Below are 72089 nucleotides of genomic sequence, written 5' to 3'. Positions count from 1 at the left end.
AAGGTGAACGACTGGACCGATGCTTTGGGATGCCATGGCCCCATCACATACAATGCCTTGTCTAGTGATGCAGTCTCTAAATCAACAAGATGATCACGATCACGTATGTCGGAGCAGTGCATCATAATCACCGAACCAACTTTCTCCACCACTATTGACCCATTCTTTCTCCACCTAGAATCGACCCATTCTTGAACCCTTCTTTGAGAAAAGGTTCTATTGTCGATAAATTTACCAACCACCACCATTGGAAATACCCGGTCACCTATCCTTGGTGGTTTATCCTTCAACCACAGTTTTGGCCCGTGTCTTGAAACTCCTCTAGGAGATATTGGGATGTTATTGGTGTTTGAAGAAGAGGAGATCAAATTCATTTACACTTGATTTGTGAGTAGAACAATGCCTTTATTTTTGTTGGATATATTTAGATCTATGGTTCATCTATATTTTATACATGAGAGAAAATGTTCATTTGCAAGTTGACTGAAATTTAATCCTCCAATATTGCAGATCATTAATGGCTGAGGTGTGTTGTCTAAGTTTTGCTAAAGGTGTAGCAGTTAACCTACATACTTTTCCATATTATAATGACACATGTGGGACCATACCTGCAATATTCAAGAAAATTATAATCAAAAACCTTAGTACACTAGCTCTCTTAGCTAAAAACCCTTACAGACTATGCATTTTACAATAACTGGACTGGAGATTAGTAATTTAGTATGTAATACATAGAAAATAAAAGTTGGATGTACTGTACCGACAAAAAGTTGATACTTAGAAAAATATAAATAAATACAACGATGTAGTTACTTGTGTCAATGTTCCAAATGCCAAAGGAATTTTTATTATGGTGAATATTTAAATTTTGCCACCCCATATTTCCCAATTGCACAAAGACATACATAATTAACTCCAAACCATATCTACCTGCTTATATAGATGGTTTCCTCTACAGTATACAAGAAGTGACCATAACTATAGCAATTTAATGAACAAATCTGGTTTAATTAACTACATTTAATTTACAAAATTTTCCGTTTATAAATTGGACTACAAAAATATGAAGATGCTAACTAATTTATGAACTGCATTATAGAGTCTTATAAAGGATTAAAGGTATATGTCACTTTTTAATTTTATTGTAATGTGAAGTACCCCGTTGATATAAGATCTAATACATTAACCGAATGACACAAATTGAATACATGATTAAAATTGTAGGTCACACTTAATACATATGAACTAGAGTTAAGAGTTCTTCTCTAGAATTTCCGCTCCTGACAATCATCTTGAGATCATCTCCTTGCTTGAATTCTTAAGATCTCTAAATAAACAAATTTTGCATGCCAAACTATTAACATAAGTCCATCAGTGAAGCTTATTTTTGGGCTAGATGTTCTTACATTCCACACATAAATATCATGCCCTGTTGGTGTATTAAGAGATTGATTTTCCATTACGTATGGCAAATATAACTCACCATTAATAAAAGCCATGATTTAATGTCTGATATTTAATTAAAAGCATTATCGCTTGTATGATGGAGCTCAATCATGCCATAATAAGGCATGTCCTTAAGTTCATTATACTAATTTGTTTAATATTTTATTATAAATTGATACCACTTTCGTATTTTGATAAGTGTTACACTTTAACCATCATATACTTTACAATTTAATTCATCTAGCTAAGATAAGAGCTTAGTAGGCAGTGGGACTGTGGAAGTATTAAAAAAAATTGTCAAGAAATATGGTATAATAATTTTTTTTTGGTTTTTAGAGAGCCATAAGGTCAAGTGATGAGAATTGATCACAAAATTCACGTGGAACCGGGAGGTGAGCTCTAACCACTATAGTGAGGGGGAAAAAATAATAAAAAAAACAATAGTGGATTTGGGTGTGTGAGGACCATGCGATGAGAAAGATGTAATATTAAAAACTATAGATTTCTTCATCATTTTCCATTTTTTGGTAAGGAGACTGTTATATATAACATTATAAATAAATGTTATTTTATGCCAAAAACATGCTATTATTATTGATAATGTTTAATATTTCTTATGTCACGCACTCACGCTAGTTGAGTTATATTTTAGTATGCAATGAGGTCATTTCAATTATTTCACGTAAATTTTGGCATTAAATCGGTTCCTTTAAACAAAAATGACCCCTAACGTCTAAAGAGCAGGGTATAAATTTTTTAAAACATTAGGTTTAACGGATTTCTTATCAATGGTGGTGAAATTTTTTATTTATATTTTATTTTTATTTTTATTTTTTTTTTTGTATTATAAAATAATTTTTCTTAGGGAGGTAATTTCAATAAATGGTTTTTTGTAAATTATCCTTAAATACAATAAAAAAATGGTTCTTTCCATCAAACTTACGATCGTAGAATATATCTTGTAGTGTAGTAGATCAGTTGCATATATCAATGGAATATACCAATGATATATACAACTTAAAGTAACCGTGTTTCAATAAAATTAATGTAAGTTTGGCTACTACAAGATTTATTGTAAATAATATAAACGGAGAAAGCAACTTAAAGATATGTGTCCGTGTAAATAACATACAAACTCATGAAAATTGTTGGAAAAGTAATTTGAAAGTATTAAAAATCCTCAATTATACTTGTAGTTTATGATGCGATTCCAAGGCATCATTATAGTTATTATAATTATTTATACTGTGTTATTGTTTTCTTTATTATTAGGTGACTGGATTTATTAGGATATTTTTGTTAGTTTAATTCGATTAGTAGAAGATAAGCTTAACTTTAAAGATCTTATTTGCAAAATATTATCTTTACACGTTTGGGTTAGTTTCCAATTAGATTAGAATTTATATAACACGATTTTTAGGCTAATTATTTAGCTTATAAATACGTGAGTGTGTTTAACGAAAAGGATGATGGATTGATTTGAAATTTATAAAGTCTTACGTAAGCTTCTACTTGTGTATTTTGTGCCTAGTATAGGTTTTAAGCTTGTTTTGCTTAGCGTTTTTGACCTAGACTCAACATTCCAAACCTTTAAATTATGATTGAAGGTTATATCCATTAAAATCCATATCTAATTGGTGTGGCTGCTGTTTGACGAGGGACGAGTTTGACAATTTGTGTCAGAAAACTTAGTTTCAAAGGTCATAATGCACAACTTGGTTCTCTTTCGTTTCTAAAGATTTTGAGGTGATTCTTTATTTCAAGTTGGTTAATTTTTTTGTCAGTTTCACCTACAAAGTAATTTTCTCTTTTCTATTGCCAATTTTCAAAGTTATCACACTTTATAACTTGGGTTTGAATTCAAGCTATAAGCATAACATGTCAATTTTTAGCATTGTAGTGAAATCATGCCTTTGCAAACTATCAATGGTTACATTTTATAGATTCCATTTGCATCAATGGAGTGAATTACGCATCTAACTTCATCCCACTATCCAACACTGGCTATTAAGTAATAAGTTCCACAAATATCACACACTACCAAATAATCGATTCATAAAATACTAAATTCTTCAAGCTTACAGTATATTTTGTAATTATTTTATGAACCTAACTTATTATAGCATTATGCACTTGCTATCAATTATTATTCCATATAATTCAGTCTTACAATTTTTATCAACTAGTTTATGAGTCTAGAGGCTAATAGCATTATTCACATGTTATCAAGTACTGTACAACCATGAATAAAGCCTCAGTCTTTCAGAATTATTTATCAATCACACTTAAATTTAGTAAATAAAAAAACAAAATATTTAATAGCTAAAAAAAAAAACAAAACAAAAAAAAACACCCTCTTCCTCCAATGGAATTCAATACGTCATCAATGGATGTTAAGCTCGATTAAAAATCAAGAGAAGGCGAATTCCAAGCAGAAATTATATATCCCAAAACATATAATCATTTTTATCAGCCAAAATCAAAAATATAACAAGGGCAAAATTTAATAATCATTCACTTGAAACAACCAACTTCGACAAGTTGTCACATCTGAATACATTATCAGAGTCGGTCATATCATTTTTTATAAAAGCCAAACATTATCCCATAGTTAGACATATAATTGTATTTATTTTTAGGGAGACAGAAATAAAATACTAAAGTACTTGACTTTGATGAGTTCATGAGAACGAGTAACTTAAATTGCTAATATTCCTCCTCGGGGAACACGAAGCAACTTATCTTCAATGCTAGTTTCCAAAAGAAACTAACCTTCCTCTTGCCCTCAACAACATGATCAACCTCCTCCCTGTCAACGTTAGTCTCTAGCAACACCACGTTCTCATTCGACGCCTTCGGTGTTGTGCTTCCAACCCGGTCTTCGAGATAAGCCTCAAGCCATATGTACTCCATCAACGTAGTGCTCTCTTCTTCAACCTCTGAGCCACAACGAGAGTGAGGTGGAGTAAGCATGATCTCCCTTAATTCGGGGTAAGAAAACACAGTCGGAGATAATATAGGAAATGTAAAGCTAGGCTCTCTTTCGATTTTAGAAGAGATCCCATCACCCACCTCAAAGGAAGATGAATTCCCATGCTCGTTGCTTGGTATAGTTGCGTTACTAAGTTCTTCCATTGTTCACTTAATTTTGATAAAGTAATTTTAGACAAGTTAGCTAAAGTGGGGAGAAATTCTGGTGGAATTTTAATGCTTTGTAGCAAGCAAATAAGCCTCCAAACTCTAATATAATATTAAATGGCAATGCCCTTTGTTTGGGTTTTTAGGGTCAAATAATTTTATGGACCCACTAAATAATATTAAGTAGTAAAATTAAGTAGTGCTAGTACTGGTTTTATAACATAAAATCATAAACAAAGTGTTATTATCAAGTTGAGATTAATACACAATTAACACTTAAGAATTGTTCTTTGATATATTATGTCGATGATTGCACTTAGATTATTGACTAAAATTTTTTTTGATTGAAACCAGAAAATTGACTAAAATTAAGTCTATACTGTAAAAAAACATTACACTGTCTGGAACTTATTAATTTAATTTCTTGAACTTGAACCATATTTTTAACTTCATAATCATTTAGATTAAATAAGCTAATTAAGCGTAATTAACGTATTAGCAAATGCATACTACAAAATTATATTACTAAAGTTACCATTAATTACCTTGTAACACTAGCAGGGGGATTTCGAAACAATTTTTTTTTTATTATTATTTTTATCAATTTACTTTAGTTGCTCTAGATACTACATCGACTATAATTTAGTGAATTTTACCATTTCAACTTTTTCCACATAGGTAACGGACATAATACACTATATTGGATAACAACATCATTAACACGTGGGGTCATTTCTTTTTTTTTTTTTGGTACCTTCCTTTTGCTTGTCACTACTACATGTTTTTTGTAAATTAATCACTTACGACGAACAAAGGGGATGACATTACTCCATTTATTGTATTGATTTTCTATAATAGTTGAGTTAGATAACTTGTAAGCAGGTCACTTAAATAGAAGCAATATTTAATAAAACAACACAAAAACATTAGTTTTCAACTAGTTTAATAAAAACTTATATTACAATACTTAGAGCCTATAAGGGCTCATTAAGTGAAATGACTACAACCACCATTCTTATAATACATACCAGAAGTTCCCTAACACATTCGTTGAAATTAACTAAAAACAGAAAAATACGAAGACATTTAATCCTAAACCATAGCCGTCACATAATGAGTTCATATCCATTACAAAGGAAAACTTATGACCTTGAAGACACCACATATAACATCCTAAAATGTTAAATATCTGGCAGCACATACACTTCGTCCTCATTCCTTATTGGTGATTTTGCAAGAGTCTCATACTTAGATAAGAACTTGTTCATGCATGTCATTACTAGCCTTGACGGGTCATGACCATTGTACAGCCCCCATAGATCATATAAACCCCTCAATTGCGCCGCAAGTTCTCCCCGTACCTTCACCCTCGTAGGCCTAGTGACGTGCTCCCTCACATAAAAGACTTTCACATGTGTGTTCAAGTTGTATCCATGGTTCTACAAATCAACAAAATAGTTAGTTAGAAAAACCCCGAAGCATTTTTATTTCTAATTTCAAAAATAATCAACAATCAACAGGTGGGAATAATTAAGGGGATGTTTTTAATTAAAATTGTAAATCTTTTCAAAGACACACGCTACATGTTAAACACAAACTGACTTATAACTCAAAGTGTTGCTCTTTTTTTTAGACCTGGTAAAAAAATTAAAATCAGAGACATTGTGAATTTACGGATACCAGTTATGAACTGTATTACCGTGTGTGATTCCTTAACACAATATTTTAATTAATCAAATCTTCCTCATCGACCAATGCATAGTGTACACACACGTAAAATAATTAATAGTATGTTTTATAATTAAAATCATAAAACTCTTTGCTGACATTTAACAATAACATAAAAAAAAAAAAAACAAAATATGCAATGTGCTTGGTAACATAATCACCTCGCTTCGAGCAACAAGTCCCTCAAAAGGATTGAGGTTGAGGGCAATGGGTGTATGCTCCCGTTCGATCACAAATCCCATTCTATCAATCACGAAATCAGTAACGAAACGATCACATTTCAGCGCGTAGTCCTTATAGACCCTGTCGAAGGTCTCATTGCCGCGAAGGTAGTACGTCACACCAACATCGTCATCATCCATGCTGGACAAATGGATAGTGTATAGTGGCATCAAGGGACCATCATCAACTTCAACCACGATTCCATTTTTGTCAATAGGAGGCAACTCAGGGTCCTCGAATTGAGATGGAGGAATAACTTGTATCATGGCAAAACCACCATGTGGCCTAGGTAAATTTAGTGGTGGCTGAATTTCTATTTCAGGCATTTGTGGGAGTTTCTCAATGAGTGGGTAAGCGTCCTCTAAATCTAACAAATCAATGGAATATTGTCGTTTATGATGAACGGCGGGGGAGGACGTAGGAACAACAGAAGAGGTGTTAAAAGGAGATGAAGACGCCATACTATACTGTTTGGTTTGGATACTTAATGGTTGGGATTTTTTGATAAAAAGAGAAGTAGTGTGTTTTAGTAGTTACATTATTCTCAAATTTATAAGAAGGGAATTGGGAAGGGCATAAATAACTAAACTATTGTTTTAAAAATAAAAAAATAAAATTGGCATTCAATTTTCCAAAACAAAGACAAATAGGCCAACTTGTTTTAATCAGCTAACTCCAAGATTATTTACATATTATAACTCACTAAATTTCAGCTCTACCATCATTGCTGAATAATTAGCGCTAATATTCGATTAATGCAACTTGCAATTGAATTATGTCTAATCGGTGAGTTACAAAACAATAAAATGATATATGGGATAGTGTTGTCACTAAGTTTATATTAAAACTATCTATGCATCTTACAATGCAACTGTTATTGTCTCACTCTTGGATAATATTCATTAATAACACAACCTATTACCGTGATAATGTTTAATAAAGCAATGTACTCTATTTCATCCAGTTTTGCAAATTGCGTATTGATTTTCTCCACAGACTTAAGGGAAGAAAACTATGAACTGTTCTTCATAATTTATACCAAAAACCTGATTCTGTCTTGTGGGTAAAGCTTGTTAAGGATAACATGGAATTATTTATTTTGGACCTACATATATAATATGCGTAGAGTTCAAACATAAGATGTTAAGGATAAAATGGTTGAAGATGAATCAGATTATTTGGTTGGGTAAGATGTAAATCGTTGCTCTAGTGCTTGGATAGTGAGGTTGATAGTGTAATATTATCATTGACATTGTCTTGTGCTCAAAGATATAATTTTTAAAGTTATCGATCAGGGCATGCCAAAGTGAGACGCACAATTTACATCAGAAGATCAACTACATTGTACATTGCATGTGTTCAATACGGTTGTTGCAGCGTTCAAAAAGACCATGAGTTCTACCAAAACTTAGAGACAAATCGCAATAATAACATTGAAAAAAGGAGATAAAATACATGTTGCCATTAAAGACAAAGTAAATCATTCACCAAATAAAGCACAAGAACTTAATAGAATCAGTAACACTTAAGAGTATCTCACAACTGAAGATACCAGTTTCTATGATTGAAAAGGTAATATTAGGTAAAGGAGGATGGCAAGCTTGCAAAAATAATTTCACATTTAAAATATAAATCACATTGACATGAACAATAAACAACTTAAATATCAGAGTTGTCAAAATAAAGCATTGTAACTTGTCCAAAATAAGAAAGTAGACATGCAAAGTACAGACTAATCCCTTTGAAAGTATCATCACCCAACTAGCACCAACGAGAACATTGGTGGATTAACATCACCAAAGAACTCAACTAGCACTTGCTGCCCCTCTTTTATTTGTTCCCTTTTCATCACTCCCTTAACACCTCGTTTGATTGTACAAGTCTGAATTGATGTATCCCGATTGTACCTTATCCTCATCACTGCCTTGGAAATGCGGTTCGACGCAAATAATTGCACAGGTGATGACTCGGGATAACCATTCATATTCTCCCTTGCAAACTGAACTGGAACATACTGTATTGGAAAATCATTATGCATATTTTAGTGTATATAGTGCTATGCAATGTAAAGATACAAATGAAGATGTATAACTTACCAGTCTTCCTACTGTTATGTAAGGGTTTGTAAATCTAGCATAGAACCTTGGAGGGTCATTTCTTAGGGTTTTTGGTCCCCAGGGCTCAAATAAAGGATCAGAGCCGAGGGGTTTAGATCCCTCAATCTCCAATGGAGTTGACAGCTCATTTGTTGTAGGAGTGTTAGTTAGGATTTGCCATCCTGCACGAAAAACTCTAGTTCTAAAGCAATGATTACCAACATAATACATTTCAACTACGTCCCCATGCCTGATGTCATTAGCAACTATAAAGAATTTCCAACCATCCTCAATACAATAGCCAGACTTCCTTCCAATCTTGATTAATTTGATCACAATGGGGTACGCTTTTCCACGATAAGATCTAAACAAGTAAAACTTGTCACCCCTATAACTGATTGGGTTCATGATCCTATCCGGTACGAACTGGACAATACAATTAAAGGTTAATCAACCATAAGCAGGTGTCTGTAACAATTATCATACTATGTAGTAAAAGGTATAAGAGTATTACCAAGCGTTGACGAGTGGAATTCGATATCATGAATTAAAACCAAGGCGTTGAAAAAGAGCTCATTCTAGACATAAAAGTGTCAAGAAGATTTTTTGAAGCTTTGTATCTGCAACATAGTTAATGGTTATTCAATTAACATACGCAGAGCTAATACAATGTAAAATGCATGTGTTGAGTATATGTTTCTACTTGAGCTTTTTTATGTATGACTTTCAGAGTTTGACTATGAAGCATGTGATTGATTGTTGAGAGTGATTAATAGGTGTTTATCTAATTTATTACATGTTTCATTTGCTAAATAAAATAGTTGTTTCAATGTTAATTGAATACTGCAACACAACATTATTGCATTAGTGATATGATATATCAAACCAAATAATCAGGTAAGACAAACTATTCTCCATGTATGAATTGCGAGCTCGATAAAGTGAATAACACTAATAACGGTTGAATAATCACAACATGAATGTTGATTAAGTTGTTGAGTAACCATAGAACTAATGTCAGTAAGTGCGTTAAAAGCGAATACTGGAATGTCAAGATGACACGTTAGGACACCCTATTAGCATATTAATATATAATTTGACATTATGAATACTCATAGCGACAATTTATCTGTGTATAAAAAGCTGTTACTAATATTCCCCCTAACAGAGTTGAATTTATAGGAAAACTATGCAATGGCTAAAATAAAAATGTAGCTCATGTTAGTCGACATAAAAAAACTAATTGATAAAAATAAAAGTTTATTTTTTTGTTAAATAAAATGGTTTTACGCCAGAAAAAAAAAGGTGTTGGCCAGTAATGGGTTCTCTTCCTCCAATCAAACTAACAAAGAACATCTCCATCAAATATATATGTGAGCATGTTGTAAACACAATTGATTATATAATTAGGAATTAACAAAGGAAAAGGAAATTGGATCTTATCCACCAAAATGATAGGTCCGCCTTAACTGAATTGAATCTTATCCTTAATTATTTTTCTGAAAAGATATGAAACAAGATGAGATTTGTAAGGAGAAAGGAGTGAAACAAAGTTCTTAAAAAATTGAAGGAAAAAAACCGAAAAACGTGCAGGAGTTTTTTCTCATAATTTTTCTTTTGTCACAAATTCATCCCATAAAAGGTTTGGATTAGTCACAATTTGATGAATGGTTAAGTTTTGATCTAATATAATGGTCACACCTTTATTGTAGACATTTGAAAACTATCCTGAAATCATAACTGTGATTAGTAATTCCTCTACAGTATTTGAAATTCATTCATATTGTAAAATGATGTTTATTTATTGTTAAAACTAAGAATATTATGTAAATATATCAAGGGAGATACACACAAAACTCATTCCTAAGCTACGAGAGTACAGAGATTGTTTGAATATAGACACCGTATGGAATCACAACCTCTAGCTACTAATTAGGAGCATGATATTATGTAGCTAACCAACCATGCATGTCTCAACTAAAATGAACTATGACTTATCCCACGTAAAAAGCCACTAACCATGTACTTCTATAGACGTTGCCCTTACCAATACCATTTACCATATTCACATGGGAATAATAGATATGTACGCAGAATCAATCCAACTTGTATTCGCGATATAAAATTTATTGGTCGATTGTAAACCTTATTCTAACAAAAAAAAAATTAAGAACTGTAAAAAATATGAAAAATGTAACCATACCTTGGACCAAAGAAACTAAGCAAATACTGTGATTCAAAATCACACATAGAAAAATAGCGCCATTACCATGACCATAAACCACACTTAAGCTAACAAGTTATTTGTTGTGAATGGGAGAAATGTATTGTGCGAAAGAGTTGGTACAAAATATAGTAGGGCAAGAAGGATAGTAATGGATATGAGTAATAAATGCACAATAAAACAAAATAGGAGTCAATCGGTTTGACTCTGATTTGACATAAGGTCTATTTTACTTTTGCATGTGAGATAACTTGTGTAGTGCAATTTGTTGACTCTTGACTCAAGTTGGCTAGAAAAAATCGGGTGTAGTGATAAATGGAGCATTGATGCATTGAATTAATATCTTCGTACATTTGTCTCGCAAAAACAGATTCTGAAGACATTAGGATAACAACACTAGTGTGGCTTCTCCAGGAAGTTTATCCTACATTATTTTGATGCGAATTAGACAATGAATAGTATAAATATATTGATGAACTACACAAGAATTTAAAATGGAGATCATTTGTTTTAGTCGTTATGTTTCTAGTTATTAATAACATATACAAGGAATTAATTGATTATGAGTATATAATTCGACTTAATTACATTAATTGTAAATTAGGTTAGTTAGTAATTATTCCAAATTAGAGGGAAAATACGAATGCATTTATGACATTGAAGACTAAGTAATTTTTTGTAATAAAAGGGTACACTGCAATTTTCACTAATGAGTACTTGACCATTGTTTTTAAAATAACATAAAGTATAAGATATTTTGGTGAGTTATAGAAATCTTTATTATATTGGTTTTTTTTTGTCCTTTCAATTTGTGTAATGATTTTTTTTTTTATATTTTTTTTTAACGTGCACAGTAATTGTTTATTATTTATAAGATTGGTTGAAGGTCATAAATACTCATTCATGTTTCCTATTTTAACAAAAAACTTGTTGATATTGTGTTAGGAACAAAGATAGCCGTAATGAGTTCGCAGTCAAGCTCGTCCCCTGCATATGGAACCCATGTAAGCTGCGGACATGGCATACAAGCTAAGATATCTACTGTTCATCGTGGGCCTAATAGCGGAAGACGATTCTTTGGGTGTCCTTACTGGAAGGTAATGTGTAGTCCTTTTAGAATATCATGTAGTTTGTGACAAATTCGTATATGCATATGGTTGTTGGTGGAGAAACTAATTATAAGTTGGCATTTTGCAGGATAGAACACAAGATTGTGGGTTTTTTAGATGGGAGGATGATGTTACTCGTAACATGATTGATGCTCAAGAGAGAATTGCAGTACTCATAAGGGACAACATAGCCCTATCTAAAGAAAATGTCCAATTATCAAGGGAGATTGATTCCGTTGTTAGGGAACTTGAGAGGATGCATCTAGAGTTCAATAAGATGAATATTCAGTTCAAATGGCTATGTGTGCTTTTGTGTGTAATAATGTTGCTTTTTTTGCTAAACCTCTAAGTGAAGGTGTTAATGGAAGCTAAATTTGCATCTTTTTTATGTCCAGTGGTGTAATTTCCACTTTAATTGCATTGTAATCGAAATTTATTTCTGAAATTAGTTTTCAATCCAGATCTGCAATTGCATTGACGTAGTGTTCAATTGTTCAATTTTAATGTTAAATGCGAGAGGTGGTAAACAAAATATCCACAAAATATCAACCATATTTAGAACAGCAAGTACACCTTAACGTTTGTAACACAAGCAACAAATCACATTCGTTAGGGCAGGGATGGATTAGGACTTACATAAGATAAGCGGCATAAATTTAAATATTAAAACATGGTTACAATGGAAATCCAAACTTTAAAACCGGATAAGGAATACATTTTCTAAAAGCAAACACATATGGAAACCAGCTCAACAGTCACGTGTACTTGAGCAGTTCTACAGCAAACTTCATAATCATCAAAACAACGAACGCCTTGCCACTGGATGACCCTGATGTAATTGGAAAACAGTGCGTTTGGACTTGTCATTTACAAAATTTACATAAACTTGTAGTCTTAAAATCATGAAAATGGTATAAAGTGGTGTGGAATATTTACCTTGAAAAAAATGTCAGCTTTGACGGTAGGAGTGCTCACATTCCTCTTTTCAGCGCATACCACATCGCCCCTCCATAACACAGCCACGCCACCACATGCACCCTCCGTTGTTGAGTAATGAAAACTGTATGCACCAGGTATCTCCTTCACAAGTAAATCAACATTGAAAAGACTTTGCCTTACCTCCAGCAAAACAACAACGGCCGGGGCATGCCTGTCATACAAACGACTGAAATTTTGAACGAATGAGGGCCTACCAAGACCTCGAACATTCCAGCAGCATATAAACAGGTCTTTTGGAATGGAGCAGCAAGGTGGAGTCACTTGTGCAGCAGCTTTAGCCCCTCCAAAAGGTGTGATATCAACTTTGTGATATCCTGAAACGTAATCAGCATAAGAATCTAATGACACAAGTATTTCTAGAACGTGTGGGAAAGCTCCCACTTTAAGGACTTGAAAACCATCAGTGAAGGTGCCTATGCAAATGCGAAGAGGTAAGCGCTCAAGTGCAAATACCGAAGCACCAAAATTAAGAATAGGCCTAGGGTCAAGGACATGCAAGGCTGGTATTATATGGTTGGTGTTCACTTGTTCACCACGACACCACTTTGTGAAGGTGTTAAAGTCGTTTCGAAGGGGGAAAAGGTCGTAGTAATTGGGCAAATGTGCGGGTCGTGGGACATCATTTGAACCAATTGGTCGCATAAAGAGTTCCGTGATTTGGCTATTGTTTGGGATGGATGGGTGTAGTAGTAGAAAGGCTATTGTGTCTAGAGAAATATGTATGTATGCGTTCTCCTTATTCGGATCTTTCAACAGATATTCGAAAGTTGTAAAATCAATCTCAGGTAATAGGCCCGCTGGTGGAGTAACAAAGAGGAGTGCAATACTTCCTGTTCTAGATTTTGCACGTCTAGCCATGGAAGTAAAATGCTGGAATCTTTGGAGTGTAGTGAAAGGTGGGTAGAAATGGGAGTGAATATTAAGGAAAAAGGAAAGGGAGAAGAGTATGTTAATTATGGGAGCTAAGAGGTCATGTTCATGCATTTATAGGCAATATAAGAGCCTATGGTCAACTAACTAGTGCCGTATATTATTGACCGAAATTAATTTCATTGGCTGTCAAATAATTGCAACAGTTACCACTATGAGGAGTATGCATTGCAAGCAAAATATTAGGGAAGTTGATTTAGCTTAATTTTTGACATATTTCACTAAAGATCGAAGGTCGTTTATTTCAACACAATATAGAAAAAGTCAGATGTCCAATATTAACTGTTAGGTACATGTTATTGTGCAGCGACATTACAAATTATTAAAAAAAATTTTAAAAAATTAACAAATGTAAAAAGATATCTACATAAAGTCAAAGTCTTGCGACTAAGACTTTCATTTAGGCCAAGCATGTAAATTAAATAAGAGAATGGAGTTTGTTTTTAAAAACAAAAAAAAAAAAAAAAAAAAAAAGGAGGATGAACATATTTTATGTATGAGTTTCGATTGTTTAAAATCTTACAATTACTTAATCATATGATGTACATCTCATACAATATAATCATCAGGCATGGTATTTCATATTTTGAACCTATTATATATGTAATTTACAAATTTGTACAAAAATCAATTATTGAGTGGTTAACCATTGTATGATTTGAGGCATTAAGTCACTCTACATTTTTAAACCCATATATCTAAGACAATTGAACCCCTTATTAGTTGTCGTGTAATGACTAATAAGCTAGTTGGATTACTTGAGGTAGATAGAACCCGTAATCGAGATAGTTTTGTTGTTCCGAAGGTTATCTTAGCTAGCATATTTGTGAATTATAATTAGTTGAGAATTAATTTTTGGAGTGGTTAACCATTGTATGATTTGAGATATGAACTCACTCCACATTTTTAAATCCATATATCTAAGACAATTCAACCCCGTATTAGTTGTCGTGAAATGACGAATAAGCTAGTTGGATTACTTGAGGTGGCAAGAACCCGTAATCGAGATAGTGTTGTTGTTCCGGAGGTTATCTAAGGTAGGATATTTTTGAATTATAATTAGTTGAGAGTATGTAAAATGAGTTTCGAAACAACTAAGTCATTTGCTTAAATTGAAAGCAATAAGATGCGATGATAACTTTGAAAAGCAAAAATTATTATTGATTTCTGAATTATATCGCTTAACCGTTGTAGTGAAATTATTTGTGTTTGGGAATAAATTTAGAGTTAATTGTAACAAACCTCTGGGTGCAATCCAAAATTTGACATGCACATGCAATGTTGAAGTATATCCCACCAAGTAACACATGGAAAAGTCTCACAGTGGTTTAAGAAGAGAGAGTTAAACACCTCATAAGGATAAAATCCCACTCCTCCTATTGCCATATTGTTTTTGGATGGGATCTCCTTGTACGTGTGAATTCGAGTCTCTCAATTGGTTTGGTGGTGTGGCACAGGCCCGGGTTGATCATGTATTAAGGTCATATAACCATGTATTACCTAATAAACAACTAATGTGGTAAAATAACATATTTATTAAGATGACAGTATTAAACCATAAAACCACTTTGTAAATAAAGCAGTAATGAATGCATGATCAATTGTATTATTGTAATGACGTGGGGCATGTGACAAAAATGTTGGCTGGTTTATGTGATATTATTGGTCCTCAATTGATTCGTATGAATAAGGTCCATTTAGGAATTTGTATATGTTTAATAGCTAATAAGAAATTACGACAATGAACAAGGATACGACCTCTGAATGCCCTTCATTGGAGGTCACCTCTAACCTTTGCTTGAGACATACAATACTATTTAATTCAAGGTCATACACGAATGAATTATGTATAATAATACAAGTAATAAAGTAGTTACTAGTTACATAATTGTATGCATTAGAAATTTGATTACTTGAGATTAGATATTCGTACAAGAAAACCCGTATACATGACAATATTCAAGCCCATATGAGTGTATATTCTTGACTAAAATTATGCAATGCAGAGCACACAATTTAACTGTGATGTGAGGGGATGTCCAATATCTGTGGCAATCGAAGAAATATATAGGAGGGGATGAAAATATGGGATATATTATAGTGTTATTCTAAGGAAAAAAAACAACTACATAATGCTATATATCAATATATAAAATTGAAGATGACTTATTGCGTATGGATTTGTACAAAACCTCCTAATAGGTTAATGATTGGGAAGTGTTACAAATATTCTTTAGGGGAATTAATCGTTTTCTAATCCTGAAATATACGTATTTTTTTAATATTGTTTTTTAAATAATATTGTGATATAGCGGCATACCGAAACTAATTTTATTGAGCAATATGTGGTATTTAATTTGTTATTAGTAATATGTTGTAATCCCTCTTAGGAACTAATAACTAATGTTGTTAATTCATGAGCATCAAACTTTGAATTAAGACGTACAGTATGGAATTATTAATTGTAAACTACAATTGATGAGCTTGCTAAATTTTGTCCACATATCCAACAACAAGATGTGTCCAATGCATATTTATTTCACAATTTACAATTGCATTCAATACGACACACTAGCAAAACTTGATTCATACTCAAGTATAAGGGAGTACAAAATATAAATGTTTACTCAATTCCACCAAAACATACTATTTTAGCCAATTTGAAAAAATGTGATGCAATAATAAATTAGCCATATATACTCCCAAAGCCCTTATTACTTTATTTGAAAGAAGGATCCTTGTCAGACTTAATTAATAAGTGTCCATATTTACTTTTTTTTTTCCAAACACTTTCCTCCATATTTGAGCACACCCACCGCCGTGCCAGAGCTCTGCAACTCCGTCACGCTTCCTCACGCTTCAACGCCCACCCGGCCACCATAAAGAAAACCCCACTGCTACCCGAGAAGCTTCGTCTCTTCAGCAGCCACCAGTTGGAATTGTAAGTTTTTTTTTCCTTATTGTTTTTTGGTAAATTAAATTTAAATATGTTTTGGAAATTTTTCGATTGCTATCATGAATTAAATGTGAAAATTTGTATGTTTATTCATGTTTCAATTGGTTATATTGATTGTATGATGTTTGATTGTTGAATTTCTGTTTTTAGTAGGTTATTTTTCCATTTTTATTGAATTCAAAATTGTGCAATATTTTTTTTTTGTTATTGTTAATTTGTTTTATTAAATGTTTAATTTTTTTGGTAAAGAGAAACATCAGCATGAACTGATCTATCTGATTGAAGCCGAACCCCTGTTTTCCTGATATTTTGGTTGTTTTGATGTTAAATGACTGTTAACAAATATTTAAGGGCGTATGTGTCGAATACATTGGGAATTATTGTTTATTTTGAGTTGCACGTCTGAATACACATTTGTAACAAAAATTTGTTTAATGCTTAAAGCTTCCTCTTCTTGTTATTGAACCTGTAACCCAATTTATAGAGCTAATAAATCATTAATTGAAGGTAGGGCTTTGGATTAATAATTGGTTAATTTCACAATAAGTGTATTCATTGATAAGTTATTGTGTACATGGTGTAGTTGTCTTATTGTGTGGTTGAAAATACGGTTGAGAATAGGAAATTAAAGTATCACTGCTATTGAAATTGTTTGTTAATTGAGAATTTCTAAATTGAGAATTTGTGAATTGAGAATTTGTGAATTGTGATTAGACTTGACATGTACTATCATGGAATTGAGTTCCTTACTTTTGGCTTGTAAATGACCCTTATGTGGGACAGAAGTATAAGAAACTGATATAATTTTGATTGATTTTGTCATGTCCAGAAAATGGCTGAAATAAATCCCATTTTTTGGTTTCAATGCATGGTTGATGAGTCAACTCAATTACGGCTGGTGAGTCATCGATTTCTAACCTCACTTAAATGAACTAGTTTTGTTACTTTTATGAATAGAATTTACGTAAAAGTAGATTACTAATTGAATTGTAACAGATTCTACCTGAAAGGATCATGGGGCATATGCAGACGACATCTGGGAAATTTTTCGTAGGAAAAGGTCACCGTGGTGACCTTTTCCTATTATCGTTAGATTGGTACAAATAGGAAATTAATCGTTGTGTGTAATCGAGGATGGATGGTCAAATTTCATGGAAGATAATGACATCAAGAATGGAGATATCATGGAGATGTACTATTATGGAAATTTCCAATTTAGGGTAAAAATTCTCCGTGACTGCTGGGTGCTGTCGGATAATGAGGAGGATGGAGATGAGAACAACTTTAAAATTCCCATGACTGATCAAAACCTATTCCATACTCGATTTACCAAAGATTACATAAAAGTTGGGAGACTGGTATGAAATTAAGGGTTTATGCAACCTTTTGAATACAAGAAAAAATACATAACTTGTTCAATTCTCATATTTTTAGATCTATGACATTATTTCTTACTAATGTTATTTTAATAATTTATTTTGACAGTATGTCCCGGTTGAATTTGCAAGAGAGAACTTGAGTGGCTACCCAGAGTCATTTGAAGTTGATATCGTTGTTGGTAAACCTAGCAAAGCCTATCGTGCAAGTGCGAAGATCAAGTATGGCCGATCCAAAATCATAAGGGAGTGTATGATCAAGGAAGGTGTGAATAAGATGATAAACGAAGAAGGATTTAGGCATGGTCAGGTCATCACAGTGGAGTTCTTTGGTGATGTTAAACCACCAATATTCTACATACCTAACTAATTAAAGTTGACACTTATGGTCTTGCTTGAACATCATAGGCAATGAAAATTTATTTTCATCTAGAAAAACTCACATTTTTTCCGCTATGTTTTTGTTGTTGGATTTCAAGAAGATATTCTTAGTTTGGCTTTTATTGTATTAACGGAATTGATTTAGTTTTAATAATTGGAATTTAGTGTGAAGTTGAATCATTAAGTAATGCATCCGTAATAGTATGAGCGTAAACAGTACAATATTTAAATTTTAACAAGGATATTTGATATCATTTAATTTCTAAAAAGGAAAAGTAAAAAAAAAAAAAAATAATAATAACAAGGATAAAACAACCAAGTTTGCTAATGAGCAAAGAACTCTGTAACAACTAACAAAAAATGCTAACCAAGTTTGGTAATGGACATGGAACACTGTAACAACTAACAAAAAATCATAACATGAGAGGAGAGAGATATACTATTTTTATGTCACGCTTTTTCCCATAAATGAAATGTATCACTTAAAGAACCACGGCCGACATAGAAAATATACCACTTAAATAAACACATTAGGGACTATTGTGGTACACATGTAGGGTGATCCTACTAAGTTTTTATTGTTAGATTTGCCAAATCAAACAATAAAAGTAACATAATATTAGGGATGGCATTGGTAAGTATTCCGTAATAGATATCCAATAACCCGCTCCACCCGCAATAATTAAATGGACGGAAACTCGAACATAATGGACTAGAACCATCCGTTCATCATTATATTACATTTTTTAATTATAGAGTTTTAATTATAACATTTGAAATGTCATGAATATTGCAGAATTATTTTATTTCAAAAATTTATTCCACTAAATGCGGTTATTGTTTTATTTTTTTAAAAAAAAAAAAAAATATTTATTGTACAACAAATCAAAAAATTCCGATGACAAAGCCAAATTATTATTAATATTACCAAAAAAGTATAATATTCACGTTACATATGATAATCCAAAGGGGGTGGATTAAAAATTAACTGTATGAAAATTCTAAAATAACAGTATACAAGTCGATAATAACCGAGCACCGATAACCAACCTGTACCCTCTCCTATCCAAAATCTTTGTATTACTTGGAATTTGACCCATAGTTTTCCATGGCTAAATATCCACTTGTAGCCGACATATAATCTTTGAGCCCAAAATGTATGGCCATTTTACATCAGCCTAAAACCACCCCAATAGGAAAGTGAATATAGAGCATTGGTGGACCCATACAAATTGTATATGAGAGTAGTGTATAAATGGTGAACATAGGGGCTTGATATCATGTTATGATTTTGTAGGTTTGATAAAGACTACATTTTTTGGGGTTATTTGAGTCTCTTCATTGCATATGTCAATATTTAATAGAGTGAAATAAATGTCACTTAATTTTATTAGTTAAATTGATGAAAAACCATCCGGTCATTCACTAAAAATATATGCGCAGAAACATACGAATACTCAAAGGACTTATATAATGTACTATTTAAAAAATTGTTTCATTTCAGATAAGACTACAAGTAGCTGAAGTTGGTCCAGAAAAAATCTGACATATTACGCAGAATGCTTAGTCTAACACAATAGAATTATGAATGAATGGTGAATGAATATAATATAGTTGAATTCATTTTGTAATCAAGTTGTGATTTTTATACTTTACAGTTGTTGGTTGGTTGATTCTCATTTATTTGAAGATCCAACTATGACCTAGGACATGGTCACATCTTTATCCTAGTGGTCATGCAATACTTCACAATTTGCATAATCAGAGAACACCGGTATGGATATGTGCCATTATAGTCACTATACAAGTATGAATGGTTAGTCCGACAATTTATCGTTACATAATTCGTGTTAGGAGCCTTTTTATGTATTAGTATTTATCTCTAACTTTGATCTAAATTAAAGGGATCCTACACAACATAGTTGTGTACCTGAGTTTCGGCTCCAGAACTTCATTCAGGCAACCTTTATTTTTTTATTTTTCCTAAATTAAATGTTTGTTAAAACTAATAATATGGTAGAAATATTATACTTGAGTTAAAATTGGGCCGGAATACCGTAATCAACATGACATTTCTATGGGTCTGACACTTTGTCAACAACATATAAGAAATACATTAACAAAACATCATAGTTATTAACTTGGTATGGAAAAAATCCATCAAAAGTATACAATTACATAAACAAAACCCCATACTGAGGATTTGAAACAGACTAAAAGTCTTGTGAATATATTTCTAATTTGTCCTTCCATATCAACTTGAAATGATATGATACACAACTAGATGAGTCACGTTTGTTTGTTTGTTTTTATTTTTCCCAATCACATGCTTGTACAAAATTCAAATCCAATAAAACTTCGTGGTTTGTTGTATCTTCAACTCTTAAGGGGGGAGAGGTACCATCAAATACGTACTTCGATCCCCATCGTAACCCATGTAAATCCGCCCGTCTACGCCTACCTCTACTATTACTGGGAACAAGCGCCGAAACATCCTACAAAAACATGAAATACAATACATTATATTGTGGTGTACTGGAATTGTAGGTCGTGCAATTTGTAATGTAAGCAATGTACTATACCCACATCATAGGTTGGACACTGAGGAGGTCCAGCCGTGTCCCGTGCTACCTTGGGATGTCTTTCACCGTATGCCACATCTATAACCTATAGTCAACAAAGATATTGAGCCGTCATTTATAAAACATATATTCAACAACAACAACACCTAAAGTTAAGAATTGTAAATTGTAACACACCCCAAGTTTCCCATAGTCACCGGAATAGGTACGGTCAAGCTTGCCTGCATACCCAATTCTTTGCATGCTCCATGCCTTCACTCGAGGATATGTATCCCATAAAATGGGATCCAAGTTTAGTCGATCCAGATAGAAAATTTGAAATCACGTAGAGTACCTTTTATAATCAACATGTACTATAAAAAATGTTTCCTGCTCAACAGGTTATATAAAAGCATATAGTTGAGGAACTCACAACTGCAAATATCGAACAGCCACCACTCCCACCCGCAAATCCATTGGCATAAAACCGGCGACCAAAATTTGAAACGCTCTCCAAAAATTTATTTAAAACCAACTCACACCAATCATAGTTTAGACTATCCATACAACAACTCAACGCCGGTAGCAAATCAGTTGAGAGTCTTGGGGATTGTGTTGGACACAATATCATTTGTAATGAAATGATTAAGAACTGGGTTTTGAATTCTTCTTCCTGGTCTGGATCAAAATGTCCCTCCAATCTATCCATCATCATTCCAGTAACAGGATTGCCAACTGAAGTATATGTCCGAGAACAATGTTTATTAGCTCTTGTCTCCCACGCCTTCCCATACTTTAATAAAATGTTCTGGACCTTCAACCGCACTACACCAGACATATCTTTAGATGTAGGGACTGGTCTCTCCCCATTAGGAATTCCTAAGATCCAATGAACTTGGTTCTTAGAAAAGTGTATCGAACGACCATTTGTGCCTATGAAACAGCTAGTAATAGGATCAATACGAGTCATAATCCAATATGCTAACTGTCGGGGTAGGTGCATATGGGAAGCGAAATGTAGCAAGCCCCCAAACCCCATATCACAAACCCATCTTTTCCTCCGTTCATCAAATTTCTGACATATTCTGCCAAATGACTCAACACGACAAGTCATATTTGGGGGCTGCATTTGATGTTTGACACAACAATATGATTTCATCAGTTGATACTAACCTTTAATTTAGTATAGTGTAAATGTACATTATTAGTTCGAAGTAGGAGAAAGAAACTCACTCTACGCATTGCAGCATAGTATTTATTAATCACTTGCCCTTTGGATTTCACCAAACCGCCCAAACTTAAGCTATCATCCTACAATACATCATCTAGGTTAGCTAATTGAATTTGACATTAGTAAATTGTAATTGATGATTAATCTATACATTATTGTTTACCGTGAAGAGTCCCGGATGTAAATCTATGGGTCTTTTCACGATTCCAGTACCAATTGGCCGCTGCATTTATATGGAATCAGAAATCGAAACTTTAAGCTAGTACCAACAACTACTATTACCACACAAAAGCTATTCAATGACTGTACACTTATAATTGTGCATAATCTAATTCAAAAATCAACACCTTAAACTGGTGCCGACAACAACTATTACCTCACAACAGCTATTGAATGACTGCACACATATTCGATTATGCAAAATCTAATTTAAGGTGAACATAAATCCAATTCAATATGACTTGAATACATCAATTAATCAAAAATCACACCATGAGTATATACCAATTTAGATTGAAAATTAGAAGACTTACAGAATGGATTTAGTACACTTTGCATAATCGGAAATGAAATGACTTACAAGATGGATCGAGTTCATAGCATTCTCCGTCGTATCGTCGTTAAATGATTGCCGCCTCCTTTTCCCCACAACTTGTTGACCCATACCCATACAGGATCGAAATGGACTCAGAATTTGTATGTAAATGGAAACAATTTGCACCTAGATCTGAACGCCCTGTTACCAAATGCAGGAGGAGTAGCAAAAACAAGGATGAACTGTGTTCGAAAAACCCTAACCAGAGTTAAACCAAAGCAACTTTGAGTTAGTTAACGTTTAAACGGGAACATGAGGTGGCGAGTGTCGTCATCACAAGGAGTGTGGTCCTATCCACGTAAAAGGCGTGAAATGACAAAGGCGTCCTTACTATTTGTTGGCGAAATTACTAGAATAGGTCTAGATTAACGTTTTTCATAAATCAAATTGATGAACATGAAATTTCCGATTAATTAAGGAGAGGTGTATAATATCTGTTTTTGTTTTTTTTCCAATGAACTCGTTAGTGATGAGTTTTTCAGGGCTTTCTTTTTTTTTTTTTTTTTTTTGGTATCAAAAAAGTCATTTTTATGCACTCCGCATTCCCAAATTTTATGCATGTATCTAGATAAATGAAGCAGCTCTCAGGTGACTTAATTACTGATAGCTTCCAAGTGTCGTAATGTACTAATAAACCCCTTGTTTTCCTTCCATATGGCTTTTGTCTAAAACTTATAGTCACATTATTACTTATGAACTGCGACAATAGTTATTTTCAGACAATTTAAAATACTGTACATGATTATAAAAGTTTTGGACATAGGTAGAATACACTCAACACAGTAATGTCGTGGTGCCTTGGTCTGAGTGTTTGACATATATGAAACAGATTAATCTCATTGTTAGAACTCTTGCGCTAGGCTGAATTAGTCAACTTCATTGGTCGTCATAAGCCCTAATTAATCAGCAAGAGTAATCAAAGGACTCAAACTTGTCTCCTCCATTGATGATGCTTTGCCTCATAAGCTTTTTCCATATATACCAGCATCCTTGTCGTACAAGAGATGAGTGCGCTGCATGAGCCGGCTTCAAAACACTTGGTGGCAGAAAATTAGTTTAAACCAGCATCATTATCATCACATAACAGAAGGGCAGAAGGCCATTGCTTAATTAATACTAATACGAGTAGTATCCAATAAAAATATTCTATTTAAAAAAAGTGAAACTTTCCCAACTTCTCTATAGAAAAATATCATGCAAAACTAGCACCGGGCAGCCTTATCATCTGTTCACCTTGCATCAATTTCCAAACCCCAATCGCATCATTCCACCCCCAGCATCAGCATAAAGGTTGGACAGCAGGACCTTGCTTTCCCCATGAGAGGTATCTAAGTCCCTTAAACTCTTAGCTGCTCTCTCTCCAACCTCCACATTACCATGTGTTCTACAGGCTGCCAACAATGTACCCCATATGACCACATCTACCTGCATTGGCATGTTATCTACAATTGCCTCGGCTTCTTGCAATTTCCCTGTTCTACCTAGGAGATCCACCATACAACCATAATGCTTAATATTTGGATCAATCTTATAGACGTTTTTTATGCTCTCAAAATATTTTTCTCCTGCTTCCACTAATTTAGCATGGCAACACACTGTTAGAACTCCAATAAAAGTTATCGCATTGGGTTGAATACCCGTTTTTTCCAAGTCTTCAAATATTCTTAATGACAAGGTAGCATGCCCATGCATTGCCAATCCACATAATATTGCATTCCATGGAGAGACTGAAGTGATATTGGGTCGTAAAGGATTGAAAACATCCACTGCGATGCTGATGCTCCCACATTTTGCATAAACATCAATAAGCGCTGCAATTAAATTGTCATTGAGAGGGATAGAATTATTTCTGATAAACTCGTGGGCCCACTTGGCTTCTTTCAATGCACCAAGAGATGCAATGTCAGAAAGAAGTGAATCATTCCATTCTTTATAAACCCTGATATAAGGGCATTCCAGGATGCAAGATGGGATTGACAAGCTTCCTCAAATTGTAAGCAAGCAAGATTAATTTTCCCACAAGCTGAGTAGAAGTGAATAATTGTAGATTGAAAAAAATCATAACAGTTGAACCCAGCTTTAACTATTGTGGAATGCAATTGCTAACCTTCACCAATTGCCATTACTCGCCCACATCCTGAAACTAAATCCACAATCATAACATCGTTGGGCCTTAGTCCTGCACTTAGCATTGAACGATACAGTGTCAAAGCTTCGACTAGCCTATCTACTTGTATATATGCATCAACAATTGTACCCCATGAAACCAGATCCCTTTCAGGGATCTTATCAAATAAATTCCTGGCTGAATCAACAAACTTTGCCTTGGAATAACCATTCAACATCACATTCCAGGAAACTATATTCTTTTCCGGCATTTCATCAAACAAGCGCCTAGCATCCTCTAAACTAGCTTTAACACAATATAAATGCAGCAAATTAGTAGAAACAAGAACAAAGTCTTTGAGTCCTACCTTTGTAGTCAATGCTTGGAGAGCTCTACCATCCGGAATCCTACTAACACGATGAGATGACACTAGCCAAAGTTACCTCATTTGGAGCAACACCTGTAACTCTCATACCCTTAAAAACTGAGATTGCTTGACTCCATCTATCACTTTGAGCCAAACCCATTATCATGGTAGTGTAAGCAACAGCCCCTCTGTCAGGCATTACATCAAACAGTTGGAGGGCATCACCCAACATACCAGATTTCACATACGCACCAAGCGTTATTATTACACGAAATCGAATCCAAACGTGAACACGAATCGAATAACTTTTTAGCAATACCAATCTGATTACATTTAACATACATACTAATTATATAGTTCTGTATAAAAATATTGGAATCAAGACCTGATTTTACTATTAAGGAATGAATTTGCTGGCCTTGAAAAATTGATTGGAGGGAAGAACAAGATTTCAGAGCAGAAACCAATTCAAGTTCATGATCAATACATTCTTTGTTTGAATTTCGGTTTCCACTTTGAATGTTGATTGAATTGAAGAAATTTGCCAGATGGGTTTTCGATTCTGATAAAAATTGAGGGGGTTTCGTTGAAAAATGAGATACCCATATCAAATTGGAAGAAGAAAAAGAAGAAAGTGGTGGTAAAAATTGAAGAAATGATTTGGGTTTGAATCGCAGGTACATGAGACGTGAATATGCGATCATAGAAGAGCTGCTAATGTTTGTGTTTTGGAGGGAAAACAATCGAGTCTTATTGCTTTTATTTAGGGCCTGTTCATATTTACTTAATTTCAGTTCAGTTCAGCTCCAATCAGTTCAGTTCAGTTCAGTTCAGCTCTTAATTTCCCTCTCACATAAAATATTAATTGCAGCTCAATTCAGTTTAATTCAGCTCTAATCAGTTCAGTTCAGTTCAGCTCCAATCAATTCAGTTCAGTTTAACTCAGTTCAGTAAATATGAACAGGCCCTAAATACGATCCCTTAACGTTCGTATTACGCTCACTTTTAGTCCTTGAAAAACTATTTGTGCCGTGTTAGTCCCTCAACCACCTTTGTTGGTGTTTGTCAGCCTAAAGTTGAGGGACCTTGATGACTAAGCAATAGTTTAGGGACTATGAGTCGGCAAAAAAAGTTTAGGGATGTTTTTTTTTCTTGAGAATTTATTAAAAAATGAATCTTTTAATTATTTATTTAAAAATTAATAATAAAAAACTAGCCACCCTTAAAAAAGCCCAGCCACCCTCCCCCTACTTATGCCGTAAGCCAGGGTCGGGGACGGCGACCACACCTACTCTCTTTCCCCTACCTACCAGCCACACCCACCATACGCAGCGTACCACCAGCACCATAAAAATCAACAAAATCCACTAATCAATCGATCATACAAATCAAAACCCCTAATTTATCACAAAATCATGAATTCAACCCAAACTATTCAACAAATTGGGCAAAATCATACCATTATTCGCCAATTCGCAACCCACCACAAATCATAATTGAAAAATCAATTTTCGCCAAAATCATACCACCAGAAACACTACCCAAATAGTTAAAAAAAAATCCCCACCCTAATCTAAACTCGCCTAAGCCTACACTCTACAGCCACCACAAACCCAGCCTAAGCCACGCACCACCACCAGCATCACACGCACCCACCACCAGCACCACATGCACCACCACCAGCATCATCACACACGCACAACCACACCCACCACACGCACCACCAACACCATCACTACCCAAAAAATTTTAAAAAAAAAATTCCTCGACGTACCTTATGAAATCTTCAATGTTTGGTTTATATGGTTGAATTCGACCATGAAAACCCCAGATCTGGAGTTTTTGTGGTCGAAGTCGACCTAAAAACCCATTAATTGATAGTGGTCGAATCCAATCAAAAGCCCTAGGGGTGGGTGGTGCTGGACTTCAAAAACCAAGGAGAGAGAATGAGAAGGGAGGAGGGAGGTGGAGATGAGAGAGAAAGAGGGAGGCGGAGATGAGAGACACCGAAGGGAGGATGGAGGCGGAGATCAAAGAGAAAGGAACTGAGGAGATGGAGAGGAGAGAGAATGAGAAGAGGAGGTTGGGTTTTAAAAATATAATTAAAAGATTCAATTTTTAATAAATTCTTAAGAAAAAGAAAAAAAAAATGAGTCATGGTCCCTAAACTATTGCTTAGTCATCAAAGTCCCTAAACTTTTGGTGGACAAACACCAACAAAGGTGGTTGAGGGACTAAAACGGCACAAACAGTTTTTCAGGGACTAAAACGGTACAAATACGAAAGTTCAGGGACCGTATTTAGTCTTTACTCCTTTTAATTACAATGAGCTACTGTACTTATCTTTCCTTCATATACTGAGTACTGTGAGTAGTAGTAAGTAAAGTAGTAAACCCTATAAACCCTTTATTTTAGGCATTACCCCATTAAAAAATTATTAACAAGTTTGATATACATGATCTATTACTCCGTAACTATTACTAAAACAGAAGATGATGACATCATCATTGCCCACGTGTCACTTTTTAAATAAAAAAATTTCCGCCTAAATGCAATGATGATGTCATCTTTTTTTCTTTTATTTTTTTGAAGAGCTATCATATTTAATATTTTTGAAATTTAAACATTAGAAACTTGTACATTGCAACTAAAACCTATCAATTTATCGTAGGAGATTGAAATAAATTTAAATAGAACACTAATAAATGGCATCCTACATTAAATTATGAATTAGATGACGTTGAACAAATACTATATCATAATTTTGATGAAAATCCAAAATTTCAAATTTACAAAATGTACGTAATTCTTATTTATATTCATGTACAATAGCTCTTCATTTTTAAAATGTAGAAATAAAAAATAGGTTTTATATAAACCTTGCATCGCACGGGTTTTAACCTAATACTTGTTTACATAAGGAAAAATTGAATTTTGGTACCTCGAAAATGGGGACTGTTGAATTTTGGTACCCGTTTAAAACTTTATTTTATTTTGGTACCCATTAAAGTTTAAAATTATAGCTTTTGGTACCTTCGTCCACTTCTGTTAAGTTTTGTAGTTAGTGGGGTCCATTATCTAATTATTTAATAATTTATTTTTTTTAAAAAAAGAAAAAAAACCAGCCAATGCCACCCCCTCCCCGTCAGCCACCTTTCCCCTTCTCCGTGCCGGCTGCCGGTGCCCAAACGTTCCCTGGTGCTGGCGACTTTACCCCCTCCCTTTCCCCCTGTCGATCTCCCTCCTCTTTCCCACTCTTGGCTGCCCCGACATCACCCCTTCCCCCCTTTCCCCCAAATCAATTTTTTTTGGGTTTTAGGGTTTAATTTCTTTTCTCTATCCTCAAATCATACAACAACTTTGGCTGGTGGTTGTGGCGACTTTGGCGTTCACGGTGGTGGTTGTCGGCTCGTTTGTAGTCGGTGGTTCATTTGTGGTGAAAGGCGGTTTGTTCAAGTTGGTTTGTTTGTGGGTGGTTCGTATGGTGAAAGGTGGTTTGTTTAGTGGTGGCCATCGGCTCGTATGGAGTCGATGGTTCGTTTGTGATGAAAGGTAGTTCGTTTGGTTGGAGTCGATGGTTCGTTTGGTGGTGGTTCGTTTGTGTTGAAAAATGGTTTGTTTGGTGGTGGTTCTTTTGGTGGTGGTTTATTTGTCGTGAAAGGTGGTCCCTTTGGTGGTGGTCGCCGTTGGCCAGTATAGGGAGGAGGCTGGTAGTGTAGTGGCTGAGGAAGAGGAGGGGGTGGCTGGAAGGTGGCAGGACCATGGCCCCACTAACAGAAAACTTAACAGAAGTTGGATGGAGGTACTAAAAGATATAATCTAAACTTTGATGGGTAGCAAAATTAAATAAAGTTTTAAATGGGTATTCCCCCCCCCCCCCCCATTTTTGATGTACCAAAATTCAATTTTTCCATATAATTATCAAGGGGCCAAAATGAGTATCAATTACATAATACTAAAAGAGAATCTGACATTGTCCTGTTCTGATTAAAAAATTTCCAACCACTTTTTTCTTTCCTTTTTTTTTTTCTTTTTGTATAAAATCTTTATTAATATCAATTAATATAACCTATAATATTTAAGCTTCAATTATTTGGCAACCATATTCGAAATATATTCTATATGCATATTTTTTTTTTAATAATTTTTTATAATAGGTATTTTTGTATAATAAACATATAATGTAATATATTAAATTAGAATAATGTACTACTCCTGCACTTCGTATCATTCTACAATGTATTATTTCCTTGAAAGTTTTTTTTTTTTTTTTTTTTTTTTTTTTTTTTTTTGGCTCCAACCAACTAGGATTAGACATAGCTTTTACTTTAAATTAAATTTATTGATTTATTTTATAATAATAACACTTCAATTCAATAACTATAAACATAAATATAAAACAAAAATTAAAAAACCATGATTATTAATTGTCATAAAAGTTAAGTCAATTAAATTTGTATAAAACACTTTTCCGGTTATAGTATTCTATAAAATATTATGCCGATCAAAACATGCCAAAAAAATAGGGAAATATGGGCTATGTAATTACATTGCACGGGTTATAATTAACATAAAATTTATTCTCATATAAAACAGTATAATCATTAAATTTTTGGGGTTTTTTTTTTTGATGTTTAATAATCAATAACTTTTGATAACAATATAATATTAATTCAAGTTAATTTTTTTTTGAAAAGAAATTCAAGTATTTGTTTCAACTATTTTTTGTTATATATAAAATTATTATGGTTATATTAAGTAAGTAATTCATAATTCGGTTAAGTAAAAACCGTGCATTGCACGAGACCTTTAAAAAGGTAAATACTAGTAGCATCTTTAATAGTCCGTAGTTTTAACAGCGCTCTTATAATCTAATATATATAAATTTGGAGTAAAACGGTAAAACCGGTAATATTTATTAAAAAAAAATAAAATCACTAATATCATAAGTAGCATCTTTAATACTCCGTACGTAGTTACTTTTACGATTATTTCACTAAATACCCCTGAGTACTTAGATAATTCACCATATACCCATGAAACTTTTCGAATACACTTTATATCCCGAGTTTAACAACAATGTCACCAAATGCCCAAATGACTAATGGGGTCAACTCCATTAGTCCTTAAGGCTTAACTGTGCCACGTGGCAATTTCTAATTGGTTTTCTTTAATATATTATTTTAATAATTAAACTCATAGTTTAAAAATTAAAAAAAACTTAAATTTTTTTTAAAAATACCATCCACCATTTTCACCTACCAGCTACCACTCTCGCCTAACCCCCACCACCGCTGGCGCCGAGACCCACCTCCCCCTTGCCGGTGGCTTCCGCTGCCCCTCCCCCTGCCATTGACGATCCTCCTCTTCCGCCTAAACCACCACATAGCCACCTGATTGAAACCCACTCCACTTAAAACTCGAAACACCTAAAAAAAACCCCACCACCACTCCTGGAAAACCCCAATTAGCCTCCCCCACCCTAAAAACCAGTGCAGCTAGGGTTTTTGAGGGTGGGGGAGAGTCAATTAGAATTTTTTAGGGGTGGTGGTGGGTTTTTTTAGGGCTTTTTGGTTTTTTGGTGTGGCTGGGGTTGTTTTGAGGGTTAGAGAAAGGAAGTGTGTGGATTAAAAATTTCGGGGAGAGGGAAACAATAGGGGTGGGAAGCTAGGAACGGTGGCGGCGCTAGAATCGTGGGAAGGGGCTTAGGTGGTCGAGGATGTTCCGACGTCGGAATTGGGGGAGGGGGCAGGTTTCTTATGCAACAATGTGAGTTTGGAGGAAGGTGGGGGTCTTGGGTGTACGTGGGTGGGGTTGACAAGGTGGTGGTCACCGACAAGGGGGAGGCTTGGCGCCGCCTAGATGAGGTGGTCCGGGAGCTGGCGAGGGACGGGGATTGGCTGGGGTGTGTTTTTTGTGAAGTTTTTTTTAAATTTTTTTTTAAAAGTTTTTTTAATAATTAATCAAGTAATTAAAAAGGGAGCCAATAAAAAGATGCCACGTGGCATAAACTTCAAATAATAATAGAATAAAGTCTCTCTAAATAAAATCTAGGATATTTTGTGAAAAACTACCTTTTAAACTTTGAATTTTGCGAAAAACTACCCTAAAAAGAAAATGTTGTAATTAACTACCTTATAAAGTATAAAATGTTGTAATTAACTACCTTATAAAGTATAAAATGTTGTAATTGACTACCTCCCACCGGAATAACACATTTGATTTTTATTTTCCGGTGTTGATCATGTCATGTGAGGGTCACATGACCCTTTAATGACTTAATTCCCCCCTTTCTCCCAAATTTTCCCGCTTTATACCGACTCTTTTCCTTAACAATACGATTATTCAGATTTTTATATTGTTTATATGCAACCCCTTTGATAAATATATGGGCTGAATTAGTGTAAAGCGTGAAAATTTGGGGAAAAGAGGGGAATTAAGTCATTAAAGGGTCACGTGACCCTCACGTGACATGGTCAACGTCGGGAAATAAAAGTCAAATGTGTCATTCTGGTAGAAGGTAGTCAATTACAACGTTTTATATTTTATAAGGTAGTTAATTACAACATTTTGTTTTTAGGGTAGTTTTTCGCAAAATCTGGAGTTTAAAAGGTAGTTTTTCACAAAAAATCCTAAAATCTATAATTAGTAACTCCAACTAAACCAAACCAAACAAGTGACTCGATCTTAATAAGTAATCCATACAACCCTTATAAGTAATCCCTAAAACCCTTAATAAGTAACCCTAAAACCCTTAATAAATAACTCCCTAAAAATAGAATAAGTAACCCCTATAATACTTGTAAGTAACCCCTAATCCCCTACAACACTTATAAGTAATCCCTAATATAATTTAAAACAAAATTAATAAATGAGAACACAACACTTACATATTGTCAACACCATCATAGTTTTCAGCAAAACGGTAACGAGCAACTGCAAGTCTTATACTCTTCATCTTTTTAACTTTTTGGTTGTACTGTTAAGCCTTAAAAAACTTAATAATAACTATAATTTATAATCAGCGACAGTACTAGAGTAAATATTACATAGTAAATGCTCTGCAGAACTACTAGTACGTAGATCCACTATGATCAGAAGATTCCTCACCATTATCACCAGCATGAATCTCTTTCAATATCGCTAAAGATTCTTAGGAGTGTGGCCAATAATAATACTTGTTGTAGTGATCACTTCCTTTCTTGCTCTTCTTGGCTTCTTTCTAGAACCTTCCTCAAGAGCCATCCCTGTGGTAGCTTCTGAGAAGGAGCCTTCCTTGCATTTCCTCTATGATGCCTTCTCTTTTATTTGCCAGAAGAATTCACTTCTTGGTCCTCATGTTTATCTGCCTTTTCTACAGGTTGCTTCTTACTAGCAGATATATCTCCCCTTTTCTTTTACTTGCTTTCCAGAAGTAGCTGCTATAGATACAACAGGTACAGAAGAAGGCATACAAACAGTAGAAGTGGGATCAGCAAATGCAAATATGGTAGAAAATAAAGCGAGTACTATATAGAGGGAAGCTTAGAAATAGTAGTAGCAGCGGCAACAGGTGCAGGAATAGTAGGAACAGAGGAAGGCTTAGAAACACCAAGTGCAGTTATAGAAACAACAGTAGCAGAAATAACAGATATAAGTGTAGGAAAAACAACAACAGAAACAGTAGGTACAACAGCAGGACGTTCAATTTCAGTCGCATTATCATCATCATCCTCATCATCATTATCATCATAAACTACTCCAAAAACAATGTGACCCTTGTCTTCATTGCCTTCTTGATTAGTTGATTCCAACACTTTCTCAACAATGAAATTTGAAACAACAACTAAACTTTGACTAATCTCATGAACTGATTGAGGAGAAGCTCCAGCAAAAATCTCCTTATTAAGAATCAATGGTGATAAATTAAAGATGTTTCCAGGTTAGGATTAGTATAAGAGAAAAGTTTAAATGAAGGCATTTCTTCTTGTGACAACACAGAAGACCTTTCTTTTTCTGGAAGTTTTGAATCCAATTTCACAGCTTCTGATTGTTACCTTATAAAATGAACATATTTTTCAAATTGATATGACATAAGATTCATGTCTTTATTCATCAACAAATAATTCTCTTCAACATCCTGAAAAAACAGTTGAAAACACTAAGAAAAATGCTACATAAAAACAAGTGTAGGGAATATTTCAAGCATTATGATAACCCCAAACTTGAACCCCACTGTGATCATACACTAAAGTACGGTGGCGTTCCAAAGGGAAAGACAAAGAGCAAAAAGAGTCGCCAACAAGTTTTAAGGAACTTGTACCCAAAAGACAATCCAAAAGGACCATCAACTACTCCATAAGGTCTTGAACCAAATAGGGTCCGGGGATGAGGGTACGAATCCAATCTACAAAAGAAAGGACCCGCCCTATAAAATAGGCCTCTACTTTGTTCTGCTCGTATTCATGTGCGCTTTTCGAATAACATACAAACATTATATTGAACCTACCCTGTTTATCTATGTTGGTTGAAATTAATGCACAAATAAGACTATTATTGGCGATCACTTGAATTAAAATCACATTAGCCTAAACCAAATTATTAATTATCTTATTAAGCGTGATTTCAAGTACAAATTCCCTTTAAACCTGCATAAAAGGCGTGATCAAGCAATAACAATAATATAAATCAAGCAACATAAAATTAAACAATAAATAATAATGATGATAATAGCATGATAAGGCATAATAAAGCTTGATAATAATAGCAAGACCCTAGGCATGATACTAACAAGATTAATAACAAATCCTAGCATGTCACTAAGCAATAAAGATCAAATCTTTAAACCTAACATGGTACTAACATACTAACATGATATTAGAAAAGAGCAAAGGCACCCTAAACATGATACTAGAAAGCATAAAATAACATCCTAACATGATACTAGAAAGCATTAAAAGCATCCTAACATGATACTAGGAATCATAAGCAATAATAAACATGTTTTCTACATTGAAAGAGAGTAATAAGATTACATACTTTGAAGCCTCGTACCTCTTTCTAATAACAAAATACACAAGTTAGTAAACTTCAATGAAAATAATAAACAATAATTAAAGAATTAAATTGAAATCAAATTAAATAAAGTTTAGACTAGATTTGGACCAAACCCTCAGAAATATCAAACCTTGCACGTCTAGGGCGAAGGCAACTTCGAACTTGGTTAAGAGATTCAAGATCTTGTGAATGCGGAATATTGTTTGAAAAGCTAGTTTAGAAAGAGAGGGAGAAAGAAAGCATATATTGCTCAAGAGAGAAAAGAGAGAAGAATTGATGATGAGAGATGATGATGAAAGTTGATGATTAAAAAAAGGGAGATAAGACCTCTATTTATAAGAAAAAAGAGAAGGTCGAAGAATAAGAAAAGAAATCCGAATTCAAATCGAAATAAAACTCGTAGACAGCAGTTTTTACGAATTTTGTTTTTATCATATCTTTTGATCTAGAAGTCCAAATAAGTCATATAATATGTCGTTGGAAAGCTCTTGAAGTCTACTTTCTAATGAAACTGGAATCAGATTAAAAACCTTTGTAGATAAAAAGATATGGACGAAATAGTGAAAGGGTGTCAGTTTTGGATAGAGTTTCGTATATCTTTAATATCTTTTTCGTTATAGCTCGGATTTAATATTATAATATATCATTGGAAAGATAATTTCAAGATCTATCCAACCATATAAAATTTGGATAAAAAATATGAGGCACGAAAATAATATATGACTATCTTTGAACATGTTTAAATCCGAATAGAATTAGGAAAGTTTTAAAAAAGGAAAGTTTATATTTAAATCAAATTCCATGATCTTATCTTTTCAAAAAAGGATAATTAAGATATTTTAGAAACTTATAAAAGATTCCAATCAATCCTAATTAGTTTAGGAATAGGATTAAACCTTTGGACCCTCCTCATGATCATTGGGTCGTAGGTAAAATCCGGTTTGGGCCTAGTTTAGTATTTTGGCCATAACTTCCTCATTATTCATCGGAATTGGGCTTATAATATATCGTTGGAAAGGTCTTTTAAAGCCCCATCCAACTACACCATTATTGGACCCTTATCATGGACCAAAATAAACTGAATTGGACGTTTTTATAAAATAGAGTGGGTTTTCTAAAATAGAAAGAAAGAATTTTAATAAAAACTAACCGCATCACTTGACTTTTCAACCACTTTCACCTCATTCGATTATGTTTTGACGTGACATGTATTCATCACTGGGTTTGGTTTTGGGGAGACACAAATGGGTGTCTACAACAAGTAACCCCACTTTATGCTATAAAGTAACCCCAACATATAACAAAAAGTAACCACAATATAAACTACCAAGTAACTTACAATATAGATATAAACAAGTAACCCCACTTTATGCTATAAAGTAAACCCAACATATAACAAGTAACCCTAATATAAATTACCAAGTAACTTTAAATATAGATATAAAGTAGCCCAAGGATATACAAACAAGTAACTCTAGCATACGCCAAAAGTAACCCTACACATTAACTAGCAAGTAACCCCAACACATGCATTAAAAAATAAAAAACCAAGACACAGAAATGGAAAAAAAAAATCAAGTAAACTCGTATTCACATTCTTAGATATGTGATAAACTTCTTCATTTGATTGAATTCCTTCGGAAAGTTCAAATGTAACAACCCGAGGAAAACCAGTTAATTAAGGAAATATCTGCAGCAAAAGTGGAAGAGAGACCAGAAGTGGAAGGCTGTAGACCAGCTGATTTTTCGGAATCAGTCTTCTCATTTTCTTCAATTTTGTCTACTTCTGAAGTAGAACTCTTCTTTGACAACTTAGTGACAGGATATGTGATTTTGCCAATGTGTGCATTACCATATACTTTAGCTTCCTGATTCAACCTTTCCTTGACATCTTCATCTGTCCAGTGCCTAATCAAAGGCAAAGAACAAGGCATATTGTTTCCTCTAATTAAACTACAACATATGAAAGTAACAAATTTGTAAAAATAACATACACCCAACTACATACTTCTGTGTACTAGAATAACTAGCCAATTTCACTACTAGAAAACAGGGAAATAGCGACGGACTGGTTCCGACGGACCCATTATTCCGTCGGAAAAATCGAATTTTCCGACGGATTTTAATTCCGTCGGTTATTTCCGACGGATTTTACAAATCGGTCGGAAATTTCCGACGGAATAATAATCTGTCGGAAAATATGTGTTTTCCGACGGATATTTCATTACTTTTTCCGACGGATTTATAGTCCGTCTCCGTCGGTAATTTCCGTCGGAAAATATTTATTTTTTTTAAAATAAAATTAAAGCTTTAGAAACCCTAACAACCCCCTCTTCTCCATCAGCCGTTTTTCTTTTCTCCTTCTCTCTCTCCTTTTTCCTCCTATTCTCTATCTCCTCTCCTCTTCCCTCTCCGTTCTCACTCTTCTTTCCTACTCATTCTCTCTCTGTTCTCCTCTCCTCATTCCTACTCCGTTCTCCTTCTTTTCTCTGGTCGTGCTCTGCTCCTCCTCCTCCTCCTTCTCTCTGTTCTCCTCTCCTCATTCCCTCTCGTTCTCTTCTTCCTTCTATCTGTTCTCCTCTTCTTCTTCTTTTTCGCCTAGGATCCTCCTCTCTAACCACTAACCACCGACATCAACAAAAACACACAGCAGCACCGACATCAATAACACCATCACCGGCATCTACATCAACAACAATTTTCATTTTTTCGCCCTTTCTCTCTCTTCTCATGCAAAAAATAAAGGTTTTCAGGTCAAATTCGACCATGAAAACTCTAGATCTAGAGTTTTTATGGTCGAATTTGGCCTCTTAAACCCAATTTTGAGGTTATATATGCTTGAATTAAGGTATGTATTTTTTTTTTCAATTTTGATTTTAAGTTGTTTTGTTGGATTTTTATTTTACGATTTATGGTGGTGGAAGGCTTTTGTGGGTAATGGTTAAGGATTTTAATTGATTCTTTAATTTTATTGATCATTTTTGGTGGTGACGGTGGTTATTGGTGGCCACAGTGGTGATTTTAGGTGGTTGGTAAGGGTGTTTTGCTTAGGTTGGGGGGTTCGGTCGTATCCGGCTTGGGTTAGGGTTGTAGATCTAGGTTTCGTTTGGGTGGGTTTGGGTTAAGTGGTGTGCGATGGTGGTTGGTGGTGGGGGTGGTGGGTGGTGGTGCGAGTTAGGTGGGCTGGTGCTGTGAGGTGGAGGTGGTGCTGTGGATAGGTTAGGGTTAGGAAGTGGGTGTGGTTGGGGTTGACAGGGGTGTTTTGGGTGGTTGGGGGTGGTGATATGCCGTGCCGGTGGTGGCGCGGTGTATTTTTTTTTAATTTCTTGAATTTGTTTTACGACGGAATTTCCGTAGGAAATTTCCGACCGAATTCTGAATTCCGTCGGAAATTTCCGACGGATTTTGCCTTTGCCAAAACCTGTTTCACGACGGCAAATACCGTCGGAATAGTGTTTCCGACGGAAATTTCGTCGGAAAAGGTCATTTTTCCTACGAACACTTTTCCGACAACCATTTCCGACGGAATTCTGTCGGAAACACCTTTTCCGACGGATTTTAAGGTGTTTTCAACGGAATTTTTCCGTCGGAAATGGGCCTATTTCTAGTAGTGTTTCTCAGCCAAATCATCTAAAACAAATTGGCACCAATTATACTCTCGAATCTTACTAACATCATTCAAAGCCAAAGCCAACTTCAAATCGGTTGTCCTATTGGTCGTTGGTGTAAAAAGAGTCACCATTGCATACATCACAAAACATTTCTTAAATTTATCATTCCCCTCTAGCATATCCTCATACTTGTCATAACAGCATGCAACAAAGGAACAATTACTTCACGCTTTTGACCACCACACAAATCCTTCCATGAATTCTTTAACTCATTAACACAATTTTTGTTTGAACCTGGAACACGTAATGGTCCAATTGGAATCTAAAACACATCATGTACATCGCAAACAGTTAACTAAAACATCTCACCCGATGGCATAACAAACATATGACGGCTAGGAACAAAACACCTACATAAACATCTATTCATATCTCTTGGAAATTCAGTCAACTGAATTAGCGATGTACTACCAAAACCAATATCCTTAACAGCTTGCTTTTGCTTAGTAGTCAACTCACTCATTAAATCAACAAGACCCTTAAGTAAACACCTAACATATACTTCAAGTTCAATTCTACAAAACACAATAAAAAAAACACATGATTCCAGCAAAAAAAATGAAGAGATAATAGGTTCAATCAAAGTATACATACAAAAACAATAGAAATAAAGCAACAAAAAACATCACAACTTGAAGTATTCACAACAAAAATAAAACAAGTAAAAGAATTGAAAGAAACAAAAATAAAACAAGTAACAAAAACACAAGCAACCAAAAAACTAAAAAAACAGAAATGAAAGGAAAAAAAAAAAGAGTAAGGTAAGAATATATATATGTACCCATCATCTTCAACATTCACAACTTCAACAGATTCAGAACATGCTTTTGAAGATCTTAGAAGCCTTCTTGTAGGAACTGGCTTGACATTTTCTTCATCTTCATGCATAATCATCCTCCTTCTCTTTTTAGTTGGTTTCACATCTTCCTCCTCATCACTATGAACTACAGCAAGCCTGATATGTCTATTTTATATAGTGATTTACCCCCTTCCCTTGGTCATAATTAGTAGTGTTTTTTGCTCTTTCGAGCCACTTTTATTACTAATTGGTGTTTCTTAGTGTTTTCGTAGTTTTGGTTGAGTTTTGAAGGAAATTGCACTTTTGGAGCATTTTCTGGGATTTTCATGGAGCGACTACGAGCATCGGAGGAGCACGACCATCCGTTGAAGCCCAAGGCCGGTTAAAGTTATCGAACAGGTTATTAAGGGCTCGGTGCTTGAGATTCCGAGGCATTTTGGACCGAGTATTAAAGACCCGAAGAGGAAATTCGATTGGGCCGAAGATTCGGAGCCCAATCGAAGTCCAAAGGGGTGCCCAAAGTTAGCCGCCCAGTGCCATGGGGCGTCGCCCGAAGGCGCGCTCGGCCGGGCGGGGCGAGTTGATCATAGCAGCATCAGCGCTCGGAGGCGCGCCCGACCGGGCGCGAGAGGAGAGACCCGAGCAAAAAAAAAGGTGGGCCGGCCGGGCGGTGTGGCGCCCGACCGGGCGCGTGTTTATGATGGTGATTTAGGCTCCGGTTTAAGTTGTTTTAGCTTAAGATCTCTTGCTTAGTATAAATGCAATTTTGTTAACCAAGTTTAGGACCTTCTTTTACGCACTCTCTAGTATTATTATCTCTCTAGATTTCTCTCAACTTTTACTCTTGTTCTTGACTCCGCTTTGTAATTCCGTCAATTCGGTAACGATTTCCTCTTTATTAATTTCAGTATTTTTATTCCTTCAATTCCTTATGACTTGTTTAATTGCTTTGTTTAGTTTATTCTTAATCATGTCTGAGTAGTTTAAATTACTTTCTAGGGTTTATGGGGATCTAATAAATAATATGAAGGGGTAATTTATGATTGTCGATTGTCAATGCTTAATTAATTTCCTATTGATTGATTTAATGCTATGCAATTAGATTAGACCTGGTTTAATTGTATGAGTTTGGCGATATTGATTCGAGATTCGAGATATGAGAATTGATGTTTAAGCTTAGTTTCAATAGTCAGACTAATTTATAAATGGTTAGGTCGAGATTCGAGAAATGAGATTTAATACCGGTAAATTAACACTGTGATTGTAATACGTAGCGAAAGGCCCTTTATGATCAGATTAATTGATGCATTGATAATTGATTGTTATGCTCTACCCGGGAATATTGTTTATTAGTGAACCTATGCCCTAGGCCGCCTTTTATTATTTGATTTCTCCCTACATTATTTTCCCTACTCATATTCTTCGTAGTATAGTCTTTAATTACAACAACATTGGTTACCTTGATAATTTAGATTATAATAATTAATTAGGAATAGAAATATTTGTTTCCCCGTGGATTCGACCCTACTTCCCAATCTACTTTAGTTAGAAGACTAAGGTAATTACTTTTGATTAGGGGATACGACTTTACCCTGTCAAAGCCCACCCCCAACAGTATTCATCTAAAACTAACTCATGTTTACTGGGTTGAATATTAGAAACTGCTAGAAAAACAGAAGAAATAGAGTTTGTCCAAACATCTTTGGTTTGGTCTTTGTCTCCATTAGTACTATTTTCATCACCTTCATCCTGAAGATCTTTAGTTGAGGCTTCCTTTTTTGAATGAGCAATAACACTACTTGGATTTGGCACCAAACCATCCAAATCATGAGACATTTGTCTTTCTTGACCAATCACACCAAGAGAAGGATCTTTTGTAACAACATCAGAAGGATCTTCTGTAGCAGCATCAAAATGATCTTCTGTAGCAGGACTAGAAGGATCCTCTATACTTCTATAACATTCATTCCTTCAACAACAGCAGAAGAACCCTCTATAACAGTCCTTCCCTCAGATGGATCAACACCAACAAAAAGATCCTCTGTACCAACCACTCCTTCACTTGTATTAGCTGTTAAATATATAAAAATTAATGGTAAGCAATAATAAAATGTAACAAAAAACTTAAAATTATCAAGCTATCCCTAGTCAACAACAATATGAACCATATTAAAAACTTAGAAACAGTAAGATAACTTAACAAGTAGCCCCTATTTAACATATGACTAATCCTATGTAACTAATAAGTAACCTCTAAAATTTCAACTATAAAACACATAAAAACACATTTAAAATGACTCAGCAACTTAAAAAGTAACATATAAGTAACTCCACGTAAGTAATAAGTAACCTTAAATTTTATCTATAAAACACATAGAAATACTAAGACATTCAAATTTCTCAGCAACTTGAAAAGTAACCCATATGTAACATATAAGTAACCCCTAGGTAACTGATAAGTAACCTCTTTAAATTTTTACTATAAAACACCTAAAACACTAAGATATTCAAAATTACTCAACAAATTAACAAGTAAACACTCAAATATAAACAGAAAAACTGAACAGTAAGCCAAAAAAACTATTTTAAATGAAATTCAAAGAAAAGCAAAGTCAAAATTGAATTACAAAGGAAATTTAATGAGAGAGGAATTCAGCAAATACAGATTAATGAATGAAGGAGAGAAGGAGGCCGGGAAGTTAAAGCGGTTTTTTTTTTTTTTTTTTTTTTTTTTTTTTATTTTTTATAACGATAACGAGATTATTTAAAACAAAAAGGGCTCCGTTATTTGTAATCGAATTGGGCTGCGAGAATTGGGCTTATAGTGGTTGGCCATACGGTGTGGCCAGCCACATATAAGACTTTGTGGTATGAATAATAAATAAATAGTTTAAAGTTAGTGAAAAGTAATGTGGTAGAGTTTGAGTTTCGGGATAAACTTACTCAAAAAATGGTTTTTTTTTTCTTTCTCAAAGGTCATATGACTGTTATATAAGTGGGTTACCATCGAATAAATTAGTCAACGGTGAAAATTTAGCGAAGGTAGTCTTTTACAATATTTTACCACTTATTAGTTCCTTTCTTACAAGATTTTGAGTAAGTATAGGCTCATACCTGGTATAGTCCATACCAGGTACTTTTTTTTTTTGTTTTTTTGTTTTTCTTTTTTTTGCTTATAATATTATTATCGATAAATATACTGTTATTGTTGATTTTATATCGTTATTTTTTATTCTATACTATTAGTCTAGCGAAATTTTCGATGAAGAAAGGTAAAGTATATACCATACGATTATAATTAATTTTATACTATTAATACCGTTTCGTCCCTTGATATATGACCGCGACCCATCACGCCTCCAAAATTTGACCACACATTGAATTACTTTACATTGAAGAGCTAGTGAATTGAATTGTTAGGCCAGTGCTCCTAGGTTGGGCTAGTGATAATTGATTAATTGCACATACACACTTACGAACCATACAAGTATACAACCTTGAAATATGGATATTGAGGCCAGTGATCTGGGCTAGCGAAGTACTGTAACACAAAACACAACTTGAGCTTATTAATTTTGTTACCTATATTCGGCTTCTCATCTTTTGGAAGATCTATGATACAAATCTCGCTTCATTTAAGCACATGCAACTACTGGATTCTCGAGATCAATTACATTTGAATGCCAAGGTATGTTATTAATATTTAAATTTGATCTCTAAAAGTTTCATTTAATTAGTATTACTGCTAATTATTCATTGATTACTTCACTTATAGTCTTATTTGTAAATTTATGAACTTTTTTTTTTTATAACTGTACTTTGAATTTGTTACTAATTGATTGTTTAATTAATTACTTTGCGTTTACTAATAGATTTAATTTCAATGACTTTGCATTGACTAATATTATATGTCTGTTCTGGAAATGAAATTTCCCTTGATATAAGGATCTTGTTGAATATTTCCTCAAAAAAAAAAAAAAAAAGGATCTTGTTGAATATATACATGAATTGTGCAGTGATATAATTTACTGTGATTTTTAAAATTTACCTTAAAATGTGGATCTTGTATTCTTGTTGGGTGTATAAATAAAATTTACTGTGATTTTATAAATTTACCTTAAAATGTGGATGTTGTTTAGTGTATGAATAAAATTTACTGTGATGTAATTGAATATTTGCAATAGTTGTCAGAGATACAAGTGTGAATACTTGCATTGCTTTGAACATGGAGAATTGATTCATTCTATGTGGGTTTGAATTCATTTGTCAAGCAACTTAGTGGTCACTTAGGCCCATTTACAGTATGCGACATTAAGAAAGGAACATAGGACTATCTGATTAAGTACGCGCGCTATTAAGAGTTAAACTCTATTACGAATTAAGTATGCGCGCTACTCATAAACTCTATTTTAAGATAATCTGATATGAGTACTATTTTAAGATTTTTTTTTTTTTTTTTTTTTTTTTTTTTTTTTTTTTTTTAATTCAACTGCATGTGAATGTAGCGCAGATTATTGTATGGAGTCGTTAAGCATCCTATGAACCGATGTAGTTGACTAAGCCAAGTTTCACTCGTTATTTAAAGACGATCATGGAGCTCGCATTTCTCACTATCCAAAAACAACACCATACTTATCACAACTTAATTCTCTCATTGCTTATTCTGTCTTATCTTCCAAATGGACATTGCTACTGCGTTCAGTGTTGCTCAGACGCTGTTTGCGACATTACAGTGTGCAGAAGTCCGTAAGCTATGCTCCACCTTTGATTATGAGTCTAAGCTCCAGAAGTTGCTTGATACTGTCGAAATCATCAAGAACTGCCTCCTGGATGCTGACGCCAAGTGCCAGGAGCTCACAAATGAAGGCCAATACTGGGTCCAGAACCTCAAGGATGCTATCTATGACGCTGATGATCTGATGGATGAATTCAACACCATTGCTCATCAGTTGAAAGGAATGCCTGGTGGTAAGATTTCTAAGAAGGTACGCCGCTTCTTCTCCTCTAATAACCAACTCATATTTGCTTTTGATAAGTCAAATGAGATTAAGAAGCTTAGGGAGAGGTTGGATAGCTTGGCTAGAAACAGTAGGGATTTTGGGTTTAGTGACTTGTATAAGCCTATGAAGGGTAGAGAGGAAACCTGTTCTTATGTGTATGAACATGATATTATTGGGAGAGATGCTGACAAGGAGACCATTGTGGATTTGTTGTTAAATGATGAGTTGGAGAACAATATTTCTTTTGTGACTATAGTGGGGGTTGGGGGGTTGGGAAAAACTGCCCTCGCCCAACTTGTGTTTAGTGATCATAGGATTAAAGAAGCATTCAAAGATGAGATGTATTGGGTTTGTGTGTCTTTAGATTTTGACATGAAAGATATCCTAGGTAAGATGATTGGGAAGAATGATCTAGGATTTGAGGACCTGCACAAAAAAGTTCGAAATACAATAGAAGGGAAAAGATTTTTGCTTGTTTTAGATGATGTATGGTCTGAGGATGGTCAAAAATGGGATGAGTTGAAAAGCTTCTTAAATTTAGGTGGAAGAGGAACTAAGATCTTAGTGACTAGTCGCTCCAGAAAGGTTGCAGGAGCTATTGGAAGATATCAAATACATAATTTACAGGGTCTCTCAAACGAGGACTCTTGGAAATTGTTCAAGAAAATATCACTTGAACAAATGGAAGATGAAGCTGGCACTGGCCTTGTTGAGATTGGCAAAGATATTTTGAAAAAATGTGCCAATGTGCCTCTTTCCATAAGGGTGATAGCCAGTTTGTTGCGTAATCAAGATATAGCTACTTGGCATTCATTAAAAAGTATTGATTTGGCTGACATGTGTGGTGATGAGGATAGAATAATGCCAACATTGATGTTTAGCTATTATCACCTTGCTCCTGAGTTAAAAAGTTGTTTTTGCTTTTGCTCGCTCTTCCCTGAGGACCATGTCATTGATAAAACAGAGTTAATTCAGCTCTGGATGGCGCAAGGATATCTTATTCCAAGTGCTAAAAATGAGAGCATGGAGGATGTTGGTGAAAAATATATATCAATTTTATTGCATAGATGTTTTTTCCAAGATACTTCATTGCACAAAAGTCCTGGTGAAGTTCTTTATTTTAAAATGCATGATCTCATGCATGAGCTTGCTAGAAAAGTAGCAGCAAAAGATTCCACGACATTGACAGCTTGTAGAATTGATTATGAAGGGAAAGCTTGTCATCTTTTTAATGAAAGTAATGGTGGTCTGACTACTGGGTTTCGTTCAAGTAATTATCTGACCAAAAAGTTACGTACCTATTTACGTTTTCCTGTATGCCCGACTAGTAATGTGAATGCAATCATTTCAAATTGTAATTGCTTAAGGGTATTGGATTTGAAGAATTCATTGACAACTAGAAACTTACCAGATAAACTAGGTAAATTATTACATTTGAGGTACCTTGATCTCTCAAAGAATTATGAATTGGAGATGCTCCCTAAATCGATCACCAAGCTTTATAATCTACAAACATTAAAATTGATTTATTGTGTGAACCTAAAGGAGTTGCCTGAGGACACAAGCAAACTAGTAAATCTTAGGGTGTTGGATATAGATGGATGTAAGAGCTTGACTCATATGCCAGCAGGGATGGGTAAATTAACGAGTCTTCACACACTCACAATGTTTACAGTGTGTGCGGATGATGATGATCTCAAGCAAGATAAAAAAGGGAAGCTCATAGACTTGATAGCTCCTATCAGTAACCTCAGAGGTCATCTCTACTTTAGGCATTTTATAACATCAATTAATGAGTCTTTTAACAAATTTATGATTGTAAAACTCGATTCGTTGAATATATCTTATGATCTTGATTGTTATCATAAAGGTCAGAAGAAATTGCTGGAGGTACTTTTCTTTTACCGCCAATCTCGGAAGTTATCGATTAAGTACTATAGTTGTACCAATTTGCCAAGTTGGTCGTCAGGGCTTGTGAGTATCAAGTTGTCATATTGTAAGGATTTGCTATGTCTGCCATCACCACTAAGTCAACTTTGCAATCTCAAATATCTTTGCCTCTGGTCTATGAAGAATATGGAGTACATAGAGAGTGATGCACCAACTCCATCTGCGAAATTCTTCCCGTGTCTTGAGGAGTTAGAGTTAAAAAACATGCCAGCATTTAAGGGATGGTGGAGAGATATAAGATGGATTGAGAATGAAACTGTTTTCATACCATCATTTCCTCGGCTCTGTAAGTTGTATATTTTTCATTGCAAGAGATTGACATACATTCCTCAATGTCCATATATAAAACAGCTGCATCTTGAATCAGTCAAGGAAGCACTGACATTTTCTAAGAAAGAAGGCGGTCTTGAAAGCAATCCAATCTATTTGAACGAGTTGACGATAGATAATTCATGCGCTTTCATTTCCCTATTTAGGGAGGGATTAGAAAGCTGCACCTCTTCTCTTCGAAAACTCGTACTTTTGGATTGTCGGGGAATGGAGAATCTGGGGATAGAGCATCTCACCAATCTAAAATACCTCACATTAAAACGCAATACAGAAGTGATACCATGGGAATCCCTTCACTCTCTTTCTTCCCTCAAATCTCTGGAATATCTTTTTTTAGATTGCAGGAAACTGTAATCATTGCCGGAAGAAATATGCCACCTCACCTCCCTCACTACACTGGTAGTTCATAATTGTCGTGAACTGAAATCACTGCCAGAAGCCATCAAACACCTGACCTCCCTCAATACACTTGTAATAGAAGATTGCCCAGAACTGAAATCACTGCCAGAATCAATAAAACACCTCACCTTCCTCAATAGACTTGAAATAGAACAGCCCAGCCCTGAGCTCAAGGATAGATGCCAGGAACCAAATGGGGAAGACTGGCTCAAAATATGCCACATCCCTACAATCTCTGTTACTCGGACTCAGGTACCCATTTCCGACACAGGTATGTGTCCAAGTGTCCTCGGCTATTTTGTGAAAAAATTCCAAAGTGTCATACCCAAGTCCGAGTGTTGAGGGTCCGACACGGGTACTTGAGGTAAAAATAAAGAGTCCGAGTAACATAGCCTTCAATACATGTAGAAGCTTGATTAATATAAGGTAACTTATTTATGCAGTTTTTACATACATCAGTATAACATCTCTATTTGCTTTCTGGTGCATCAATTAACTTATTGTTTTATAAATCTGCAGAAACAAAAGGTTATTTGGCAATAGAATTTGAAATTGCCGAAATTTTGAGCTGTTAAAAGATAAATTCTAGTATGTACATGGTAAGAACTCTTGCTTTCTCACATATAAGCTGCTTTATCTAGTTTTTATACTGCAACTGAGATAATTCTGTATGCATGTCCTTTTCTCACATAATCCCATGGCTTATACTTGAAGTAAAAGCCATGGGATTATATCAGTGTGTAATCCTTTTAATCCTCAAAAAAGTGAATTACTTGAAAATAATTACTTCTTTTTTTTTTTTTTTTTTTTTTTTTTTTTTTTGTATAGCTCCTTTCATGTGATATTTCAGAGAGACTCCCTAAAAACTTGGTGTTAAATGTCACTCGATTTTATATCAGACAGCTAGGAGCGGTCTCAAGTTGTGACTGATTGTGTGGTTTGGCATTAGTCAAAGTATATATTGGAATAGCAAGAAGATGGCCCATTCTGAAGGTACCCCTGTTACAAAAATTATCAACAATCAATAGCTTTATATTTTATGCCTGAAAAACCTTACTGAAAAACATAAACTCACATAATTTAATGACTTTTAAGATATTTTTAATATGATGATGAAACCTTACAAATCATATACATCATAATAAGCTCTTATTATCTGTTTATTCTCTCTGTTGTGCAAGAGAGTATTTTGTAATTTTTTTACTTTTGTGAGCCTTTGCAGAACATATGTTGCAGTGGCTTCTTGATTCAATGGCCTTTAGAACCAAGGAAAATGACACTTGCTGCAGGTTGCTTTTGTGATTATAAAAAATCCAAATAGAACGAGTTGGAGAAGCACTATGCTGGTAAATAAATGGTTTTTTTCTTACATTTCGGCTTCTCTTTTAATAAAATTCTAGATTTTGCAGTGCCTTAAACCAGAGATGCTCTTATATGCTCAAAACCTTTGAGCTTATATAAAACCAAAAAACATGTGCTTTCAATTGAATTTTGTTTTCATTTGTTATGTTTACATTGACAGATTGATATTCTGGTCACTCCTGCTACATTCATCTCCGCGTACTGGGTATAACTCTTGAATTTTGTGGATGTCTCTAATATAGTTATATTGGAAGCCCTGAAGCATTGGATTCTTATCGGTTTTGCTTATACTCTTGCAACATGATAACTGGACGAGTTGAAATTTAACATTAACGAAAATATGCAGGTTAAGAAGCTCTCAGTGTTTGTTTTTTCTCTCTGTGTGATGTTTACAAAACAGTATTAACTTATATAAAGTGAAATATGGCTAACTATTGAATAATGGGCAGCCAGCTGCACGCACACAGAAATCCATGACAACTCAGCTGATGGATACCAACTTTCCCGCCCTTGACATTTTACAATGGAGTAGAACAGCTGGCTACTGTTTTGTGAATGACCTAGCAGATCATGTTGCAAACTTGAGACCAAGATAGCGCTAAAAATTTTAGACTCAGCAATTGTGGTTCCAGCAGCGTGTTTTTGACATCGAATGCTCATGTTACTGGCTGGCTTAGTGGCTTGCTCGTGTTGATGCACATGGTGCCCTATTGCTACATGATGCAATTGTACCTGGTAAAGAGATGGGCCACTGATGCACGATTACCTGTTCTCATTTCAAGTGGATCATCATTGAGCTGTTGCTGCGCTATGCTACCATATCAGCCCCTATCTGATGGTGCAGAGTTACCTTTGAAAGGATTACTAATGTGCTAACAAGTTTATGATTAACTACAATCAACAACAACGAAGAACGAAAAACAAGTAAAGAAAGAAACAAGAACAAATTTACCGTGGGAACCCGAGTTCCGGGAGGAAACCCACCAATCCACTATGGAGTAACTTTGATGATGACGATTACAAGCTCTCAATACACCATGAAAGCTCACACCTCTCTTAATTCACTCTCTTAAACCCTAAGAAGATGAACTAATCTCAAGAGGCTTTTTCTCTCTCTTCAATCTAACATCATGACCTAATTAATGATATACATGAGTATATATAGTCCAAATACAAGGCAAATAATCCAAGGGCTAAGATTATAAGTTAATAGCAAAGGAGAAAACAAGACCGTAAAACCGAGGCTCAAGCGTGAAAAAACAGAGCCCCGTGAAACCCAGTGGAGCGGGCGCTCCATTGGACAGGAGCGGGCGCTCCAATGAACAGGAGCGGACGCACCATTAAACTGGAAGAAAATGGCAAAAAACCTCTACGGAGCGGGCGCTCCTCTAAAGAGGAGCGGCCGCTCCAATTTCCCCTGCAAGACAGCTTCTCGTAAAACAGCCATATCTTCCTCGTTTCTTGGCCAAATTTAGCTTATGACCAGTCGTTGGAAAGCTCTTTAGACGAGCTATCACCTCCAACTTGAATCATATCAATATCATTTCTAGATCTTGAGATATGCCCATTTAAAGTCAACCCTTGCCTTTCGTTGTTGCTTTGTACCAAGCAAACAACCCATAGCTTAACATCCAAAGCTATGCTCTCCTTTGCCTCCTTGAACCACTCTCCACACACTACAAAACCCAACAATCTCCCACCTGCAGATCGGTTCAAGTGTGCACTTCATATATACTCAAAACACCTCAATTTTTTAACAACATTTCTCTATAACCCTTCAATCTCCCAACCCGGAAATATGGTTATCTCCAAGAGATCACACACAATCAATGGACACAACATCATCATTATCAATCTCCAAAGCACACCATCTACTTCCTAAACACCAAGGAAGCTAGGCACATCCTTTACACCAAGGACAAAACACCAAGGTCTACACCAACCTTGACACAAACACTTTCTCTTCACAAAAAAAACAAACACACTCTCTTTCAACCAAGAGAGCACCATTACTTCCTCTCAACCGAGGAAGCACCAACCCACACTTCCTTTCTACCAAGGAAGCAAAACCGAGGTCTCATCTAACCCCGATTCAACATCACAAGCAATGGAATTTTTCTTTGTTCTCCGAGCACTCCTACCATGCTCCCACCCGAACTTGACACCATCCATGACAATACACGAGCTTTTGGCCTTTCCCTTTGTTTGTGGAGAATTCCGACCATGCTCCCACCCAAACACAACACCCTTAGCTTGCTTTTCATGCACAACACCCTTGTGCACATTTTTCACCCACACAACATCCTTGTGTGACTTCTTCACATCACTCACAACTCTCATGTGAGCTCCCTTCTTTTGGCTCGTTTCAACAAACGACACCATCTTCAATGAAACACATCCCTCTTCAACACCTACACATGTGTTCCCCGAGGTGTACAAGGAACCATTCAATGTCCCATGAGCTTCAACAAGAGCTCCCTTGACAATCCTCCAAGACCCTCTCTCAAACACAACCTTGTAGCCGGCTTTGTCGAGTTTGCTTACGGAAATCAAACTTTTCTTCAACTTTGGGATGTACATAACATCCTTCAACTCCAACAAGCCACCATTCATGAGCTTCACACTCACATCTCCACTCCCCATGACTTCAACACATTCACCGTTTGCAAGGTGAACATCCTTAAGCTTTTCGGACTTGAACCTCCGAAACAACTCCTTACATGGAGTGGAATGAGCCGAAGATCCGGAATCAAGAACCCAAGCATCCACGGAGCCCTCCGTGCTTACACACAAAGCATCCGAATCATACTCCGCCACCGAGTTTGTGGATGCATCCTCATCCTCATCACTCCCTTGGTTCTTGCCTTTCCCCTTCTTCTTAATCTTGGGGCAACTTCTCTTCACATGCCCCTCACCGCCACATCCCCAACACAACACACTGGAATTCGATCTTCCCGGCCCTCTACTCTTCGACCTCCCATGATGACTAGCACTCCCACCTTGTTGTCTTCCCCTTCCCCTACTCTCAAACGCGTATGCCTCACCGGATGACTCCCCGGATTCTCTTCTTCGAGTGCTCTCACTCAAAATCAAATCCCTCACATCATCACTCTTTAGCTTCGTCTTCCCCGAAGAGTTGCTAATAGCGGCCACCACCGTTTCCCACGACGTAGGCAAGGAGGACAACAAAATCAATGCCTTCACCTCATCATCGAACTTAATCTCCACCGAAGACAATTGGCTCAATATCGAATTGAACTCATTCATGTGATCTGCGGCCGAGCTACCATTGCTCATCTTCAAATCAAATAATCGGCGCATCAAGTAAACCTTGTTCACCGCCGAGGGCTTTTCATACATACTTGATAGAGTTTTAATCAAACCCGCCGTTGTCTTCTCATCCTTGACATTGTAGGCAACATTCCTAGACAATGACAATCTCACTACTCCAAGTGCCTTGCGGTCTAAGACCTTCCAATCCTCCTCCTTCATACCGGAGGGTTTCGTTTCTTCAAGAGGTTGATAAAGATCCCTTTGGTGCAAATAATCCTCTATTTGCATCTTCCAAAACCCAAAATCTTTTCCATCAAACTTCTCAAGCCTTACTTTCCCGTCTTCCATTGTTAATCAATCCCAAAATTCAAGATTTCAAATTCCAATAACAACAATTGAAATTCCAACAAACCACTCAAATTTTGAACACCCACAACACCAAAAATTGAAACTTTAACACCAAAGAATCAAATTTGGATTTTCAATCACAAACAACAAGCAATTCCACACAAACTAATCCAAAAAACACCACCAAATTAAACTTGGCTCTGATACCAATTGAAAGGGATTAACGAATGTGCTAACAAGTTTATGATTAACTACAATCAACAACAACGAAGAACGAAAAACAAGTAAAGAAAGAAACAAGAACAAATTTACCGTGGGAACCCGAGTGCCGGGAGGAAACCCACCAATCCACTATGGAGTAACTTTGATGATGACGATTACAAGCTCTCAATACACCATGAAAGCTCACACCTCTCTTAATTCACTCTCTTAAACCCTAAGAAGATGAACTAATCTCAAGAGGCTTTTTCTCTCTCTTCAATTTAACATCATGACCTAATTAATGATATACATGAGTATATATAGTCCAAATACAAGGCAAATAATCCAAGGGCTAAGATTATAAGTTAATAGCAAAGGAGAAAACAAGACCGTAAAACCGAGGCTCAAGCGTGAAAAAACAGAGCCCCGTGAAACCCAGTGGAGCGGGCGCTCCATTGGACAGGAGCGGGCGCTCCAATGAACAGGAGCGGACGCACCATTAAACTGGAAGAAAATGGCAAAAAACCTCTACGGAGCGGGCGCTCCTCTAAAGAGGAGCGGCCGCTCCAATTTCCCCTGCAAGACAGCTTCTCGTAAAACAGCCATATCTTCCTCGTTTCTTGGCCAAATTTAGCTTATGACCAGTCGTTGGAAAGCTCTTTAGACGAGCTATCACCTCCAACTTGAATCATCTCAATATCATTTCTAGATCTTGAGATATGCCCATTTAAAGTCAACCCTTGCCTTTCGTTGTTGCTTTGTACCAAGCAAACAACCCATAGCTTAACATCCAAAGCTATGCTCTCCTTTGCCTCCTTGAACCACTCTCCACACACTACAAAACCCAACAACCTTAGCTTAACTTTCTGTAATTTCATTGCAAATTTAATTAAGTGCTTGTATTCTAGTTGTACGCTCTCACCTAAGCACATGATGTGGGAGCAGTTAACAACCCTTCCTAGAAGGTGGGTTTTCTGTCCTTCTGATGCTTTTTACAGGTGAGGAAAATTAATACAGCAATGTGGCTTTATGTAATGCCTGATTTTGAATCTGTAGTGCCCAATAGAATATATATGTCTCGAATATGTAGGCTTACATTCATCAGAAATGGTTTGCAATGGTTACGAGATATTGATATCTAAGCAGCATTGTGAAGTTACAGAAATTAGTTTATCGAGTATTCACTAGTGAGGCCATATAATGCCACTATAATTTATCAAATTAGTGACTGCACTGAAGATGTCTTGCAGGCTTGCAGCCCTTAAAAAGATCTCCTTAAATGATTTCAGACTTTTTTCATTGAGGAAAAAATCTTGGGCTTGTTTCAGTAATAGATGTAAACCACCAAGTTACTAGAATTACAAGTTTCTAAATAACATGTTATATCCACTTGCATTTTGTAGTCATTTACTCAACTGTTTGTCAACTTTGGGTTGAAGGATGTTGCCAATTGTGCTACTACGGTTCTACAGTTCTACTACGGCCATGCTGTGGCAAATTACTCTAAGTTAGGGTCTTATTGCTAGTTGATCAGCTTGATAATATTGCTTATATACTCTGTATATAACATAGTCCTGAAAAGTGGTTAGCATAAGGGGGAAGTCTCTGGCACTAAAGTATAGAGTCCACTAGGATAATCTGTGAAGTTTTTGGATCATGAATTTCTAATGTTTCATGGACAGTCAATGAGGAAGAAATATCCTTTTCAAGGTCTGGCGGTTCAATCATCCGCCTCTTGACTATGGTGGTGGAGATGTACCTCTGTAGACACCTAAAAATGTCTCCCCAAAACCAAACCCGATGATGAACACCTTTCACCGCCGTTATTGGTTGGGTTAAGTATTTAATTTTTGGAGTGCTTAAATCCATGTTTCTACCCAATACATTTCATAAACCAATCCATTTCCTAGCTCATTTCCCTAAACCATAACTTACTTTCCACTTTCCATATCCACATTACAAAACCGAGCTGAACTGATTTCATGGCTATATAATTTTGATCCAATTATTATTTGGTTGTATAGGCCTTTCAATAAGCTTTCCAACCATATATCATAAGCCCAATTCCGAGCTATAACGAAAAAAATATGAGCAAAACACTAAACTCGGCCCAAAACCAACACCCTTCTACTAAAACGGTCATATCTTAAAATATATAAATCATTTTGACCTGATTCCAATTGGGTTGGAAAGTAGACTTTGTTGTTTCAATGAATACTACAAGAAAGGGGGGTTGAATTGTAGTATGAGAAATTAGCTAAACTTTTTGCGGAATTAAAACTAAGTAAGCTAAAGGAACAGAAAGATAAACTGAAGGAATAAAAGTGCACGAGAGATTTTTACGTGGAAAACTCCTTGGCCCTAATCAAGGAGAAAAACCACGACCACTTGGGATTTTAGGAAAAGAATCTTCACTAGAATAGGGCAGTAAATCCTATTACAAACTAAAGACTCTTACTTCAAGTTCCTCAACAAACTTGAAGCCCCGAGGAACAAGTCACCCAACTTGTTACTCCTTCTCTTCTCTTTCTCTCTTCTCACTTCTCTCTGCTCTTTCTCTTCGCTTTCTCTTCTCTTTCTCACTTCTCTTTCTCACAATACAGAAGTTCACTCAAACTTCCCCATTCCCCAAATTACAACTCAAAGAAAGAAATTAAACTCTAGTATAAGAACATTAAGAACACTCAAATAGACTTGTATGGAATTGGATTCTTAACTCGAATAAAAGATTAAAACTTTATGTGAGCAAGGGTTCCTTTTTCCAACAGAAATCAAGACTATTTATAGATCATAAAACACGTTTGGAAAACCTCAATTGTGCAGCAATTCCATCACGCCATTACTCATACCCACTAACAAGTTCATGTCCCTAAAATTAAGGAACCATGAACTCCTTAATGTGCAAGACCACGTCTAGAAGGAAGAACATGGGAGAGTAGAGCGCAAGTTTTGGAAAACATGATGATTTTATTTTTCAGAAGATATTTTCGAAAATAATAAAATAAAATCTTTTTGCACAAGATATTTTCGAAATTCAGAAAGAAATAAAATCCTTTTAAAAGATAAACATTTTAGAAGGCAACTGTTTTCCTAAAAACTAGCATGCACAATTTTATCTTTTTAGACCAATTCCATACTTAATTTTCGAGTGTAACTAACTTCCTTATACTTACATAAATCCTAAAATATGTAAAATATTTAGTCTTCATGTTTCTCTGACGAAGCTTCTACTCCGAGGCTTCTGTTCCTTGGAAGGAACTTCTCTTCTCTGGTGATGCTTCTTCTCTGAAGCTTCTGTTCCCTGAGGGAACCTTCTCTTCTCAAGTCTTCATTTCTGAAGCGCCAGTTCCTGTGAGGGAACTCTTCTTTTTGGATAACTTTGTTTCTGGCCTTCCTGTTCCTCATGGTATCTTTGCTTCGACACTCAATTCTCCTAGTCTTTGCACTGATCACACACTTAAACAATCAAGCCTTTATTAGTATGTAAGTAAGTGAGATTGTGTCATCATCAAAATCATTAAGTCCAACAGACTTGATAAAATTTTCAATGATATATTATATGCCTTATTCCGAGTTACGAATAAAAAGTTATGATGATTTTAAAAGGGGTAAAAAACTAGAATCACCGCGCACAGTGCAAAAGCACCGTGTCACGGGAACTTTCCCCGTCTGCCGTTGCTTTCTCCCATCTGACGGTGCCTGGTACCGTGACACGGTACTGTGCATCGTGTCGCGGTGCCATTTTTGAAGCTTTTTCGCGTCAAACTCCACCTTGGCACGGTACCTGTTGCCGTGACACGGTACCTGCTGCCGTGACACGGTATTTCCCACCGTGTCACGGTGCTGTTTCCATGTAAATTCCGCGTCTCCCATATCGTGACACGGTGTACTGTACCATGACACGGTAGATACTGCCGTGTCACGGTACCTGTTCCGTGTAACGAAATCTTCTCGTGTCTTTTCCGCGTAAACCCTTCACGCGTTTTTACTCCCGTAGGTCAAAGATTTCCCGCGTCACTCTATATTTCCCCGCGTCACACTAATTTTCCCCATGACACGGTATAACCTGTCGTGTTGCGGTAGCCTTTTTTAGGATTTTTATCTTTTTAGGGTTCCGTGTGTTCCTTCTGCTCATTTTCCCTATAAATAGAACCCCCCCCTTTCTGCAGTTCGGGGCATCAAATCCTTCTTTCTTCCTCTCTTTTCCACCAAATATCATTCTCTCTCACCTTACACCTAAAATCATTCTCTTTTCCCTCTTTAACCTAATTTCTAGCTTTCTTATTCTTCCATTATAATTCCCCTAAGCACTCCAAGGAGTCCATATAATACCCGAAGTTCTATACTAAAACCAAGGCGTGAAAGGTATAATTAACTGAGGGTTTGGACCAAATCAACTCTACTTTTATTTAATTTAATAATTTCAATTTGATTTATTTTTATTGAAGTTACTAACAATTTATTCATGATGTAGCAATTTTAAGGAACGCGCGAAATGTGAGTAATTAATTAATTTTATTACTTATATTATTTTATATTGCTAACTGAAGGAGTTATGTCTTCGTCGTGTGCAATTACTAGATATATAATTGGATCAAATTATGGAGATAATTAAGTCCGGACATTTGGGTCGTCGTTTTGCCATAGCTAGAGGTACTTACGATCTTTGGACTAGTAAAATAGGCCAAAGCCCAATTGGACGGATCCTATAAGGTCACAAAAAAGGGCTAGATCGAGCATTAGAGGACGAGGCCCATCATGGGCCTCATCACTCTAGGTGGCCGGCCATATGGGGATTAGAAGAGGGTTTTGGGCTTCAAGCCCTAGTCTAATTATAATGAGATTATAAATAGACTAGGTGCCTAGGTTTGCAAGAAAGAAGTTTACTGATCATTTTAGATCAAAACCTAATTAGCAAACACGAAACCAACCCCCTCTCATACTCCCTCTCTCACGTCACTCTCTTACTCCCGGCGCCGGTGGTGTCTCGTGGTGGTGGTGGTTCGTGCGGTGGTCGGTTGTCCGAAAAGGTGGTGATCGCGGTTTTCCTCAATCACTCGACCAATCTAGTATTGGTGGACGGCTTGTTCGAATCTCGTGGACTAAGTAGAGGAGCAACACTTGGGGCTCTATTCTCTCCCTGATTTGCCTGTCGAATAGCTTCGTTGAATTCACGCTTCAAAGGTATGATTATGTGTCTTGTGTGTTATGCATGCGATCCTTGGATTAGGTACTTTATTGAATATGATTCATATATGTTATTTCCGCTGCGTAGTACGTATAAACTCCTACACTAACATCATGATTATTATTATTATTATTTGATTTGACTAACGCTATTATTGTTGAATTGCTTCCAATATTAATGTTTATTGTTCCATATTTATTGATCACCATATTGCATATTAAAGGGAATATGTAATTGAAAATCACGCCTAATAAGATAATTTGGACAACCGGTTTAGGTTCCTTTAATCTTGTTATTTAATCAAGTGATCACGATATTTTAGAATCATAATGTGTGCATTAATATTCAAACAATTTAGCATAATAATAGTTTGGAGCAAATTGAATATTTGTTTGTATGCCTTTAAGATCGCAGGATTACTTTTCAATATAAGAATCGAGTAGAGGCCAATACGGGCGAATGTGACTCCATGACTCACTTCGTACCATCATTCCCGATCTTCCTTTCGTGGTTCCGAACCATATGAAGTTAGTAATCTCATGGATTATGAATGGGGTGTAACCTTCACGGGTCAATCGTTGTTGCCTATCGTTGTCCCTTTTCGTGGTTGCCTTAAATGATCCGTGAACGGTTTACAATTTCCTTAAAAACTTGTTGGCGGCTCCCTACTTTTCTTGTCCATAATCATATATGTCAATTCCCACTTCCTATGAGTGCCAGCATATTCACAACATGCTTTTACGTAGGCGCACTTCGAGCGACGCCTACAACCTCCAATTGGGTCTCATTTTACTCTAGAGTACCTTTTATTAGTACGGAACACTTTCCTTTTATCTGCAGGACATATCCTCAAGGATCGTAACAAAAGAAGACTTTCAGCGGTTTTTAGTACATCATGCCCAATGACATCTATGTCTCTACTCCAATCCATTATCTGTGATAAAATCTGATAAACTTAGATTTCTGATGAAAAACTGAAGAAAATGCAGACAGAATTTAGAAGAAGAAAGAGTTTCATTTCAGAAAATAGAGAAATGAATAAATTAGTTTGTTACAACAACCAACAACTAATATTTATTAGGAAATTTTGACAATTACCACCTTCTGTTATGTCCATTTTAGCAATTACCACCTTCTATTTTTTTATTTGAAAATTACCACCTTCTATTTTCAAAAAATCAAAAATTACCACCTTCTTGCCCCCCAACTACTACGCGACGTCATTTTGGGCCCATTCTTTCATTTTTCTCCCCTTTTCCCTCACATTTCTTATTCCTATTTGGATTCTCATCTCCCCTTTCACTTTTTTTTACCCCAAACCACCAATAATTGTTCGTCAATTATTTTGATTTGAAGGAGTGGATTGAAGTGTTTTTGATTGTTTGGGGGAAAAAAGTGAGAGGGGGGGATGAAAATCGAGTTAAGAATGAGCAATGTGAAGGAAATAGGGAGGAAAAGGAAAGAATGAGCCCAAAATGACGTCATGTGGTAGTTGGGAGTCAAGAAGGTGGTAACTTTTGATGTTTTTGAAAATAGAAGGTGGTAATTTTCAAAATAAAAAATAGAAGGTGGTATTGCTAAAATGGACATAACAGAAGGTGGTAATTGTCAAAATTTCCTATTTATTACAAGCACAAACTTCTAGAAGAAAAGTTTGTTACAGGAGAAAAGCTAATAACAAAATTCTGTTATGCTTAAAGTTGAGCTGGCATCCACGCTGGCAATCTTGAGCATTAACCACAAATCTGATCATCATTTTCAATACCCCCCCACAAGTTAGCTAGGCATGGATTGAGGATCAATCAATCCTATCTTGGAACTCAGATATGAATACCGAGGAAAGAAAGAGCCTTAGTAAAAAGGTCAGCCAGTTGCTTATGAGAAGGGGTATAAGTAAGCTCTATTAAACCTTCTAGAACCTTCTCCCTTGTGAAATGGCAATCAAGTTCAATATGCTTGGTTCTTTCATGCATGACAGGATTCTTACCAATCTGAATTGCAGATTGATTATCACAACACAATTTGATAGGCTTTAGATCAGGAACACCAAGTTCTTGTAACAACCTGACCAGCCAAGCTATTTCTGAAGATGCTGTAGCCATGGCTCTGTATTCTTCCTTAGAAGAGGATTTAGAAATTGTCCCTTGTTTCTTAGACTTCCAAGAAATGCGTGATTTGCCTAATATCATAACATAACCAGATACAAACCTTCTGGTTTCAGTACAGGAGCCCCAATCGGAATTAGAATAGCCTTGTAAGGTTAGCTGAGCAGAGCCTTGCATCAGAATACCTTGCTCAATTGTCCCTGCCACATATCTCAGAACATGGTGCAAGGCTTGGAAATGAGGCACCCTAGGCTGGCTCATAAATTGGATAAGATTTTGCACAGAGTAAGCCAAATCAGGCCGGTGTTAGTAAGAAAATTGAGCTTCCCTACCAACCTTCTGTGAAGGACAGGATCATGGAAATAATCACCTTGATTAGACACCAACTTCAAATGAACAGGAAGTGGTGTTTTAGCAACCTTAGACACATCCAAACCAGAATCTTGAAGCAAGTCCTTGGTAAATTTTTCTGAATGAGAATAATTCCATTAGAAATTTTAGAAACCTCTATTCCCAGAAAGTAATGAAGTTGGCCAAGGTCCTTAATACTGAACACATTGTGCAGATGTGCTTTGGGATCAGTAATAAAAGCAATAGTCCCTAAAAAGATGATGTCATCCATATAAACAGCTGCAATAACAAGATCAGAAGAAGTTCTGTAGATGAACAATGATGTATCATTTTGAGACTGAACAAAAGACTTTTTCTGTAATTTTGCAGTAAGCCTAGCAAACCATTGCCTTGAGGCCTGTTTTAATCCATATAAGGATTTCCTCAATCTGCAAACTAGATTGTTAGGATTAGGCAGTCCTTCTGGTATCTTCATAAACATTTCCTCAGAGAGTTCACCATGAAGGAAAATATTGTTTATGTCAAACTGAAATAAATCCCAGCCCAACCATATCCTGCAGCCAAGGCAATTAAACATCTGATTGTAGCCATTTTAATGACTGGTGAGAAGGTCTCATCATAATCAATCCCAAAGACCTAAGTATTTTCTTTAGCCACAAGCCTTGTCTTGAATCTTTCTATTAAGCCATCAGCTTTCGCTTGACTTTAAACACCCACTTACACCTAATTGCCTTTTTTCCTTTAGGCAAAGGAACTAAATCCCATGTTTTATTCTTTTCTAGAGCTGCAAGTTCAGCTTGCATAGCTTCAACCCAACATGGATCTTGAGAAGCCTCTAGATAACTGCTTGGCTCAGAATCATTTATTGAACAGGCCAGTCTAGAAAGCAGAACACTAGAAATGTCAGTAAACAAGACTATATTACACCAATGTTAGAGAGAGCTTTTAATGTGACATAATCTTTCATCCAGAAAGGAGGATTGTGATCAGGTCTGGATGAGGTCCTAGTAATAGGTTCAGGTTGAGAAAGAGAGGAGCAGGAAGGACTAGGCTGAGTTGTTTGAGGGAAACGAATAGGTGAGGTGGTGTGATGAGAAGTGGGAGAATGAGTATGTTCAGAAGTAATTGAAGGAGATGGAGAAAGTGGAGGCTGTTCAGGCTGTAAAATGAATGGCTTGGGTAGGTCAGGAAAAGTGTGAAAGTCTAATGGTGTTTGAATGGGAGAAAAATTGGTTTAAGGTTGGTGATGGAGCTAGGATTTAGGAAAGGCAAGTGTTTCTCATGGAATTGGACATCCCTAGAGACAAAAACTCTCTTAGTGGACAAATCCATGACTCTATATGCTTTCTGATCTGGTGGATATCCCCAAAAAATACATTGAACTGCCCTTGGCTCAAATTTACTCCTGTGAGATTTCAAGGTAGAAACAAAACAAAGGCATCCATACACTTTTAGGTGATCCAAATTAGGCTTAACACCATAAAGAAACTCATAAGGAGATCCGAAGTAAAGGGTACTGAGGGGCATTCTGTTTATCAAATGTGTAGCACTTAGCAAACATTTCCCCCATAGGAATATAGGAACATTAGACTGAAAATAGAGTGCCCTTGCAGTCTCCAAAAGATGTCTGTGCTTCCTCTCAACAACTCCATTTTGTTGAGGGGTGTTAGGGCAACTTTTCTGATGCACAATGCCATGTTTAAGATAGAAAGACAAGATTGGACCCTCACATAACTCTTTGGCATTATCAGAAATTATACACTTAATTTGAGAATTAAATTGAGTTTGTACCATGGCATCAAAATGTTCTATAACAGAAACAACATCATTCTTATATTTCATAAGAAAAGTCCATGTTGAAAGGAATGGTGTCCTTCGAACAAGTGTACTATTCCGTTAGCGGGTTCAGAATTATTAGAAAGCTAATATATTCAGTAAGGTCAAGTGATCGGAATGCCTGGGTGGAGGCCGCTTCCGATCAGTAATATTAATGGATAATTAATGTTACAGCTTAATCTTGACTGAACCCTTCGGATCACACCCAAGCATTCAACAAACCGAATCGACGAATTAATTCGGAAGGAATTAATGAGTCAACCGAGTAATATTTATTTAGACGTCGGAAATTCGAGCTTAGAGCGTCGAAACCGAGCGTCGGAAGTCGAGTCGAAAAATAGTGAAAGACGAGACGAGAAATAGTAATAAATCAACAAAAGACCAAAATACCCCTAGCATCGGAATGCCCTAGCAAACCGAGTGCTAAGGGCGTATGGCCTAGCATGGTGGCTAGCATGCGCACCAAGCCGAGCCTAGGCTGGCTGGTGCGTGCTAGCGCACCCATGCTAGCATCGCAAGGCTAGGCGCTGCCTAGTGCGTGCTAGCATGCTAGGCTTGTGCGCGCAATGGCTAGCAAGCCATGCCGCAACAAGCTGCTGGAGCTAGCACGCTAGGCGCGCCAGCCCGCAGCAGCTAGCAGCAGCATGGCTAGGCCATTGCTTGCTGCCTAGCAGCGCTGGCCGAGGCACAAGGCCAGCAGCAGCAGCCCGCACAAGCATGCTGGGCGTGCTGGCCAGCAGCAGCAGCAGCCCGCATGCTTGCTGGGCCTGCTGTGCGTGGCTGCCGAGGACAAGCACCACATGGCAGCCCACCTTGGCTGCCTTGGTGCCCAAGGGTGGGTGCCATGTGGCGTGTGGTCCATGTGTGTGTGTTGAGTGTGTTGGCCGGCTATGGGAGAGGGAGTGGGGAGCAAGTTTGGTCCCCCCCTTCTCCAAATGGTCCTCACCTAACCACTCACATGAGCTTGCCACTTGTTGATTTATTACTAGCTTGATTATTGATTTTATTTTAGCTTTAAAATAAAATGGAAAAATCATACTATCCCACATTGATGGGAGAGTAAATGATACTCCCATCATTTCCTATAAATACCCAAGTATGGGCATTGGAAAGGATGCTTGAGTAAGAGTTGAAAAAGGCATCACATTTAGTGAAAACCTTTGAACTCAAAATTATTACTCGGGTTTTATTGGTCGGGTCTTGCTAACTCCAAGACATTGGACCTAGTCGGTTTTGTTGGTGCGGGTGGACTTCGTTGGAGGTCTCCGTGCGAGCGGGACTTGAAGCTTTCAAGTAAGAGCTCATTTGGAGCGAAGCACGCGTCAAAGGTGATTAGCTTATCTTAATCTTGTGATTAATTTAATTATGTTCATGGTTTTATTTATTGCGAGTGCGTTCTTGGTTTTGGGTTTATTTCCGCGGTGAGTCGGACTCACCAAACCCCAACAGCGGTATCGGAGCCTCGCTCGTTTATTTTAAAATCATGATTTTTCAAGGTGTTATTATGGCTTATTTTTTTCTGGTTTTAAGTTGCTAATTATATTAGTAACTCGTTTTTTATATTTTACCTCGTATTTGAGCTATCTTCAGCCCCGAACTCAGATTTCGACCCAAAAATAGTGAATTTTGGGTGGAAAACGTGTTCTGGAAATGGTTTTACCCTTTAGGGCTCGGTTTTTAGCCAAAAAACGACCAGAAATGCATTTTTCGAGGGATTTTTCGTTTTGACGAAAAATTTTAAGTCTTTCTAACCTTGAAAATTGATTGCATATTTATGGTGGTTATGTAAGTGGTTCTTTCCTTATTTTATATGCAATTTTTTAGACCACTTTAAGCATGATTACTTGGTAGTAATTGGTGCTTGAAAGTTTGGTTTTATTTTTCACATAATTGCAAATTAATTGCATTGAATGTGAAATAGTTGTTCTTTGTTGCTTCCAAGTATTAAAGATTCAATCTTTACTTATGATAAGTGATTGAAACTTTGAGTTACTAAATTCCATGAATTTTGGTTAAACTTTGTTGATTTAATCATTTTTAGTTGATTGGAATCATAAAGTTTAAAACTTGTGATAGAAATTGGTTTATCTTCATTTTGGAAGATATAATTTTTTCATGAAGTCACAAGTATTAAAGTTGGAGTCTTTATTGAACTTATGTTCACTTTTCCAACTCCCTTTTATTTTGTCAAAATCTCAAGATTAATTTAAAGTGATTAAATTAATAGTGAGAAATGCCCTAATTTATTTTTGTTACACCAAGTTAGACCAATTTTATTAAAGAATGATTCTTGGTAATAAATTTGGTTAATTGCTTTGGATGAATTATTTAAGTTGGACTTGTTATTTTTCATTTTTCCTCAAAATTGATTCTAAAATTAATTTAGAATTAATATATAATGTCACACACAAAATTCGATAATTTTCGAAGCATTAGCACGCAACACGAGGCCTAAGAGCCCCGAGCTAGCTCTCGGCCAGCTGGGCTGCTCACGCAACCCATATGTGGCTGCCGAGGCTGCTGGGTGCCTCGTGCCTTGGTGCGTGGTGCTGTGTGTGCGAGGATTGGCGTGGGGCTGCTGCTCGCTGCCAGCCACACCCCGCACCAGCCAGCAACGAGCAGCAGCATGGCGCAGCAGCAGCATAATGCTGTGCGCGCTGTGCTTGCTGCTACGCTTGGGTTGGCTGGGCGTGGCGTGTGCGAGCACAAGCAGCCCATGAGCATGCTTGGTGTTGCGGGGTGCCGATGGTTATGCTACGAACTTGTTGTACGATATGTACGATTCAATAATTAGCATAATAACCCCGGGTTATTAAGTCGATGCTAATTTTAAGGTTAACTTTAGCATTGCTTAAAAGTAAATAAGGGTAATTTTGGGTTCCAAGTCTTAGTGCTAGGCACTTAGACATTGTGGAATACGTAATTTTGCTTAACTTGTCGTTTTATTTATTTTAATTATTTTGTTTATTTAATTAAAATTTTGGAGGCTAGGCCTCGGGTTTATGAGCGACATTTGCAAAATTAATTTTGACAAATATTTGGGTTCACCGACTTAATTAGTTGGATTAGTTAAGTTTGGATGCGGAATTTAGTGGGAGCGTATCTTAGTCATTACCTTAAACCGGATAAAACAACTTTGACTAGTTTAATTAGGCGTGTTAATTGGATTAACCACCTAGATTAATTACTAGTTCCCGCGCGGTTTTATGCATTGTTACTTGTTTGATCGTTGTAAAATGCATGGGCCATTCACAGATAGTGAATGGATGAATGGAATGTAAAATTCTCTCACAGGTTTTATGAAATGGCAACTAGTGGGGCCCGATTAGGATAGAAAATACGGACTGTGATCCGTGATGTATTTTTGTAAATCTAAATACGGTCTGCGAACCGTTGAGTATTTTTGTACCTTAATATTTAGATTAGTCCTAATCGTAGACACTAGCAATTATATTATTTGGTCAAGTCTTGAAGACGGGGTTCTTAGAAGACGAAGCCATGAAGTTGCAAAAGAAGACCTTTTGAAGACTTGAAGATCTCAAGGGGTCATGCTAGTTGCCAAATGCATCTCTATTTATGTTTTCGATATATATTTATGTTTATATATATGAATTATATGTTAGATGCATGGTTAGGATTTCGAATGTTGAGATGATTAATTAAGTTCACTTAAATCAACCAACATAGAAACCCTAGGTCCCTTAAAATTGAGTAAAACTTGCCATTCCAAAACACACTTACCAACCGAACGAGGGTAGTGGTGGGCTACGCCAAAGCGAGGCATCACTACTTCTCCAAGGAACGTAAGGCATACTAGGTATGCAAGTGGTTTTGGTTATACTCAACGATATGAGTGATGGAGTCCTAACATGTCGTGGCAAAGTGAATAAATTGTTTAGAGAGCATGGGATGCGACGATTTATTCAACCAAGAGTGGCTTAGAGCCATTAGCAAAGCGTTGCTTACCTTAGGAGATTGAGTGTTAAGACAAGCCAAAGCATGCTTAACCACTCTTTGTTTCTTTGGATCTTGGAATCGACTTATTCTCACCAAAATTGGGGACAATCTTTAATGTGTGAATAAGACGTTTTAAATAAGTTTGATTAAAATGCATGATTTCAATCTTATTTAAGTATAATGAATGGTTTTTCATTTAAATTCTTTCAATTGTAGAATCATGTCTTCAAATAACTCGAACAACCAATTCTCGTTACGCTCAATTCTCGACAAGGAGAAACTGAGTGGGCCAAATTTTCTTGATTGGCAAAGGAATTTGCGAATTGTTCTCATGCAAGAGCAAAAGGAATATGTCCTTGATGAGGAAATGCCCGAGACTCCAAATGAGGAGGTGACTCAAGCTGCCCTAAATCGATGGCAAAGTGCCAATCGAGATGTCAAATGTATCATGTTGGCCACAATGTCTCCTGAGCTTCAAAAGACTTTCTTTGAAAAGGAGACGGCTTTTGAGATCATTTCTGAATTGCAGAATATGTTCCAAGAGCAGGCCCGAACTGAAAGGTTTGAAACCCACAGGCAGATCCTTGAGAGCAAGCTCAAGAAAGGAGAGCCAGTCAGCCCACATGTACTCAAAATGATTGGATTGTTTGAAAACATGGGAAGGCTTGATGCGGGGTATTCAACCGAGATGGCAATTGACATCATTCTCCACTCGCTGCACAAAGGCTATGATCAGTTCAAGATGAACTATAATATGCACAGCATGGAGAAAACCCTCACCGAGCTTCATGGTATGTTGAAGCAAGCTGAGCAAACGCTCAAGGATGAGGGAAAGCATGATATGCTCATGATTAAAAAGGGCAAGCCGTTCAAATTTTCGGGCAAGAAGAAGAAAGGCTTTAAGGGGAAAGGTAAGAAGAAAACTTTTCTGCCTAAGTCTAAAGCTACCAAGGATAAGAGGGTAGCGTCTTCTAAATCTGATTCCGAATGTTTCTACTGTAAGAAGAAGGGACATTGGAAGAGAGATTGCCTCAAGTTCAAGGAAGATAAGAAGAACGGAAACGTTGCTTCTGAATCAGGTATATTCGTTATAGACTTTAACTTCACTAGCCTAACATCATGGGTATTAGATACCGGATGTGGCTCACACCTTTGTTCCAATTCTCAGGGACTAAGGAACGCTAGAAGGCTAGAGAAGGGAGAGATTGAACTCCGGGTCGGCAATGGAGCCAGAATTGGTGCCGTATCCGTAGGAACTCTCAGTTTGTCTTTGCCCACCGGGCTAGTTTTGGAACTCGATAATGTTTATTATGTTCCTAACATTACCAAAAACATTATTTCAATTTCGGCGTTGGACGCCAAAGGTTTTGAATTTCGAGTAAAGAACAAAGAATGTTCATTTTATCTCGATAATGTTTTATATGGTATTGCACATTCTGAAAATGGTCTTTATGTGCTTTCATTAGACAAACAAGTTTATAATGTGAATAATGATACCAAAAGAGCTAAGACCATGGAGTCAAATCAGACTTACTTGTGGCATTGTCGTCTTGGCCACATTAACATCAAACGCATCAAGAGACTTCTACAAGAAGGTGTTCTTGACTCTTTCGATTTAGAATCGTTTGAGAATTGCGAAGGATGTCTATTAGGCAAGATGATTAAACAGCCATTCTCCAAGTTGGGAGAAAGGGCAAGTGACTTATTGGGTCTTATACATACCGATGTATGTGGACCAATGAGCTCAACCACAAGAAATGGACATCGATATTTCATCACTTTCACAGACGACTATAGTAGATATGGCTATGTCTACCTCATGTCGCATAAATCTGAATCATTTGAAAAGTTCAAAGAATTTCAGAGTGAAGTTGAAAATCAGCTTGGCAAGAAAATCAAAGCCCTTCGATCGGATCGAGGTGGTGAATACTTGAGCCAAGAATTCGATGACCATCTGAAAGAAAAAGGTATACTTTCAGAATTGACACCTCCAGGAACTCCACAATGGAACGGAGTATCCGAAAGGAGAAATCGGACCTTGTTAGACATGGTACGATCAACAATGGGTCTTAGTGATCTTCCTATCTCTTTCTGGGGACACGCACTTCTAACTGCGGCACTAACACTGAACCGTGCTCCATCAAAAGCTGTAGAAAAGACTCCATATGAATTATGGACGAAGAAACCTCCTAGGTTATCTTTTCTAAAGATATGGGGATGCGAAGCATATGTCAAGAAATTGATCTCTGACAAACTTCATCCCAAATCTGACAAGGTTTACTTTGTGGGCTACCCAAAAGAAACCAAAGGGTATTACTTCTACAACAAATCGGAGAACAAAGTGTTTGTTGCTCGCGATGGTGTCTTTTTGGAGAAGGAGCACCTTTCCAAAATGACAAGTGGGAGGAAAATCGAACTCGACGAAGTTCGTGAGGATGAGCAACAAAATCATAATGACAGTCAAAGTGCTCAAACAGCATCTGTTGACGCAGGTCAAAATGATCAAAATGTGCAAAGTCGAACCGACAATGCAAATGCTCAATCCATTACCCTACGTAGGTCTCTGAGGCCGAGATCTCAACCTGATAGATATCTTGGTTTAGTATTAACCGAGAATCAGGACATCCTAATTATGGATGGAGATGAACCGGCAACCTACAAGCAAGCGATGGCAAGCACCGACTCTGCTAAATGGCAAGAGGCCATGAGATCTGAAATGGATTCCATGTTTGAAAATCAAGTCTGGGACTTGGTTGACTTACCCGAAGGTTATATACCGATCGGATGTAAGTGGATTTTCAAGTTGAAAACCGACAAAGATGGAAATGTATTCATTTACAAAGCTAGATTGGTGGCAAAAGGTTACAGACAAGCTCATGGTATTGATTACGATGAAACCTTTTCACCAGTTGCAATGCTTAAATCCGTTCGGATCCTCCTAGCGATTGCTGCATATTACAACTATGAAATATGGCAGTTGAACGTCAAAACCGCCTTCCTTAATGGTTATTTGGAAGAAACTGTGTATATGACACAGCCTGAAGGTTTTGTCGACCAAAACAATGCTGGGAAAGTTTGTAAGCTTAAGAAGTCCATTTATGGATTAAAGCAAGCAAGCAGAAGTTGGAATCTGCGTTTCGATGAAGCCATCAGTAAGTTTGGTTTTATCAAGAATGCAGATGAATCTTGTGTTTACAAGAAGGTCAGTGGGAGTGACATCACCTTCCTAGTCTTATATGTCGATGACATATTGCTCATTGGAAACAGCATTCCGTTGTTAGAGTCTGTAAAGGCCTGGCTTGGAAAGTGCTTCTCAATGAAAGACTTGAGAGAGGCTCAGTACATACTAGGCATCAAGATCTATAGGGATAGATCGAAAAGGATGATTGGATTGAGTCAAAGTACTTATATTGATAAGGTACTTGCTCGATTTGGCATGGAGGAGGCCAAAAGAGGTCACCTGCCAATGTCACATGGCATAACCCTAAGCAAGAAGCAGTGTCCACAGACACCTGATGAGCGGGTAAGAATGAATCAGATTCCATATGCTTCGCTTATTGGATCTATCATGTATGCCATGATATGTACTAGGCCAGATGTGTCGTATGCCTTGAGTGCTACGAGCCGTTACCAATCAGACCCAGGAGAGGCGCATTGGACTGCGGCCAAAAATATCCTAAAGTACCTGAAAAGGAACAAGGATAAATTCCTGGTGTATGGTGGCACAAAGGATTTGGTTGTGGAAGGTTATACCGACGCAAGCTTCCAGACAGACAGAGACGATTTCAAATCGCAATCTGGATATGTGTTCTGTCTAAATGGAGGGGCGTTTAGTTGGAAGAGCGCAAAGCAGAGTACAACTGCAGATTCTACAACTGAAGCCGAATACTTGGCAGCTGCTGAAGCAGCTAAGGAGGCTGTTTGGATTCATAAGTTCGTTGGCGAACTTGATGTTGTACCCTCTATAAAGGGTCCAATAGCCCTCTATTGTGACAACAATGGAGCTATTGCTCAGGCCAGAGAGCCTAGAGAACATCAGAAGGTCAAACATGTCAAGCGGCGATTTCACATGATTCGAGAATGGAAATCAGAGGGTGAAATCAGAATTTGCAAAGTTGGAACGGATGACAATGTAGCCGATCCACTTACTAAACCTTTGCCTCAAGTGAAGCACAACAAGCACGTTGAGGCAATGGGAATCAAGCATGTAGGAGACTGGCTTTGATTTCCTTGTTTAGTGTTTTAGTTAATTTTGAGAAAAGTTAATGTAAGACACTAAGGAAAAACCATTCATATTTTGGAGTAATATAAAATTTCATGCAACATTTTATTACTCCGTTATGCTATTTAATTGTGGTTTAGGATTAAATAATGAGTCCATTCGATTCTGAGAATATTCAAAATAGGGTATCAAGACCAGTCTTGGTAAGGAAACACCTATTAAGTGAACATTGAATATTATAATCGAAAATTATCCCTAATCAAGGTCATTTAAACGATGGACGATTAATGACCAATTGAGATTAGTGTGTAGTTTGATTTATAGCACCGTTTCATGTGCTACGAGGACATGATTGTCATAAATCATTTGCACAGGTATTGGTTTAGAACCATACTGGATCGACCTATGAGAATACTTTAAGAAATTAAAAATTTGTCATAAGTATACTTCTCATTATGGCTATCGGAACCTGTTTCCTCGACCATGAGTAGTGGGAGTTCTCTTGTTTGAGTACTAGTTCGCTTTGATGTTGTCAAACGTCTGCCGTAATAGGGGATTATAACGGCAACACTCGGGCGGCTAGGTCCTCTCAGTAAGAGGAGCTACATTACAAGACTGGGAATGTCCCCCTAGTAAAATAGGGAAGATGTCTTTGTTGTATTCAAGGCCTCTCGTAGAGCGAGACTGTAAAATGCATGGCCGTGCTCGGATGGATTTTAGAAATCATCTGTTTATTGACAGTCGGACTCGGAATCGGGAAACACTTCTGGACGTAATAAGGATGACAAGATAAATCTTACCTTATAGTTCATGAAGAGACATTAAGCGACATAGGAAAGGGCTGTACACAAAATGAGCACTTGTCCGGAAGGACAAGTGGGAGATTGAAAGGAATGGTGTCCTTCGAACAAGTGTACTATTCCGTTAGCGGGTTCAGAATTATTAGAAAGCTAATATATTCAGTAAGGTCAAGTGATCGGAATGCCTGGGTGGAGGCCGCTTCCGATCAGTAATATTAATGGATAATTAATGTTACAGCTTAATCTTGACTGAACCCTTCGGGTCACACCCAAGCATTCAACAAACCGAATCGACGAATTAATTCGGAAGGAATTAATGAGTCAACCGAGTAATATTTATTTAGACGTCGGAAATTCGAGCTTAGAGCGTCGAAACCGAGCGTCGGAAGTCGAGTCGAAAAATAGTGAAAGACGAGACGAGAAATAGTAATAAATCAACAAAAGACCAAAATACCCCTAGCATCGGAATGCCCTAGCAAACCGAGTGCTAAGGGCGTATGGCCTAGCATGGTGGCTAGCATGCGCACCAAGCCGAGCCTAGGCTGGCTGGTGCGTGCTAGCGCACCCATGCTAGCATCGCAAGGCTAGGCGCTGCCTAGTGCGTGCTAGCATGCTAGGCTTGTGCGCGCAATGGCTAGCAAGCCATGCCGCAACAAGCTGCTGGAGCTAGCACGCTAGGCGCGCCAGCCCGCAGCAGCTAGCAGCAGCATGGCTAGGCCATTGCTTGCTGCCTAGCAGCGCTGGCCGAGGCACAAGGCCAGCAGCAGCAGCCCGCACAAGCATGCTGGGCGTGCTGGCCAGCAGCAGCAGCAGCCCGCATGCTTGCTGGGCCTGCTGTGCGTGGCTGCCGAGGACAAGCACCACATGGCAGCCCACCTTGGCTGCCTTGGTGCCCAAGGGTGGGTGCCATGTGGCGTGTGGTCCATGTGTGTGTGTTGAGTGTGTTGGCCGGCTATGGGAGAGGGAGTGGGGAGCAAGTTTGGTCCCCCCCTTCTCCAAATGGTCCTCACCTAACCACTCACATGAGCTTGCCACTTGTTGATTTATTACTAGCTTGATTATTGATTTTATTTTAGCTTTAAAATAAAATGGAAAAATCATACTATCCCACATTGATGGGAGAGTAAATGATACTCCCATCATTTCCTATAAATACCCAAGTATGGGCATTGGAAAGGATGCTTGAGTAAGAGTTGAAAAAGGCATCACATTTAGTGAAAACCTTTGAACTCAAAATTATTACTCGGGTTTTATTGGTCGGGTCTTGCTAACTCCAAGACATTGGACCTAGTCGGTTTTGTTGGTGCGGGTGGACTTCGTTGGAGGTCTCCGTGCGAGCGGGACTTGAAGCTTTCAAGTAAGAGCTCATTTGGAGCGAAGCACGCGTCAAAGGTGATTAGCTTATCTTAATCTTGTGATTAATTTAATTATGTTCATGGTTTTATTTATTGCGAGTGCGTTCTTGGTTTTGGGTTTATTTCCGCGGTGAGTCGGACTCACCAAACCCCAACACATGTATGCCTTCAAAAATCATCCACTATTATTAAAAACAAATTACAATCATCATGAGTAGGTGTCCTGTATGGACCCCATGTATCTACATGGATCAATTTAAAAATTTGAGAGGTTGTAGAAGTACTCAGAGGAAAAGACAATCTAGCTAGTTTGTCTGGCTTGAGGACAAACCTAACATATAAGATCACTACCAAAAGAACAGCTAGGACACATTATTCTTTACATAGTGAATCTTATTAAAAGATAAGTGCCCTAATCTAAGGTGCCTAAGCTTAGCTTC

At 36.5% G+C, this 72089-nt stretch overlaps 1 protein-coding gene and 1 pseudogene across 1 annotated transcript; one reads left to right on the top strand and one right to left on the bottom strand.

The window, feature by feature from the left end:
• Positions 1-24184: 24184 nt before the first annotated feature.
• LOC145607234 (pentatricopeptide repeat-containing protein At5g19020, mitochondrial pseudogene) lies at positions 24185-26149 on the bottom strand (annotated as a pseudogene).
• A 17502-nt stretch (positions 26150-43651) lies between these two features.
• LOC145607233 (putative disease resistance protein RGA1) lies at positions 43652-48768 on the top strand. Its single transcript, XM_081662955.1, has 5 exons — positions 43652-46208; positions 46656-46903; positions 48174-48218; positions 48463-48585; positions 48691-48768. Exons 1-5 carry the CDS (start codon positions 43652-43654, stop codon positions 48766-48768), a joined length of 3051 nt encoding a protein of 1016 aa, XP_081519081.1.
• Positions 48769-72089: the final 23321 nt, after the last annotated feature.

Source organism: Chenopodium album, chromosome 23, assembly GCF_948465745.1.
Source record: "Chenopodium album chromosome 23, dcCheAlbu1.1, whole genome shotgun sequence".
Classification (NCBI taxonomy): Eukaryota; Viridiplantae; Streptophyta; class Magnoliopsida; order Caryophyllales; family Amaranthaceae; genus Chenopodium; species Chenopodium album.
The sequence above is the reverse complement of the archived record's forward strand: the minus strand, read 5'-3'. Positions and strand labels throughout refer to the sequence as shown.

Bases quoted from the DNA above. Each gene is read 5' to 3' on its own strand.
- LOC145607233 (XM_081662955.1), top strand. From the start codon at position 43,652: ATGGACATTGCTACTGCGTTCAGTGTTGCTCAGACGCTGTTTGCGACA. The intron at 48,219-48,462 runs GTATAACTCTTG...AATAATGGGCAG, and splicing joins CATTCATCTCCGCGTACTGG to CCAGCTGCACGCACACAGAA. The intron at 48,586-48,690 runs GTTGCAAACTTG...TGGCTGGCTTAG, and splicing joins TGAATGACCTAGCAGATCAT to TGGCTTGCTCGTGTTGATGC.